At 44.8% G+C, this 72,089-nt stretch overlaps 1 protein-coding gene and 1 long non-coding RNA gene across 5 annotated transcripts; one reads left to right on the forward strand and one right to left on the reverse strand.

Moving 5' to 3' along the window:
• The first annotated feature begins 12,244 nt into the window (after nt 1-12,244).
• Nucleotides 12,245-16,550, forward strand: LOC309349329. Its single transcript, XR_014159851.1, has 2 exons — nt 12,245-12,315; nt 16,299-16,550. It is a non-coding gene; the product is annotated as an uncharacterized lncRNA (long non-coding RNA).
• A 3,016-nt stretch (nt 16,551-19,566) lies between these two features.
• On the reverse strand, nt 19,567-52,846 carry GATA6 (GATA binding protein 6). Of its 4 annotated transcripts, none has more exons than XM_081873318.1 (8): nt 52,651-52,814; nt 51,005-52,008; nt 38,145-38,311; nt 31,879-32,022; nt 31,572-31,697; nt 29,943-30,030; nt 29,747-29,856; nt 19,567-21,133 (listed from the first exon to the last, which is right to left on the reverse strand). In XM_081873318.1, the coding sequence occupies exons 2-8, from the start codon at nt 51,939-51,941 to the stop codon at nt 20,960-20,962; spliced, it is 1,746 nt and encodes a 581-aa protein (XP_081729444.1). In that variant the 5' UTR covers nt 51,942-52,008; nt 52,651-52,814; the 3' UTR covers nt 19,567-20,959. The 4 variants fall into 4 exon arrangements, with proteins under 4 accessions (XP_081729444.1, XP_081729445.1, XP_081729447.1 ...); XM_081873319.1 differs by lacking the exon at nt 52,651-52,814 and adding an exon at nt 52,464-52,589; XM_081873320.1 differs by lacking the exon at nt 19,567-21,133 and adding an exon at nt 26,334-26,396 and having other exon boundaries at nt 52,651-52,846.
• Nucleotides 52,847-72,089: the final 19,243 nt, after the last annotated feature.

Consider the following 72,089-nt stretch of genomic DNA (forward strand, 5'->3'; position numbering starts at 1 on the left):
ATTCATAAATCAAATGAAGTTCATGAGGGTTCAGAGTTTAAAAGTTTAAAAGTTTTGCTTAAGCTGCCAAAGTTTTTAAACAACAACAGAAAAAAACACACCCAACAAAACTTTTCCGTCCTGGAGTGCTACACTCAAATACATTCATTTTTATTTACTCAGAAGTTCCACGGACTTACTTACAGGTAAGTGTGGGGGGGGGACTAGGCTTCCAATACATGTGAAATACCTACCTCTATTTTTATCTTTTAAAAAAACCTTCCATGAATGTCCAGGTGACATGATTTCCTTCTGTAAATGGTACCTAAATAAGATCGCAGCTAGCATGAATGATACATCAGTTGCTGCTGGTATGGTTTTCCCTGCGATTACTGAAATTCTGTTTTTAATTGGTCTTAATATTACTGTTTTTATGTTGGTCTCTCCTATTTCTCCTATCCTACTTTATTGCTTTTATGTTAGATTTTCATATACCACTTAGAGATTTTAAACTATTAAGCCATTTAGAAATCTTTGTAAATAAATAATAAAGTCAATCAATTGTAATAATAATAATAATAATAATAATAATAATAATAATAATAATTTATTTATACGCCACCCATCTGGCTAGGTATGCAACACAGCCTCCAATTGCACATTGTTCATAGTTGCAAGGGGGAGAGGCTACCCCCTTAAATCAAATAAATAAATAAATAAATAAATAAATATAACTAACTGACTGACCAATTGCATCACAGATAGCTCAGTTCTCTCCCCCCTAACATTAAGCCAGTAAGCTACTGAAATCTCACAGGAGTATTGTGGAGGAGTGGCTGACATCCATTTCAAGCATGCATAAGTGATTCTGCGAAAAGGCCCTTATAAATCACTGTCATTTAAATTCAACACAGGAATGTGGAGAATTAGGATTATTTGGAACAAGTGGTTATGCAGGGGGGGGGGGGGACTTCTCCACAATTTGGACCTAGGTGCACAGTCATATTACTTGCCTTAACTTTCCGATTTGCTATGGCAAATGTTTTACAAGTGTTTCCATTGCTTTGCCACTCCAGAGCAAAAGGGAATGAAGTAGTAGTCCTGTTGGACAAAGGGAGTCCATTCCATTCCTATATACAGTAGATATCACTGGACACAGCCCCTTGTGTCTGTGAGTCAGATAATCTTCCCTGTTTTGCGGAATCCCACAAAAAAGATGGGTCACTCTGACTGTACTTTGAAGCTTGTGGGTGGGATTCGTGCTTCTTCTGACTACCCACAATCAAAATGTTGTCCTTGATTCTTCTTTTGCCTAAGTAATATTTATTGTAACTTCCTATGAAAAACTAGACTTGCACACAGCCATCCATGCATCAGTCTGTCTCCATCTCTCCCCCCCCCCCATTTGCAATAGCATGGTAAACATAAATCTATAAAACTGTTCTTTGATTTAAAAGGGTTTGGCCCTGCTCTCAGTCCATTAACTGTTGTTAAGCAGTAATTCTGGATAAATTCTATGTCATATCGGTGGGTTTAAGTGCATCTAATTGTACTGTATTGTATTGTTTCCGCTAGGTTTGTGGAATTCCAAATTTCAGCCAGCACAGCCAGCAAAGAGATTTCATAGGTCCATCTCTTGAATATATTCAAGATTAAACCACCAAAAAGCATGGGAAGCGAGAGCACTTGTTAAGGTTACTTTTTAAAATGGCCCTTCCAATAACTAAAGCAGCGTTATCAGCTCAGGTCAAACAATCCCCCCCTTACTTTGAACAAACAGATTTGGAACTTTGGCATGTATGTCTCATATATAGGTCCATTTAATGGATCATTTAATAATCAGCAAGAGTTTGGAATCAATGAGTTGGCAAAAAATCAAGGTGTTGCTCAATAATAATTACATGTGATCTAACATCCTGGAGGAGGGAAATTTCCCTAAATGGTGCTCAGTATCCCAGTACAAAGAACATTTTTGACTTTATACTTCCATAGGAAAGGCATGATCCAGCAATAATGCTAGGCTTCTGTTTCATATTTGGATATGTGCTAGAAATGTAAAAGGGCTAGGTTAGCAATTTTCATAGGTGGTGGACTTGCTCAATGGCAAATACATTTTGGGATAAGATTAAAGAGGCCATTGAGAGAATAAGCTGCAACAACTAATTACCATTCAGTTTAGAGTAACTTCTGAGCAAACATGCTTTAAGTTTGCAAGGTAATTTGTTAAAGCTTTGCTTGGCAGATCCACTGTTTTACCAGTTAATTGTACACATGATATTCTAACTTGTCATTGTGAACTAATCTCTTTCATGACATTAACTCCCAGGATAAGTATGCAAAACACTGTAGAGTCATGTCCATTCCACCAGCTGTAGAACAGGAACTGCTATAAACTATATTAAGGTGAAAGTAGTTAGAAACTCACACCTCCTATTTACTCCTGGCAAAATAAGACACATGTGTTGACAAGCCTGATTTAATTTACTGCAGTGCCGCTCATTTATATGCACACTATAAAGTATTCAAGATCTGTATGTTTTATATAAAAATAATAACAATAAAAGGAGAAATAACTTTAAATGAAAAATCATTCTGAATTTGGGTACTAGAACTAGTGCCTGAAATTATTTTCTCCTCCTCTCTCCCAAGCCCTTTTCTTTTGTGCCATGCCTTTTGGAGATTGTAAGGGCAGGTGTGAAGTGAAGTGAAAGCTGAACCATAAAGAAGGCTGATCGCTGAAGAATTGATGCTTTTGAATTATGGTGCTGGAGGAGACTCCTGAGAGTCCCATGGGCTGCAAGAAGATCAAACCTATCCATTCTTAAGGAAATCAGCCCTCAGTGCTCCCTGGAAGGACAGATTGTGAAGCTGAGGCTCCAATACTTTGGCCACCTCATGAGAAGAGAAGACTCCCTGGAAAAGACCCTGATGTTGGGAAAGATGGAGGGCACAAGAAGAGGATGACAGAGGACAAGATGGTTGGATAGTGTTTTCGAAGCTACCAGCATGTGTTTGACCAAACTGCGGGAGGCAGTGGAAGACAGAAGTGCCTGGCGTGCTCTGGTCCATGGGGTCACAAAGAGTCGGACACGACTAAACGACTAAACAACAACAACAACAAAGGGCAGGTGTGAGGAATGTTTGGCTCAAATGTTGCTGAACTACAACTCCCAACAGCTCCAGCAAGCATGTCCATTGCTAAAGACCCAAGTCTGATCTTATCACTGGCATTTCGAAGCCAAAGCATTTTTTTCAAAAAATATTTAATCATTTTTTCAATACAAACAACAACCACCAAAACACATACAACAAAAACCACAATAACACTAATAACACAATTTAACAAAACAGATTTGAGTACTGATATACCTATGACTACACCTTTTTAACAATATTTCCCCACCTCTCATCCCCCTACTTCCCACCACCTTCCCCCTTATTGCTTAAATATTCCCTCCAGATTTCTTCATATTTATCCATTCTTAAATTGAGTCAACATGGCAATTCGTTCGTATGTGGCTAGTCTGTCCATATTGTCAATCCATGCGCTCAATGGAATCTTTTTGCGGCTCTTCCAATTCATCAGAACAAGTTTTTTTGCTTCTAATATGGCACGCATGTTTACACTGGCGGAGGAAGGGGGTGCGGGGGTGTGGTCCACCCAGGGAGTCATCCCTGGGGTGTGTATGACATTGCTGCCCCGCCCCCGGGACATTTGCCGCAGGCACCGCCCCTGTGGGAAGCTCGCCGTGGCTGGTGCCGCCCCTGTGCTCACTGCGCTGCCCCCAAGGGACGATCGTCGCGCCCGCCCTGTGGGCAGCTCACCCCACCCCTGTGGGCAGCTTGCTCCGCCCTGGGATGCACAGCCTGTGTGCCGCTCTGGGTGCCGGAGCAGTTAGCTCCATCTCTGCGTGTTTACCCAGAAGTTACTATAAATTCAAGAAAAGACTAGTGACTCTATAAAGCAAAGGTTTGAACATTTTTTTTTGCTGAAGAGCAGGATAAAAGGTTAAATAAGTAAAAGACGAAGCAGCTAAAGTTCCATGGGGTCAAGAGCAGTAATCCATTTAATAAATGACAAAAAAAGGCCCTTGTGATGAATGGGGAGCTGAGATGGCAAGGAATATTGCTCAAGGAGTTTGAATAAATGTTCTTTTAGTTGTTGTACTAGTAGCATTTGGCCTAAATAATAATAATAATAATAATAATAATAATAATAATAATAATAACAATAATAACAATAATAACAATAATAATTTATACCCTGCCCATCTGGCTGGGTTTCCCCAGCCACTCTGGGCGGCTTCCAACAGAACACTAAAATACAATAACCTATTAAACATTAAAAGCTTCCCTAAACAGGGCTGTCTTCAGATGTCTTCTAAAAGTTTGGTAGTTATTTTTCTCTTTGACATCTGGTGGGAGGGCGTTCCGCAGGGCGGGTGCTGCTACCAAGAAGGCCCTCTGCCTGGTTCCCTGTAACTTGGCTTCTCGCAGCGAGGGAACCGCCAGAAGGCCCTCAGTGCTGGACCTCAGTGTCTGGGCAGAACGATGGAGGTGGAGACGCTCCTTCAGGTATACTGGACCGGGGCTGTTTAACTAGATCCTGGATCTAGTTCCTCTTGGCTGATTTGAAATGAGAGTTCTAGCAGCCTTGTGCCACATCTTATTTATTTCTATAGGGTTCATTCATCATCAATAGTTATAGAATTCCTTAGTGACAGCGTCCTTTTGCCTCTCAGCCTAATTTTCATCCTGAGCATCAGACACTAGTTGCTGAGCATTATTCCATCAAGCATTTCTGATGCGATTGTGAGCCTTCTGCACTGAAAAGTTGTTTGCGTTGTGGTGCATGCCCACAGCTTCACAAACCTTGAAGATGTGTGGCTGTAAAACTAGTGTCCAGCTGTGTTAGTGCCAAATCAGTAAGCATTTAGCCACCAGGTGGAGCTCTAGTTAGCTAATACAGTATGAGCACACTCCAGCTGAAGTTGGTCACAGCCCATTGATATTGATGGCAGATTTAAGCAATCACTTTACTTAGTCTTTTTCAAATCAACAAGGCCTAAAAGTGGTTAACTCAGCTGGGTCACACCCTGTATGTTTTACCACAGACTTGGCTGCTCTCAATTAATTGAAGTCATTCCTGATAGAGGCAATAACCAACTGTCGGTTTGGGAGGGATTTATTTGTGGGGGTTTTCTGCAGATCTCTGGAACTTAGGAAGTTGCTAAGTCAGACCATTGTTCCATCTATCTCAATAATGTCTACACTGAGTGGCAGCTGCTCTCCAGGATTTCACACAGGGGACATTTCCAGCTCTGCTTGGACATGCCAGGGACTGAATATGGGACCTTCTGCCTGCAAAACAGGTATGATGTCCCTTCATGATGTCCCTAGCTGCTTTCTGTGCAGGTCATTCTGTAGCTGCCACCAATCCCATTGGCTCTAGAAAGTCTCCTTCCAACCCATTTTAGCACCCATGGACATTCAATCAGCTGTGCCAAATATTCAACCCATCCCCCAGGTACTTAACTGTCAAGGAACTTTCAGTACTGAATTCAGCACAATTTTTCTTTTATTTCATTTTCAAATAAACAGAAACAACAAAGATTAAGTGAGATATTGTAACATGCAAAGGAATTAGGGGTGGCTGGCTGGGGAGAGAAGATATGAAGGGGGGAAGGGAGGGGTATAACAAGGCCCCAGTACAATATTCACTTGTTTTTCAACTTCAGCACAATTTTTGACCTGGTTGTGGAACCAGGTAGAACAAGAGTCATATGCCTGATCTATGTTGCTCTAGTTTATATCACTACACGGCATGCAAGAAAGTCTGAAATCAGGATCACAGTCATTTGTTACTAGAAATAAATGCCAGGCTTGTATTGAAAAAAACATGCCATGGACTATATTAGACAATGCTGTACTGCTTTTTCCCCCAGAGCACTATAGTAACCTAGCCGCCTGTAGCCACAAGTGCCTTTAAGATGAATCATGCATGAAAGCATCACATGGTTTGCTCTGAAACTGCCTGTAAAATGCTGTGAATCAGGGAAGGAATTGTCTCCTTTCATTCAAATCCAGTGCATTTCATTGCATCATAGAGTTGGAAAGGGCCCCCAGGTTCATCTAGTCCAACCCACTGCAAAGCAGGAATCTAAATTAAAGCATCCATAACAGATGGCCGTCCAACCTCTCCTTTAAAATATCCAAGGAAGGAGAGTCTGCAGCCTCCCAAGGAAGACTGCTCCACTGTCAAACAGCTCACCGTCAGATGTTTCGTCGGAATCTCCTTCCTTGTAACTTGAAGCCATTGGTATTAGTCCTACCCTCCAGAGCAGGAGAAAACAAGCTTGCTCCCTCTTTCATGTGACAGACCGCGTTTGAAGATGGCTATCATAGCTCAGTGTGTTGCCACTGTCACATGCTGACAACTTCTAGGAGCCACAGGTGAGAGCTGAGTGCACCAAAGGTGAAGAAGAGGAGTTTGGATTTGATATCCCGCTTTATCACTACCCGAAGGAGTCTCAAAGTGGCTAACATTCTCCTTTCCCTTCCCCTACAACAAACACTCTGTGAGGTGAGTGGGGCTGAGAGACTTCAAAGAAGAGTGACTAGCCCAAGGTCACCCAGCAGCTGCATGTGGAGGAGCGGAGACGCGAACCCGGTTCACCAGATTACGAGTCCACCGCTCTTAACCACTACACCACACTGGCTGGACAAACTACCCCCATAAGGAGTACAAGGTGTTCCCCACCAGAGCTACTACCCCTCCAGGGGACACAAATGGCGCTGTGGTCTAAACCACTGAGCCTGTTGGGCTTGCTGATTGTAAGGTCGGCAGTTCGAATCCGTGCAACAGAGTGAGCTCCCGTTGCTTTGTCCCAGCTCCTGCCAACCTAGCAGTTCAAAAGCATACCAATGGAAGTAAACAGGTAGCACTGTGGTGGGAAGGTAAATGGCATCTGTGTGTGCTCTGGCACTCATCACGGTGTTCCATGCACCAGAAGCAGTTTAGTCATGCTGGCCGCATGACCCGGAAAAGCTGTCTGTGGACAAATGTCGGCTCTCTCGACCTGAAAGCAGAGATTTGTGCCACACCCCATAGTCGAATTTGACTGGACTTAACTGTCCAGCGGTCCTTTACCGTCACCATATTTTTTTTAGCTTACTACCCCTCCCCTAACACCCCATGTTTTGCATGTATGCTGAATATATAAGGTAGCAATAGACAATGCAAGAGGATAGTGTTAGCATGTCACTTCAGTAATATTCCAAAGGCGTCATAAGAAGACACACTGACCCACATTGTGAACACACGGACATTGTGACTGAGTGCAAATATTGCGTCAGACATTGCATTTTCACAGTCTCCCCTTTGTTTGTTTGTTTGCTTGTTTCTGTTGTTGTTGTCACACTTAACAAGCAGACACAAGGAAGGAAATGTTTAGGATCAGGGTACCAGTCAAACTGAGGACCTTTGGAACTCATTTGGAAAGCTAATGGTAGACATTTAACTTTAAAATATGGCTTAAACAACACTTTCAATGTTGCAATAACATGATTAAAGGGATAAACGGGAGTGTTAAGCAGGAGGTGGAACGATGTGCACACCAGAAAATGAGAACACCGTAATAAATTAAGGGATTTTAATCTCCTAATAAATATTTTATCTCTGTTTCCTTTCACTATGACAGCTATATTAAAGAACCTCACCCTTTTAAAGGACTAACATAGTTTTTTAAAAGACGCAATTTAAAAGACGCTACCAAAATTCAATCATTTCTGGTTGCGGAGGGCAGGAGCTCAGCACAGCGCATTTATACTACTTAGTTGCTACACCAGTCTAGATAAGGCTGTATTCTTATTCTGAATTTCTCCCACATTACCACTGCAAGAAGTTTTAGCTAGGAAAACAAAATTTAACCTCTCATCCCTTTGCTGAGGCAAATGCTTTCGTCGTGATCCTTGTGGTTGCATGATTGTCACTAGCATTTATTGGACAGCACTGTAACATCACTAGGAACAAATGGCATAATTCCTTCCATTAGACGCCTCTGCTTTTCTGTACTTTGTTCATTATTGTTATATATTTACTTTTAATTAGAGACTGCCATGGTTGGCCTCCACCCTGACCATCATAAGTTGATTGTTCCTTTGTGTGCAGAGCCTACATGTAAACTAAGTTGTACATGCACAAACTTTATGCGCAAAGGAACCATCAGTGTGTGAAAGGCAGGGCCTACCCCAGCAACCCTGATCCTATCAGACTGAGGTGGTCAACCACAAGAACATTAGCACAGCCCTGTTGGATCAGGCCAAAGGTCCATCACTGTCCAGCATCAAGTTCTTATCATGATGTCGATGACAATCTGCAAGAAGGAACTAGGTGCAATAGCGGTCCCCCTCCAGTTGTGATCCCCAGCTACTGGAATTCAGAGGGATGCAGCCATTTTTGCATTAGACTGATGCAAGCGGGAAGTTGTAGAAAAAAGTTGTGCTTTATGCTCAGACATATGGTCTTGTATATGCTTCCAAATATTTTGCTAGAATGGGATCGTTTACTCATCACTGAGGAAACATGCTCCAACTAGTTCATAATATTGCCACTTGTCTCCTGATGGATATCAGGAGACAGGGAGACATTCAGTCAATTCTGCGATGGCTTTGTTGGCTGTCAGTCAGTTTCAAGGCCCAACCTGAGGTGCTGATGCTTACCTTTCAAGCTCTCCTGGGAACCACATGCCTCAGAACCTGCCTGTCCCTCTATCAACCCCACCTCTTTACATTCTCCAGGTTGGGTCCTATTCTGCGTACCTCCACAGCTGCGGGGCCTTTCATTTCCCCTGAGAGCCTATCCCTGAGGTGGAGGGATGGCCCCTCTGATGTGGCTTAGAGACACCCTTCCCATTTGACATCTCAAAATGATCTGAACCTCAAGTAGCAAAAGGGATCCAACAGTTATAAAAAACATAGCAAAAAATACAGTACATTCTGAGATAGATGTTAAGATTATCTTTAAATGCCCTACAGTGTTCAAGCATTCATCTTTCTCTGTTTGAATCAGTGACTAGTTCTGTTACTTGCTTGAGCAGCTGAACTGCTTCAATCTGGTAGGAATTTGAATATATATATATATGGGGTTTGCCGAAAATTGCTCACCCGCCTGACCTATGATGCCACTCACACGTGTCGCAACATCAACCTATCATCTGTCCCCTCACCCAAAACGCACGCCCAATTCCCCGCAGCAACAGCCAATCAACGACTGCCTTTGCCGCAGCCATCAATAACACATCCAATAGCCACTGACAATCTCTGGCTCGCAGCAGCAGCCAATCCCATGTCCCCCCTAATGCACTATCCGTGTATATGACGAGCCCACATTTTAAAATATAATTTTATAATAAAAAACCTTGTCTTATACACGGAAAAGTACGGTATATATCCAGAACATTTTTATCCTGCTCTTCAGCAGAAAAAGGCTCCCAGGGCATCTTGTACTAATCAGTGATAAACCCCTATCTTAAAATCGAAAAGTTATAGCACAAAAGGAAAACTGACTGGGTGGGAGGAAGGGAAGAAAAGCAAACTTGGGCACTAGTTCTTAGAGTTCTTATAATGACCAGTTTGAATGGAAAGATTTCTAGGAGAGGAGTGAATTTTTTTCTGGCAACGGAAAAGCTTTCCAGTCCCATCTCTCCTTCAGCAGCCTGATGGAATGGCTGCTGTTAGTTGAGTCGAATAAGGTTGAGGGAAGAGCCTGATGGAGCATGTCACCCTATCCTGCGGGCATATGGAATATCGGTAGATAGGACAGGTATAACAAGAATTGCAGTGGCAGATAATGTGACATGCATTACCACACCTATCATGGCAGGATGGTAAGACCAGGTTGGGGGGGGGGGAATAAAAAGTAAGATGATGGGAGAAGTAATTAATCATAAATAGATGTTTTTTTAAAGAATGCTTCTGACAAGTGATTTATATCTCGAGACAGAAAAGTGAAGGGGCATAATTGCAATTCCCTATCCCCATCATGAATAGCATTCAACTGTTTACCTGCACAGGGAATAATACAAGTGAAAGGAGATGCATGTTTTTTGCATTGAGTAAGGCTAAAGAAAGGTTTGGGGCCAAACTCTATATTAGTAACTTCCTTCCTCTTATGGATGGAACCCAGTACTGTATATGGAGGTTTGTTGAAAGAATCTACTGGTGATCTCACAGTGGTGAAGGACAAAGGAAGGAAAGGACAGAAAAGAGTTATTTTGTACACAAGGGGGGCGGGGAGAGAATGGCCCTGTATGCATGGGAACACTGAAGACTGAAAACTCCACTTCTGCATGAGTTCCTTGAGGCAAGGTTCTCACAGCTCAGTTAATTTGCATAACTGCAAAATTCTTTTGGAGCCTCTGTGGCCTACAGAACGCTCAGAGGGTTGCCAGATTGCAGCCAGGACATTGACTTGATACCTTGAAAGTTCCCAGTGACAAAGCAGGTGTGGTTTGTTCTGTCATTTCCCCATCCATTGTATAATCCACCTGAACCTGCCCTGCTGTTATTGCAATGAACAAGTCTCCAGGTGTGTTGCGCAGCAGGTGAGAGAAGATACAAAGGGTCTAGGGGACTGGCTTGGAGAAATTGTTTCTGTTGGAGCTCCTGCTGGATCAATAAACCTAAATGTAGATCTCTGGATGCCATGTGGCAACTCCAAGTTGCCTTCTTTGTAGAGATGCTTCCTGCTGGCTTCACTATGGCTCTGCCTCAGTTAAACCTGAGCTGCTCCCTATTTGCTGTTCTTAGGGAATTAGGGGAATGGCCGCAGGGAAGGGGATGTGGTGGCAGCTGCATGGCTGCTCAACTCTTGGAGAGGTTCAGGAAAGCTGAATGGTTTTGTAATTATAGCTACTTCCCTCACAGGGTTGTGAGGATAAAATGGGATGGGGAGAAGGGAATGCGTTGCCCTGAGCCCCTTGGAGGGAATAGTGGGATATAAATGTAACAACTGAAAAAACGAATCCCTGCCACACTCCACATCCTGTAACTCCCAAAGTCACCAGACTGCTGGGATCAGCATGGTTAGCTTGAAGCTGGATTCTGTTTGCACATGATCCTAGTAAAATATTCTGAGAACAACTGGGTTAAACTACAGGTCAGAAGATTTCATCACAGGTATTTAACGTTAATGTTATGTTGTCTGCAAAAAAGGGAAGAGAGCTATGACACACTGACCAATTCTCTTGTAACTCTTTTATGCTCATGGAACATAAAGGGTAAAGGGACCCCTGACCATTAGGTCCAGTCGTGGCCGACTCTGGGGTTGCGGCACTCATCTCGCTTTATTGGCCGAGGGAGCCGGCGTACAGCTTCCAGGTCATCTGGCCAGCATGACTAAGTCGCTTCTGGCGAACCAGAGCAGCGCACAGAAACGCTGGTTACCTTCCTATTTATCTACCTATTTATCTACTTGCATTTTGACATGCTTTCAAACTGCTAGGTTGGCAGGAGCAGGGACCGAGCAACAGGAGCTCACCCCGTCGCGGGGATTCGAACCGCCGACCTTCTGATCTGCAAGTCCCAGGCTCTGTGGTTTAACCCACAGTGCCACCCGCGTCCCTACATGGAACATAAATGTGGGGAAACCTGTGACCCTCCAGATGTTCTTAGTCCCCAGGTCGCCACAACTCACAAGCCAGCGTGTCAAATAGTCATGGGTTTAAGGAACCGTCATCCCTCAACTCTTTCTGGAGGGCCATAGGTTGCTCATCCCTGCTTTTGATCCATATGTTTATATTCCGTTCTGATATAACTGTTCTTATATGCATGTATCCCATGAGCAACTTTTAAAAGCCAGCCCATCACCACAAACAAATCAAAATGGATCCTGGACAGCTGGTGGTTTCAGAGTACTTCCATATGTTACTCCCAGCAGCAGAAGATATGCCAAACCAGACATGAGGTGGGGTTGGAAGAGGTGTGAGTAGCATCTTACAGTATCTCCACGGAAGACCTATTAACTAGGGTAGGAAAGAGGTGTTAACTACCATCCCTGTTTTGAAGCAGCTGTTGCTGTGCCATCCACACTGGTGTGCCAGTCGTAGGCACTGAGCATGGAGATTGGCACAGTCCCATGTGGAATGCAAATGTTCAACAAATCAGCATACTGATCTTTTGGGAAATAGCTTCAGGGCCTAAGCATACTTCACAGTGGATGGATGTTTCCATGGGTGAAGCTCCCTTACCTTTATCTTCTCATCCCCAGATTATCGAGATATGGATCTATGAGAAGAGACGTAACAGGAATACTGAAGACTGCAAGAGTCTGGCAATGTGAGACTTTATGTCTGGCACGGCTTGAGAAGAAGGAAGTCTGGCTTCCTTTCTTAATTACGAGAAAGCGTACATGTACAACCAAAGAAAGCATTTGTCAGTTACAAGCACCTACTGCCTTTCTTTTAAGCCTACAAGCAGTAAATAGTTTCAAAACATGAAAATAAAAATAAAAATAAAAGGAAGAGAAAACATTTTTTAAAAAATACCAGTTTTGTTAAATTTAACTCCAAAAACATATTTCAAACTCTTCTGAAAATACAGAATATGTCAAGACAACAGTTTTAATCCTAATTTGTGGGATAAACCAAGGGCATGTTCACATCATTCCACCACTCACTTCCTAGAATATATCCCAGAAACATCTGGCCCATTTGGTGCCACATCCGGAGCTGAAGTCACTGATTCAATCCCCCACTTCTAGACTAGGTTGTGGGAAAGTGTGCTTCTGGTTGGAAAGAAACTCATTTCCTTGCAGTGAATTCCTGAACAGGCATTATGCTAAGCATTGCTTGCTTCCTTAGTTGTAGACATAATTAAGAGCTGCTCTTGCTGTGTATTCCCTACTGGCATGGAAAGGCTCTAAGCAACAATTTAAGTGGCAGAGTCCAGCCTTCTGCTCCACCCACCCCACCCTCTCCAGCAGATCCATTCCAGGGACTGGGAGAACCTGCCATTTCCACTCCCATAATTAATCATGTTTCCAGATTAACGGATATTTCTTGCTGTGCAGCCTAGCAAGCTTGCCTGAACGTTGAACAATCACAAAAAGTAAATACAAAATGTAAACTGGGGCCCTAAAGGTTACCTTAAGCAATTGCAACTGGAAATTGGAAAAATCAAGACCAATATGGTTTACAGATTTAACTACAGTGAACTATAACAAGTTACCAAGTTATAAAATTATGTATGGCATGGAGAAAGGGGATAGAGAAAAGATTTTCTCCGTCTTTCATGACACTAGAATTTGCAGGCATCCAATGACGCTGAAGGTTGGAAGATTAAGGACAGACAAAAGACAGGACAGCACCTAGTTAAACTATGGAACTCGTTCCCCCAGGACACAGTTACGGCCACCAACTCTGATTGTTTTAAAATAGGATTAGACGAATTCATGGATGTGTGGGCCTATCAATGGCTACTAGGCATGATAGGTATGTTCTACCTCCACAGTTGGGGGCAGCAATGCTTCTGAATATCAGTTGCTGGAAACCACAGGAGGAAAGAGGGCTCTTGTCCTCATGTTGTGCTCCCTGGTTTCCCATGGTCATTTGGTTGGCCATTGTGAGAACACGATACTGGACTAGACAGGCCATTGGTTTGATCCAGTTTCTTTGTATGTTCTCATCAAAGGCACTATGAAACAAACTGAAAAATATGGTCAAAGGCTGCAAAAGTCACAACAGTATTTGACAATGGGAAGGATCTTACAGAGCAGTCTATACTGAGCTTAAAGTAGGTGGACACGATTCTTCCCCCCCCTCCTGATTTAAACCCCACGATAATTCTGTGAGGTAGATTAGGCTAAGAGGCAGTGACTAGCCAAATATCACCCAGTGAGGATTTGAACCCAAGTCCTAGTCCAGTACACCACACTGGCTCTAGAGACAGCTTTGCTTATAGAAGTACCATCTGCTTCAGAATTTTAACATGGTATATAAGTAAATCCATCTTTCATCTGATAATTTGGGTACAGCGGTGGGAGAATTGTTTCACTTTTATGAGAAACAAATTCTGCATGGTTTTAGCAGAGAACACAACATTCTTTAACTATAAAGCTCACCCTGTCATTCTGTAATTATAGTTTCATGCTCTCCCACCACTCCTTGCTAGCCCCCTTAGTTTCTGCGTTGTAGTACAGTGTCCCACCATAAAGCCCAAACTCCATACCAAATCAGGCCAATAAATCAGAAATCCTAATAAAAGGGAGGAGGACTTTAAATGTAGCGCGTGGGTCTGACTTGCGCTTTGGTCAATCCTGGGCAAAGTACACTTTTATTGGGCCAACATTGTGCAATAAACACGGCTCCAGAGACCTTTGCCCTGCTGCTTCCCAACAGAATTTATGTTTTGTTTGCATTTGGGGGTGGAGGGCAAGTGGAAAAGGTAAGGATTGTTGTTTTAAAGTCCTTATATCACACCACTTATGCTATCTCAGAGCAACGCTAAGAAAGACTGCTTTGCATTATTTTCAGAAGGACTGGTAAGAGAAAAATCAGCTGAAAATGTTGAGAATATTATTGACTTGACTTGTATCGTGTTGGCTGCAACCTAATGAGCGAGTGGAATTGCTGAGGGTTTTGTTGCTCTTTTAGGGTACGATTTTCCAGTTTCTGAGCCTACGGCTTTCTTCACACATTAGGTTACTTCAGATTTGAGTTTGCTTTCTTGAAACCTAGCAGTAAGCCCATGATAGGACTCATCAGCATATCTCATCCATATCTCATCCGTTTCACCATTTTCTAAAAAAACAACTTGATAAGAACTAGCCGCATCTCATCTCCCCCTAGCTAACTGTGATGAAAGAGATTCCTTTGACAAACTTTGTATGTTCACCAACCTAGAATTCCATAGGTCAGGCATGGCCAAACTTGGCCCTCCAGCTGTTTTGGGACTACAATTCCCATCATCCCTGACCACTGGTCCTGTTAACTAGGGATGACGGGAGTTGTAGTCCCAAAACAGCTGGAAGGCCAAGTTTGGCCACGCCTGCTCGGATAAAGGACAGCCTAGAAATGTCAATAGTAAAAACTGCATCCAGGTTTCTTCACAAATGTAGATAACTTTGCCCTTATTTCATTTCCACTTTCTGAGATAATTAATTCATTAGCTTGAATCCCAGCAATCATTGCATGGAAAAAATGACTTCTGTTCATGCAACAAAACCTCTCCTCCCCATCTGCCCCCCCCCACTCCAAATCTGCTCCCGAGGATTGGGGGAACCTGTAGAGCAAGTAGATGGAAGGAAGGTGTCCAGGGGGCAAGCAGGAGAAGACAGAGAGGAATCTCCTTTGCAAAGTCACTCCTGCAATGACATAACTTTTTTTTTATTATTCTTTACATTCCTGATACCTCTTCATTTGGTGACCATCTACAGTTTTGATAAACGCACTCCTAGTTGCCTTTCCCAACTCACTAAAAATAAATTTTACTTTTAGCAAACTTTTTTGACCCAATTTGTACATTCATCAACGGCACCACCAAATTCTTTCTCATTCTTACAGTTCAATGTTGTGACCCAACATGTTCATATCTGTTCAGGATTCCAATAATCCCTGTGAGATTCCCAGCAAGTTTCTTTTGAGCTATTGAGTTGGGGAGACATGCAAGTGGTTACTCTGAATTCAACTGGAAGCTGCTGCATGTCATCAATTAAAGAAAAGAAACTAGATCTGAAATAGTATTCCGCTTGACTCATTTGGAAGAAAATAAATTTGACCAAACTGTTAAAAATAAGCCTGCTTATTTCACTGATCTTCTGAATTTCACTGATCTTCTGCCACATATCTAATAGTTAAAGGTAAAGGACCTATGGATGGTTAAGTCCAGTCAAAGGTGACTGTGGGGTGCAGCACTCATCTTGCTTCAGGCCAAGGGAGCCGGCGTTTGTCCACAGATAACTTTCTGGGTCATGTGGCCAGCATGACTAAACCGCTTTTGGAATACAGTGACAGAAGCCAGAGCTCACAGAAACGCCATTTACCTTCCCGTTGCAGCGGTACCTATTTATCTACTTGCAGTAGTGTGCTTTCGAACTGCTAGGTTGGCATAAGCTGGGACAGAGAAATGGGAGTGGGAGTAGGCCCCACCACACCCCCTCTCATTGCTTCTTATTATCATGTCCCGTTCATTCTGTCTTGAATGGTACCATAGCCTAGAATCAAAGAGAGACTCCAATTTCCCTTGTACTGATACATTGACAGATTGAAGAAAGGTGGTATGTCAAGAAATTGCTTCTACTCATGTTCATGCTGTTTTGGTAGGGCTGTTAAGACAACACTGTCCAGAAGGAAAGTACCGCATGCGTGTGGATGAAAAATGTAAAATAAATAAATCAACCCAGCTTCTACAAGTTGAAAAAGAGGAAAGAGAATCATGACAGATGTCCACCCCCGACCCCCGTTTCAGCCAAAGCACTTTGAAGGCTTATCGCTTTTGCTTTTTGCCTCTGTAATACTTCTGAAATGTATAACAAAACAAGTTTTTGCAAAGACACCATCAATCTTCAAAAGAAACTGGTTTTGTAGAGCATGTTACTAGATCTGCTAGTGTGTCTGTACACACATGCATATGAACCCATATCTTACATGCACGTACACGGACAGTGCTCACACTACTACACCTGGGACCTTTACCATTATGTGCTGCAGATAGGATTGAATTGGCTGTGACAACCTTGCTCACTCTGGAAAATTAGGCAGTCATCAATAAGAACCAAATATGAGTGTGCTTCTTCCAAACAGCTGGCAGTAACTACACCAGAGTTGCAATTGCAGCATTTATGGAAGATTAAAATGGTTTAAGGGTAGAGTGGCTTTTGCAGCTTGAAATTCCATTACAGAAATATTAAGAGAGTGTTAATAATGATACATTACATGGACTACCCAACCCGTGTGGCCTGAGATACTATTGCAAAGCTAAGAGAGAAATGGCTCAAGGTGAACAGTTGTCTAATATGGAAGTGGATGGATGAACCCAGTTTTCCTAGGAAGCAGGAAAGATTCAGACAGGGGGAAGGCCACATATAACGGACTAGCTTTTTCCAGTCTCTTTCTGTCAAATGCAAATTCGCATTGTATTTTGCTAGTGCCACACAATCAGGAGCCACGCAAAAATTTTAAGATGCCTGACAGAAGGAAGGCATGTTTGGGTTTCCACCTGAACACACAACAGTTTAAAAGCAGGAAGAGAGGCACTAGTGTGTGCACACTCCCCACCTCAATGTTCCTGTGGTCACTCAGTCCCAGCCCTATGCCTAGTGTGAGAGATCTGCAGGGAGCTTTTGCATATAGAAACGTCGCCATCTGAACCTTGGTTACTTACTAGGCAAGTTGGACCAATGGCCTGACTCCATAGAAGGAATGTCCACATGTTAATACATTGTTGACAGGTCATCTGACAAATGGTAAATTGCCAAGAACAGACTAGGTGACTACAAGTCACTAACAATCTCAGATCAACAGGTCAATGGACTCCATCTCAAAAGCATTTCACAGATGTTAAGGACAATGCTATACATGTTTGAAATATTGTTTTCCACAGAGTCAGCAAAAGAGAGTGGCAAGGAGAAAATATTCCATAATTGCATCAGCCCCTTTTTTTATTACAGGTCATTTCATTACTCCCTGTTATTACACATATTTGCCCTTTGATACAGATCAAAAAGTGCATCTGTTAAGGAAATTAATGAGTCAATCAACTGCTTTACTGAGACTCCAGCCCCAGAATTCAGCTTCTACACATGGTGACACTGAAGAAATAGAAACACAAAGACCTATATTTTGTGTAGAAAGCATTGCTCCCCCCCTCAAAAGATTTCCCCCTTTCTTGACATATTCCAAAGGCTAACATAGATGATTAGTGGGGTTGAGTGCATTCTGACAATCCATGCAGACTTTCTCCCTGTTTAGATTGTGTAGGTAGTTCAACACATTGTCTACATAACCTTCCATCAAGCTGGGTGTTGATTTTTCTCATCATGGGCATTCAGGCAATTTTGTGCTCATGGCAACCCTATGCACATGGCAACCAGTTCACCATGCACACATTTTAGTTGTGGAAATCCCCTCCTCCCGCAACCATACATAGGCATTAAGGCTGAAAAGCAAGCAAGACATTTCAGATAGCCATATTTAGTCTCATGTCAAGAAGGGTCATTTATGTACAGCATCAGAATCCCTATTATTGCTCACCCTTTTGGCTAGGATCTATGCACCACAGATCACCACATCAGGTTGGCAACTTACCTCCTTGCATCCAGTATGTGGGGTTGTAGACATGGCACTTCTGTCTTAAGTACTGAATAGATGGCTGGTGTGCTATCTAACGTTTTGATTGATCCCTTGTGTGACCAGTGGGAGTACTAGAGGCCATGTCATTTTATTTGTGCTTGATTTTGAAATCCAAAATGGAAGTTTGAGTAGTCACCGCTTACTGGTTGAGTCTTTTAAAAAACCTGAGTACAGCTAATCCACAATTTCAAAATCATGAGCTTTAAGATCAGGTTAACTGTGAAGTTACTTCTATTACCACTTTGGCTTTTCAGTCTGCCTTCATGATCAAAAGTGCCATGTTGTACATTATGTGTAAAATTATGATAATTAGAAATGTGCTATAAAAAGTGATGGGGGGGGAGAGATAAAAATGTTGTGAATCTAAAGATTAGAACAAGCTTTTTAAAAGCCCCTGAAGACTTTTGTCCTGCCAACAGGCTGGATATTACATTCACTGAACATGTCAATGAGAAAAAAGGTGTGTGATCCTACCCAAGTTTCATTATTTTCAGCGGGGTTTTGTATTGCAGTCTAGAATAAGCAGGTTTCCTTGCATCCTTTCAGACAGCAATGAGGAACCATCAGCCACTGCAGATGCTGCTGGACTGCAATTCCCATTATCCCTGGCCATTGGTCACACTGGTTGCAGCTGATGGGAGATGGGAGTCCAAAACCATCAGCTCCAAAAACATCCATGCAAGGGAAGTTGACAAAACAGGTATACTGGGTCAAAAGGTGTAACCTGCCCTTCAAAACCAAAGTATGACCTGGGATATCTCAGCTGGTAGGTGTCATTGACTGGCTCCCTGAGTGTAGGGCATGAGACTCAATCTTAGGGTTGTGGGTTCGAGGCTCACATTGGGCAAAAGATTCCTGCAAAACAGAGGGTTGGACTAGATGACTAGTGGTCCTTTCCAGAATCAATTCTATGATTCTGTGAGAACCTGTGGCCCTCCAGATCTCTTTTTGGCCCTCCAATTTTCATCATTCCCAGCAAATGCATTGGTCACTGATGACTGGAGCAATGTGTGGAGTGCTGCAGGTTTGCAGTCTCTGGTATAGCTTATACTGGTTCAAAAACCATCCTAACATTGGCATTGCTGGCTAGGGATAAATGAGATGAGATGAGATAGGATTATTTGTATGCCTGAATGGTGGAAGTAAGAATACTCTTTTGATTCCTTTCTAAACTTGTATGTAGCTGCTCCTTGAGTATACTGTATGATACACTTAAGAGAAATCACATTGTACAAAGAGAGAAAAACACATAACCTTTTTATTATTAAACCTCTGGTGAAAACTTTTCACATGACATCCCTTTTAAAAAAAATGTAAACCAACCTAGCTATGGGTCAGGTACATTATACAGATTGCATCCAGTATTTTAAAGATGCCTAAATATCTTGTTGGAGTATTTACATACTTTATCCATTAGGTAGTAAAGTTTCACTGCAACTGATAATTCTTCTAGCACATAGTTTATTCCGTGGCAAGATAGTGGGGATGACTGTGTATATAAAAGCTCATGTCCAGATAGACAGGTAGGGTCAATTTCTTTTCCTGAGAAAACGTTTGTTCTTGAAACTTGTACTTTATAAATCAGAAACACAGAAGAATGTTTTCTGTTACAGTAAAAAAAAAAAAAAAAAAAAAAAAACTTGCAACAAAAGGATGCCTAGTTAACTTTTTTCTTTTAAATTATTTACGTACCATTAAGTTAAAATGTTTACATTCATTCCATTCATTCATATAAAAACTGTTGTTAAATCTTATGCTGATGATTTAACACTGATTGCTGCAAGACAAATTGCACTTTTTATATAAAAAACAAAATTATTGTATATATGGAGGGGGGAGAAAAAAATCTGAATGCTACCCTGTTTACAAAGTCTGACTGACTACATACAGTTCAGCCACAACATAGACGCTCTGTCCTCCTCCATCACAGTATATGTTAAAAACAACAATGCAAATGTTAGAAATGAAAGTTCTCAATAGCCAGTTCTAATGGGAGAAGGGGGGGTACCAAAATGCGTTTCTTTCCTTCATTAGGCTGTATTGGAAGTCTGCTTCGGAAAAGCTGCTCAGAAATGAGGGCATGTCGTGAGTGGAAGGCACTAGCTGAAACACTGACCTGCAAGAGGAGATTGCCTCAAACTATCAAGTTCAATATATGCTCACTTGTTGCTTAGCTCTTCTGTGTTGCTCTATAATGCAAGCTTTGCCTACTTTGTCTTACAATAATATCAACACCAATCAGATCTTGGATGTTGGTCGAGTGGGAATGGGGGGAAAAAATACACAGCCCACAAATACACAAGGCGGCACTGGTGGTTGTGGTGAAGATGTAGCAACAGTGCAGATGGGCACTCCTTGTTGAGCTAAGAGAAGTGGTTTGGACTCCTTTGGTTGTCTTGCATAGCTGAGGACCTGGGCAATCAAGCAGAGACCATGAGAAGGAAAAAAACACCCCCCCCCTTCTCACACACACACACGCTAGAATCAAGGCACAAAAATGACTGGCAAGGAATGTCCTTGTCATCATAGTCACCGCTTCTTGGGACAAAAAACAAACAAAAACAAAAAACACAAGTGTTGCTGGCTGGCTGATGCCCAGTGCATGGATCCAGCACCACTGACTCATCGCCACTTCATGCTAGAGCCAAGGCACACCAGGAGGAATCCTGTCTCACAGAGGCCGTGACTTCTGCAGTGGAGGTCAAGCTGACGCCTGGATACAGCCCTTCCTGGCCGGAATATTTGAGTGTGCTAGTCTCGGGACTGCTGGCATTCTCTCCCCGGCCGGACATCACTGAAGAAACTGCCTGCAGCAGAAGGAAAGCAAGCAAAAGCTGTAAAGCAGCACATATTTATCAAGGAAAAGCAAATCTGCCTGGCCAGGCTGGGGGACTGCTGACACAAACAGAGGAATTACTACCCATCCACCCATTCGGCTGAGAAGTGATGAGAACATCATTCAGTTTGAAGAAGTGGTGTGAAACATGCATGAAGTGAATCAGTTCAGTGTCTTTGGGTTAGATCTGGACACAGAAGGCCCCAAAGCCCCCCCCCCATAACACCAGTACAATAAAATAGCAGTAAGCCACACAAAACCAAACCATAGCTTAGCAGGACTGTATAAGTCTTCCTGGAGAGGAACTCACAACCGCTTTGCTCCCCCTGGTATTTTTCATTGACATGATGTGGTGAACTAAAGCAAAGTATTGTCTGAAATAGGGCTCATAGTTAAGCTCCCTCCTCACTAAAGGTGAGCTATAACCAAGGTTTCTTCATAGTTTAGCTTAGCATAATATGCGAACCAGGCAAAAAACATAACTCAAAATGGTCAGTAAAGCTGGCATGAAGGATATATGTATGAAGCTTTTCACCAACTAGTGAAGCAACAGCAGCATATGTGCCTGGAATATTTCTAAAGGAAGGTCATTTCACAGTTGTGGGGGGCTACCACAGAGAAAGCCCTTCTTCGAGCGGCCATTAGATGTATCTCCACTAGGAACAGTGTGACTAGATGGGGCCAATGAGGACAATCTCAGTTAATGGGATGTTCTATAAAGGAGGAGCTACTCTCTTAGATAGCCTGGTCCTAAGCCATATGGGGTCTTATCAGTAGACAACAAATCCTTAAACTTGGCTTGGTAGTGAATAGGCAGGAAGTGCAATTCCTTCAGCACTGGTGTACCTTATGTACACAGTCAAGCACAGTACTCTGCAGGAGAAGGTGTCCTATAGATACCATTTCATCAGGAAGTCTGTTCCCTATGATGTAGGAATCAGACTTCTAATGTGGTGGCACCTAATCTTCAGAATCCCCCTCCTTCTCTCATCCCAGTATAGATCAGACAGACAGAATCGTTCCTCTCTTTACGGCACCTATTGAATATGTTTACTCTCAAAAAGCCTGTTTAAGTGGTGAATTTTATACCAGTTGTTATTTGTAAGGGCCTTAAATTGTATTTATATCTGTTCTATTGTTAATGTGAACGTTGTTAATTAACTAAATAGACTAACAAACAAAATGTTCAGTCAGATGCTCCAATGAACATTCTAACAACAACAACAACAACAACAACAACAACAACAACAACAACAACAACTGGTACCCTGCCCATTTGACTGGGTTGCCCCAGCCACTCCAGGGGGCACTTTGCACTAGCTGCAGCTTCTGCACTGATCCCCAGGGGTAGTCGCTAAAAAAGAATCCCTAAAAAGCTGCAGTCATCCCAATCTTTTTGATCTTCTTTTCACAATAACGAATTATAGCAAGGTGTTCCAAATTGCTAAGATCTGTTTTATAACCATACTGCGTGAGCCTCGAACTTCCTCCCTCCCTCCCTCCCTCCCTCCCGCTTTTTTTAAAAGCACAATTCAACATCAAACCCTATTTTAGGCCCAAGAAAACATGTGAGTGGTTTTATCACTGGCGCAGTGCATAGCTCAGAGTGTGGTTGTGCGTGACAGAAAATGAGTCTGGGCTACATAACAACTGGCGGTGGGTATTCAAAACATAATATCAGTGTGAATTCCAGAAGCTGGCCTTGGGACAAGAGATAAGAAATGGGAGTAGGAAAGGAGAGGCAGGCTGCTGTAATGAATTATGCACCTAGTGTGGCCTTACCCAGCCTGGCGCTCTGTAGACTACATCTCCCATGGCTGCTGTGAGTTGTAGTTCAAAACACCTAGAGGGCACCAGGTTAGGGAGACGTGAGTGGCAATGATGGTGGTTCAGAACAAAGTTTAACTACAGCAAGAAGGGAGTTTGGAAAGGCTCTGTTGTGTTAATCTTTTGGTATTTGCTTCTGTGTTGTACCCATAGCTGCTATTTCTTCTCAAAGACACGTCATAGAAGCGTTTCAGTTAAACGTGTTGCAAACTTTGTATGAAAAATCGGGTAAGCAAAAACGGAACTCCACAGCACCATCTGGTGTCACAGTGTTAGAATGCATAAACAACGCATGTAACACATTTTTCTTTGCCAATGTAGCTGAGTCCCTTGTTAACACTGGTTTGTTTTTTTGAAAACAAGTGGGGAACAAGCAGAGGCACAGTCCCATATTATTCTATATACACAATAATACATGGATTTATTTGTATTCATATTTTAAATTCATTACTATGTTCAGATGTGTTCTAATTTTTGTGGTATAAATATAAATGGGAGAAGAGAGCTGGGGGCAGGTGAGATATGCTATCTAATATGGAAGTTATAGTGATTTTAATTTTTTAGATTCATTTCCCTTTTCCAATATGCACTTTTTTTACTCTTCTTTACACACCTTCTCTCTCTCTCTCCCTCCCACCTTTTTTTTGGGGGGGTGGTGGAATGACCTTTCAAGTTTTTACAGATGTGATGTGTCAGTTTACACAAATTATATGCTTAATATGTTTGCTTGGTATGGTTTTCTTTTATAGATATCTATATTATAAGGATATTGTGGTTCCTAGCATTGTACTTTCAATGCCTGGAATGTGCTCTAATAACATAGCCACCAATATATTGCCTTTTCATTTATGAGTAATATGGATTTTAGTAGTTGTATTATATCCCTGGGCATTAGGAGATTTTGAGATGGAGAATAGTAATGTGTCCTATCCTTATGGATGACATATATATTATGCTTACTTTAATAGATTTATTATGACTTTAAAATTTGTTGCATGGTGTGTTAAGAGCTTAGGTTCTTCTAGCAAAGGAAACGGGTACTCTATAAAATAAAATAAAAACTTAAAAGCTGATGTGGCATTATTACAAGAGACATATCTTTTGGTGGAAGATAAATATAGAATGCATAAGACGCCCCCTATTTTGGGAGACTCTGATTTAAGAAAATGGGGAAAGATCCATTTGTGTATAAGACGCTCCCAAATTTTGCACATTATTTTTTAGGAAAAAAGCCTAGTCTTATACACGGGAAAATACGGTACATGCTAGTAATCATTCTAAGCATTCTAAGGGTGTGGCTATATTGAACCTCATAGAAAATATCTGCTGGGGTTTGAGAAGGTGGTTGCAGCATGCAAACCCAAGAATATTACTGAACTGGAAGCAGTTGCTCATGAGAAATGGGCCAAGATTCCTCAGGAATGCTGCTGGAAGCTGCTGTCTGGTTATGCATCTCTTTTGCAGCAGGTCATAGCAGCAAAAGGTTGTTCTACTAAGTTCTAAATATGCTTGCCATGAAGGGGTTGAATAATAGTGAGACTGGAGAAGCCAGTATAAGTTGCAATTTCAGCTGAATTTGGGGAAACCACTTGTGTCGAGCTATTTTAATTGCTTTCGTTTGATTTGCTCATTGCAAACAGCTGAAAGCCTGTAAATTTTGATAATAAACCTGATTTGCAATGGGGGTTGAATTATTTCGATTGCAGCTGTATAATCATTTGGTAACAAGCATACGGAAGACAGATACACAAGAAATAGATATAGAACAGGCTTCCTCAACCTCAGACCTCCAGGTGTTTTTGGCCTACAACTCCCATCATCCCTAGCTAGCAGGACCAGTGGTCAGGGATGATGGGAATTGTAGTCTCAAAACATCTGGAGGGCCAGGGTTGAGGAAGCCTAGTACAGAATGTGTTTAAAATGTGGCTTTGGGGGACAGCGAAAGTGGCTTAGACAGCAGTGCTTATAGTCCAACATCCACATATGATCACATATGGAAATGAATGGAGCCCAGTGAACATGGGGCAAAACTACAAATGACAAAGAGTGTATTGTCAGGTGTTGTCAATGAGGAAGCAAAAGGCCAACTAACCTGCCTCTTGGATACATAGGGAAGGAAGTGGGTTGCAGCCTTGAAATTTCTACCTTCCAAGGGAATTAAAATGAATCCGGGCTAAAAACTATTGCTGACAACATGAATTATACCAAATCTCTACATTCCTTGGAATCATTTGGCACCGTTGTCTAGAAAAGACAAATGAATCATTTCTGCACAAGCAAAGGAATGTGTTTTCTCTAATTGATTAATTCCCTTTTTGTGAACTGAAAAGTCTTCTAAAAAGTCTTCATATTCTTTTGTGCCAATTTGGAATTTTCTATGCTGCCAGAGATAAGAAGTATGGAAAGTTGCAGAAATGAAATATTACTGCAATCACTTAACTAGCAAGTGTATTTGGAGAATCGTGAGTGAAGTACTAGTATTGTGGCTTTGTGGTGGGTTATCATCTGCAGCATTTTTAACGTGACACCCTTCTTATCTATCCCTACATCCATCCTGTGGAGGATATTGGGATGAGAGACAGGCACACTAGTTGAATGTCTCCCATCCCCACTGCCTCAATGTCCTTAGCTAAGGTGTGAGGAGTGAAGTGCAGCCTTGGTTCCTGCCAACATCAGTGCACCAAACCAGCTCTCACCTTCTGACCTCCATTCAGTAAAGATTTGAAGGGAGAGCCAGTGGTACTCACATAGACAATGAGCAGCCCTGATCGCCCAAGGCTCCTTCAGGAAGTCTCCCATTCAGAACTTATGGAACATATGGAACATATGGAAGTCAAGGCAACAGATCTGGCCAGGTGCACAGACATCAGAGGTGGAGTTAGGCAGGAGGACCGACATCAGGAGCAAGTCCAGGATGTGTAACTAACTCCATCTTCCATGTGTGGCCAACATCTACAATCACAAAACAGCCTTACCATGAGGCAATATGAACCAGTCACTATAGCAAGCCATTTACGGGTGTGAACTGTGAGCCCTGGGAAAGCAATAATTCAAGAACGTACACATTTCTATGAAACGGGTCCCTTCCGTTTCTACAGTCCAATCAGGGGCATGATAGGTAGGACTGCATCATCTCATTTTCACGTGGTTTGTATTAGCAAATACTGGGGGTTAGGTCAATAAGCTACGGGTTAATGATTGCTGTGGGAAATCCTAGTGCTACATACAGTAGGGTTTCTTGAAGCAGATGAGTAAAAGTGCAAAAGCAATAGTCATATGTACATGCGCCTTTAAACAATGTGTACATGTATCTGGGAAATCTAGACAAATCAGATTTTCCAACAGGAACATCTGGATGTTTAAAGTTGTGCCCACACATCTCTTACCATCCCACTTCTGTGTGTTTCCTGCAGAAATCAAAGCAGGTAGCAATGGCTTTAGTCCCAGAAACAAGCAAGCAAACAAACAAACAAACAACTTTACAGCTATGTTTCTTACTGCTCTGACAAACATTTCTCATGCTCTTCATCCTGGTCACTATTCTTATCTTCATCTACCACTACACACACACACACACACACACACACACACACACACACACCTATCTATCTATCTATCTATCTATCTATCATCTATCATCTATCATCATCTATCTATCTATCATCTATCTATCTATCTATCTATCTATCTATCTATCTATCTATCTATCTCTATCTATTATCATCTATCATCTGTTTATCATCTATCTATATCTATCTATCTATCTATCTATCTATCTATCTATCTATCTATCTATCTATCTATCTATCTCTATCTGCCATTGTAAAAGCCATTCACCAGCATTGACGATAATTCATTCTTTCCATTATTTTCCAGGACCTTGACAGCTCCTCCACCACCTCCAATCCTCAGCAAGTGTTTCACAACTCCACAAATGTGTTTCAGTGCAGCTGTGGTTTTTTTGTAATTTGGCAAAGTTAAGTCTTTCTAGGGGGCCTGAACTGCTGGTGGATGTATTTGTTATGTTGTTGGTGTATTGTAAACCACAAGCTCGCCCTAAATGTTCAAAAATAGCATGCTTTGCACTTTGACTGCATGCACAGCATACATTTAAAACACATTTAAAGCCCATGGCTTCCCCAAAAGAATTCCAGGAGCTGTAGTTTAAACTCCGCCCCCCAAAAGAACTGCAATTGCCAATAGCTAACAAACTACAGTTCTTAGGATTCCTTGGGGAAAGTCAATTGTATGGTGTGCATGCAGCCCTAGAATTAAACAGCTGGAAGGGACTTAAAAGGTCATCAAATCCAAACCCCTATTGATGCTGGGAATGCCCAAACAAGGCAATCTGCTTGATGCACAACTAAGGACATATCTATGTTTGGTTGGTATTTGGTGTGATAAATATGAAGGACATAATCTAGTCCTCAGGAACATGTGGTGACCACATACTTGAATGTTGTGAATATCCATGTCTCCCTAGTACATGTTTGGAGATATGCACCTCTCCTCTATACATCATGTGTTTTCTCCAGCAAATTCCAGTTGGACACTAGTATTCCTGTGCTGAATAAAGGACCAAAAGCCTCTAAGTAAGTCAGGGCTCACCTCCTAGTCAATGTGCTTAGGAGTAAACTCATTGGAACTCAGTGCAACATAATTCCAAGTTAGCACACATTGGCTTGTCCTGTTATGGATTTGTGGGGGGGGGGGGGGAACACCTCTTATGCTGCCCTGCTTTTTTAGAAGCGTAACTAGAAGGCCAACTAGTTCAAGGCCAAGCTAGCAGCAGTGTAGTAAATGTCCACCCATACATAATAACAGTTGCAGGAGGATATGTTTTCTCTTTCACAATGCAACTGCATATTTGAGCAGTGAAGCAAATAAAAGGAATTGGGTCAGAGAACAAGAGACACTGAAACCAAGGATCATAAGACAAATAGCTATGGAGCTTATTTAACTAAAAGGAAGCCATAATGAAGTGATTTCCAAGTAGAGGACATGGCTGGAAGACATAAACAGCTGAATGTGCAATGGATATACATCTAATGCACACTGCCCAACATCTCCTCTCAGAGTCGCGCTTCTGTTATGGGGATAGAGCCCAAATTCCAGCACACAAACAGCAATACTTCGTACTTAGGAAATGTGCCCTTTTCCCCCTAGATCAAGGGTGATGAACCCCTGAGCCGGATATGGCCCACAGCTGGATTTCATCTGGCTCCTTGGGTTCTCCTCCTGCCCATCAGCAGGAAAAAGCTGAGAGGGAAAGGAGTTCTGATGTTCTGCAGAATGGTCAACTGTGCTTTCTGAAGGAAAATCAAAGCCAATGGGGAAATGTCCCAACAGAGGTAGACTTGAGTTATTTGCAAATTTGCTCAAAATGTCCATGCATTCTGCAGTTGGATGTGTGTAGGTTTTTTTTGGGGGGGGGGGTGCAACTGCATTTTGAAGTTTGAGGCTCTGAATAGCTGTAAAGAAAGGCTTGCAGTTCAGCTGTGCATCCAACTGAGTCTTGACATTATTTGCATTCTTCTACTGGGATTACAGAGTTCTTTTTGCATTTTGCACAGCCAGTACAGATAAAGGAGGTTGGAGAGCTTTATAAACAAACTTTGTTGGGCTTTTTTTTCTTTTTTAAAAGTCTATGGAGAAAATGGAAGGGTAAAGCGAGTGGCACTGCTAAGAAAATATTTCTCATTTTCCATAGGAAACGGCTGCTTGTGCCTCAACCCCCTTTTGGGTCTGGCCCAGTGTAGGTGCTACACAGCTTCTGGCTGGAAATTGCTTAAATCATCAGCTAGCTAAACTGTTGCTCAGAGAGCCTATATTTTCCCCGTTCACTATGGCTTATTATGACATGCAATCTGGAGCAATGTTTCAAAAAGCCATACATATTGAGATGTCAGCGATATGCAACTGTATCAAAATGTAAAATCAAGTTGGTGCATGTCTACTTAGAAGTAAGCAGGACTTACTTCCAAGTAACATGCATAGAATAACAACCTAATTGGCTACTCAGTGGAAAAAGAAGATGTTCAACCAGTCACCCAATTCTAATTTAAATGCTTGACAGCCCTGATATAACACTTGTATAAAGTGAGTTGTGCATTAATGGCTCTCCATCATTATCTCACAAAGGTGGATTATATTCACTTAATTAACCTTATCAACAAGGTATTTACAGTACTCAATGCTGAAATAAAATATACATTGGAAGTAAAAGTACCTATCTTCCGCCCATTTACCTTCCTACCAAATACACCACCATCAGAAAAGGTAGCATTTCCTTAACTGGACCTGTTAGCGGGGAGATGGTCTACAAGTAGAGCTTCAGTACTGTGCTTTCTGCTAATATCTGTGTATCCGACCCAACTCCCTGCTATGACTGCTGATCATGAAGGATTTTAGAATATACAGCTTTTAAAAAGCGGAAACTTGTTTTAGCCCGTGGATCACCCCAGCCTGGATCAGGGCCAACGCCTATTGTACAACACGGTACAATAGAAGATAGGATACGACACAGTATAAATAAGAGATAAATCTTGTAACTTAATAAAGATGTTTGTGAAGTACTTTAGTTTTACATTGTGTTTGCGTTTATAGGTAATTTCCTCAGATATTCCCCGTCCAGTATCAGCTCCCTTACTGAAAAGTTTATTTAGATTACTGTTCTACTAGATAAGATAAAAATGGAGATAACATGCGCCACAGAAATCTACTCGCTTGCAAGCATGGATACTATTTTGTCACTTACCCCTGAGGCTGTGGTTTGTGTGCTAGGGGAAGCATTTTTTCGGCAGTCATCTGAGTTTGTAGAAGACGTGGAAGTTGGAGTCATAGGAACGGCATTATTGCTATTATTACCTGCAATGGGAGCACCCAAGTTAGAACTCTGCGTTCTCCAGATGGACAAATCTCTGCCCCTCCACAAACTCTTTCATTATATTTACCCGAGCATGACTTTGTCTTAGCCAAGTTCTTTGGTTTTCGTTTCCTGGTTTGAATTCCCTCTTTCTTCATAGCAAGGGGTCGGGGCACCTAAAATGCAATACCCCCAAAATTTTAAAAAAATCTGAAATTTGTTTTCTCTTTGGATACATTAGAGACATCCTACTATAAGCAAAATTACAGTGAAAATAATGGCATTAGGTCATGATGTTTGAGTCATTATGTAACCACTATTCATGTAAAATTTAACTATTTTTCTTTCTAGAGTTCTACACCCCATAGGTACACAGAGGAGCGGTCATAGGATATGGTTTTTGGGTTTTTTTATTTGGCTGGCAAACAGTGACACTCGATTCTGTAATGGACATTGTACACTGTGCAGATATAGCGCTGCATCGTGCATATATGTGTGGGATCTTTTAGGCCTATAAACCTTATCCATATTCAGCATCCTTAAGAAGATGGTAGAATGGGAACAGTACTAGACTCAGTCAAACCATTTCTCATCCATCTACTAAATAGGTGGGCCTTTCCCATCAAGCGTGCAGCCTCTCTTATCAAAAGCCTTTCCCTGCAAACTTGCATTCATTTCTCTCGATTGTCTGCACTATTGAAGAACTTCTATGTGGCTAGAACGTTTTACATGTGGAGTAAACTAGTGGTTCCCAATTGGCTACGTTCTGCAGAGCCCCTGTTTTTCAAAAGCCAAGCAATGGAACCCCTACTTTTGAAAACTTTGATATCTCTATCATAGTTTTTGTTATGTGAATGGTGCCACAGACACCCTGAGTGGGTTATGCGGACCCCCTAGGGCAGACGGACCACTCATTGGGAGCCACTGGAGCAAACTATTCCTTCAAAGTGAAGACTGTTCCCTTTCTCCGAAATAGAATTTGCACTTTTACAAGTGCCACATAATGTCTGTTCCACATTTGCAAAGAAGTTGATATTTTAATGCGGCAGAACCTGTGCTTTGGAATTCCTGACTCTTGACAATAGGCAGGAATCCTTGCTATCTTGTTTTAGATGCCTAATGAAAACTTTTTTTGTGTTTTGGCAAACCTATCCCAACACATAATTTCCTTGGCTATATTTGTTTTAAATGTGTAACTGATGTTAACTTTGTTTTAATTGTTTTATGTATATTTGTGTTTTCTAATTGTTCTGTGGATTTTTAGTTGTGCTTCATCTACAATTATATCTGTACACTACTGAAACCACTCTTCGATTAAGCGGTTCATAAATCTCCCAACTACTAAACCAATAAATAATACCCAAGACCTGTCAGAAGCAGCAATCAGTGACTTCTGTTTTCTGTTTAAATTACTATTTACTGGAACATTAAATGATGGACTGTGACATGACGTGGGGCCGTGGATTTCTCTATTGACATCCCCTATCATTTAGTAGCTAAGCACAATTGCATACATGCAAAATAAAAATAAAAATGGGAGGGATAAGAGATGCTCTCCCCACCCCAATCCCCTTTCACCCTCCTAGCAGAGTTGGACTTGGGTCTCCTGTGAAACTAAATGTGTGTTCCATCTCAGGAATGGTGTGCTTGGATGGCCATTAAGCATGCATCAAGCAAGGACTGAAATAGCTCATGATAATACGAAGTAGCTGCTCACCCCATGAAGTTTCATGTACAGGCCACAGGCATTGCATACGGGCTCTCCTTCTGCATTCCTGCGCCAGAGGGTGGTGGTCGTAGTGTGACAGTTGGCGCAAGACAAACCCATTCTTCTCGAAGAAGGCTAAGAGGCAAGCACAAGGAAATGCCAAATCAATACAAAGACATGTGGAGAGAGCTCTTCTGCACATAAGCAGTAGCAGGATTGTATATAGACCACAAAACTGGCTTCAAAATAAATAGAGAGAGAAACAGACAGACAGACAAACAAACCATTAAGCCGCATTAAGCAGTTGGTCCCTTACCTTTCCTGCCCCGATCTGGCCACACTGGTCCATACGCTGGTCACCTCCTGGCTTGACAATTGTATGTTCTTGAAACTGCCCCTGAAACTGGCCCGGACACTCCAGTGGGTGCAGAATGCTGCAGCGAGGCTCCTCACAGGGTCCCTGCCATGGGAGCATATTCAGCCAGTGCTTTAACAGTTGTACTGGCTCCCGGTGGAGTATCGGGTCAGGTTTAAGGTGCTGGTTTTGACCTTTAAAGCCCTTTGTGGCTTAGGGCCCTCGTATTTACGGGACCGCCTCTCCTGGTATGCCCCGCAGAGGACCTTAAGGTCCATGAATAATCATAGTTTAGAGGTCCCAGGCCCTAAGGAAGTCAGATTATCCTCCACCAAGGCCAGGGCCTTCTCAGTGATGGCTCCAACCTGGTGGAATGCTCTGTCCCATGAGACCAGGGCCCTGCAGGATTTAACTTCCTTCCACAGGGCCTGTAAGACAGAACTATTTTGCCTGGCTTTCAATTTGAACTTACCCTGATCTTTTATTCCCCTTCCTTCCCTGAGCTGCCCTCCCTGCCCCAAAGAGAGGTGCCTTCTCACTCTGCCCCACAGGGGCCTAGGAAGCACCCCCTGGCCAGCCCCAGAGGCACCATTCGCCTGGGGAGCTTGTAGCAAGCGCTATTGCAACAAACAGCTGTGCAAGCCTTGGGGAGGCAGAGACGCAAGAGGGCATCAGCGGAGGGAGGGAGGAAAGAGGGACAAAGACCAGTGTTGCCCACAGCACCACTGACCATCACTCAAGGCACCCCAAGGTGCTACAGCACCCTGGTTGGAAAGCACTGTTTTAGGCAATTTTCCAGTACGCTTTTCAAACTCCCATCTCTCCCCTCAGCTCTCCAGTAAATTGGCTAGCCACTTACTTTTATGTCTCTGTTCCCACCAAGGAACAAAACTAAAACGTCTTGCTCCCCCTCCTCCTGAACCATTATAGTTTCAGTTTCTGCCACTTCTTCCAGCTCCCCCTCCCCCCAGAAAAACAAGTGTTTGGGGAGCATCTGAATATATTAATCATCTTCCAGTAATTCATGCAAAGAGCTATGTGGAAGAATTAACATTCCAAAATACTTTGCAGAAGTGGGCTTTAATTGTTGTTTTTTTGGAAGGGGGTGTCAGTAAACTCAAGTATAGCAGAACAGCCTATATTATAAACAAGTCATTTATGGCACTGTTCAGTGGAGTTTGGAGCAAAGATGAAGCAACTCTACATCAGAAATAATCGCACAACAAAGAGCTTTACAACCACAGACCATAGATCATAAGTAAAGCTGCTCCCATAAACATGTGAAATGAAGGTGAAGGGGTTATAAAATTTCCTGTAACAAGTGATCTCTTTTCCATTAATCATGGGCAAGAATTTCAGCTACATCATAAATCTGCTGTTTTGCACAAGTACTCAAACATTACAAAAACACAGACTCACTGACTATAGATTTACAAACTAACACATTTGCAGGGGGTAGGGGAAGAATCCATTACAGAAATATGTATTTTTCTCATCCAAGATTGTAAATGATGACACTCTGGGAAAAATGAATTTGTTCAGGTTCCACCCTCCCTTCTTTCTGCAAAATTTGCCATAGTTTGCTAGGAATTTTTTTCACCATTGGCTCTACTGAGACAACTGACACATAAAAAAACAAATAACCATGGTCAAAATCTGTTTAGAATATTACTGTTTCTTTATCTTTTGTCACTTGTATATGAAAATGCATTCTTAAGCAACTTTTAACAGACAGAAGAAACAGTAGGGGGGGGCCACAGAATTTTATGATTATTACATAAAATGATTTTATTACTAATTGTGTTATTCTAATGATAATATTAGATTTTCAGCACTCATTCTGGAAAATGTATATTTCTAGTTTTTATGGTTCCAGGATTCTCAGGAGCAAATTGACCAATGTTTCTCAACAATGATCATCATTTAGAGGTGGCAGTTGTAGGGCACATCATTAAAGTTCATATAAATTAGATAATATTGGAAACTATTAAAAGAAATGTACAAATTATTTCCATGAAATGGGCTACAGTATAGTCATGTTTTCTTAAAATATGTATATATTTTAAGAATATATATATATATATATATATATATATATATATATATGTATGTATTTTTTATTCCTGTAATGTGGGCATTAGGGAGGCACAGGAAGACTTTCTTCCTCCTAATTAGATTATGCGCTACTTGATGAAATTAGGCAGATAACCAGTTACAAAACTCCTCCCGTTACTAACTTTGAAAATCCCTTTGTCCATGAGGGCACCATTGAATAGATGGTAATCAGGTGAGGAAAGTGTGACTTTTAAAAGCTCATTGTCTACCTTGGCAGGTTTTGTTTGTTTGCCTTTGAAAAGATTGTGTCATCTTAACGCAGCCTAAATAAGATTAGCATTGATTAAATTTATGGTAATCAGGATTACAACATAAACGAAATGCAGTTCAAAATCTGTAATGGTTGGCTGAGATGACATAGCCTAAGTAAGAAGAGTATTGATTAAGTAAAATGCAATAGTAAAAAAGCAAAAATCTCTAATAGCACGTTATTTCATATGGGAGGAGAATGAATATATTCTAGTTGCAAGGGAGGAAAATTTGAAAAGTCTTTCTGTTAGTTATTAGTTAGCTATAATTTTTTTTTATCTTGCCTTCCAAATGTATTTTTCTGGACTATTTACATAACATTCATGTAAAATAACATAAAAATACAAAAACTAGCTGGAAATAATAATAGGTAAAAGGTAAAGGTACCCCTGCCCGTACAGGCCAGTTGTGTCCGACTCTAGGGTTGTGCGCCCATCTCACTTAAGAGGCCGGGGGCCAGTGCTGTCCGGAGACACTTCCGGGTCACATGGCCAGCGTGACGAAGCTGCTCTGGCGAGCCAGCACCAGCGCAGCACACGGAAACGCCGTTTACCTTTCCACTAGAAAGCGGTACCTATTTATCTACTTGCATTTAGGGGTGCTTTCGAACTGCTAGGTGGGCAGGAGCTGGGACCGAACAATGGGAGTTCACCCCGCCGCGGGGATTTGAACCGCGGACCATACGATCAGCAAGCCCTAGGCGCTGAGGTTTTACCCACAGCGCCACCCGCGTAGTGGGTAACAGTCAGTTTTTTGTAGTGTAAAACAGTCATTGGCTAAATGAGGTTTCAAATTATGGGGATTTTTAAAAAATTGTTCTTTACCTGATTGTAGATGCCAGGTAAACTTCCATGGGGAAAGCATCTAACAGGTAAGAGAATACCAATACTGTACCCCAAAGATCTCTCTCTGGTTACCTAGTGGTAGTTGAGTGGAGTGGAGTGGAGTGGAGTGGAGTGGAGTGGAAGTTGGTGAAGCAATGGCACAGTCTACAATCCTGGGTAACTGAATAACCCTTAAAAGCCATCTGAGAAAGAGGGAAATCCTCAGTGCATTTTTATTTAAAAGTCAAAGGCTGCTTCTGTTGACGCTTACTGGGTTTTACTTCCAGGTCATTAGGCGTCAGACTAAAGGGTTTGTGTGAACCCAAATCACCTCACTCCCAGCCAAATGCCAACATCCTAACTGCTACAATACCCTCTTATGAGTTCACTGTTCTCAGATTCTAATTAACTGGTTATTGTGCTGTGCACTACTACTCTCTGGGAAGCATGAGTACATTTATATATTTTTAGTGTAACACTGAATTTTTGGACTACATCATTGCTAGTCCGTCCCCCCCATCTCATCTTACTCTGTTGGAGGCGTCTAGGGAAAATGTCTGACCGTGACATGGGATTTTTCACACCCTCTTTAAATATCAGCTTGGCTATAAGCAGAGCCAGGGCGTGCATTTTGCTGTTTGAGACAACAACATGGAGCTCCCTCAGCTCCATACACAAAGGCCAACGGGACTGACAGGAGAATCTTACTTCAACATGAAGCAAGGATAGTGTACATGAGGGCAGCTGCCTTGCTTGGGGAGGACAGGACAGGCTGTGCTGTGTACACACACTTCCCTCCCTCACGAAAGGCTGGCTCCAAATGAGCCATGTCTGGTCCTTAAACACTTTGGAACTCCCTTCCTACGGACCTCAGGCAGGGGCCCTCCTTAAACTCTTTACAGTGCCTGCTTAAAACATTTTTGTTTAGGCAAGTCTACCAGGAAATGTAGAAAATGAAATTAAAACATATGTCTTTGGGGCTTATTGTTGATTTTAACTATCTTTTGAATGTGTTTAAATATGTGCCGTGAACAGAATTTTACTGATCACAGCAACATTTTGTTTTGTAACCTACTCTAGCATTTTATTACAATCAAGCAGTATAAAACTTCTGCTAATTCAATCAATCAATCAATCAATCAATCAATCAATCAATCCCTTCAGTCATTTGATTCACTCAATTTATTGGCTTTTATTTACCAGGGAGAGAGATTGAGGGGTGGTAAGGGAGTGTGTGTATAAACAACAAAGGGAGTGTGTGTATAAATTAGACACTGAGAGCCCCAAAGAGGAAAGATGGCAGAGTCAGAACCTTCAGCCTTTCAAGAAAAATTCTGGCAGGGTTTGTGCTTGGAAATGACCCCCCCCCCAGCCTTCAGACTTGGCTCTGGCCATAACTGACACATGCGTACTTCCTTCTGACACCAAGAAACACTCCCCCCAAGCAGCAGAAACTAGCCCTGAACTAGGAAAGGTGAGGGGGAAAGGTGGAAAGTGGCCTCTTAGCCCAAAGCCTTCCCTAAAATGGTCACATCAAAGAGTGAGGCTTTAGTGTACTAGTCCCTCTGCCCAGAGGTCAATTCTGGGCCAAGTCTCACCCTCGTGGGTGAGAGAAATTTTGTGAGATGGAGTAGCAGGATGAACTCTCAGGTAGAAGGCAGTTAAAGGAGTTTTCCCATTAATTCACCCACACACACATACTTCCACGGAGGAAAGTGACAAATTGAATGATTGATTGATTTTGATTGATTGAAAGCAACAGAAAATTCTAGACTCCCTTACTTCCCAACACCTCAGCTCATTAACCTTACAGTGATTATTATTTACCAGCCATTCTCATGGAGTGAAAAATCACTCCTGCAGACTATCTTACTCCTGAATTGCTTTTATTTTGCTATAATATCTCTATGAAGAATGGCAGCATTTGGGATATATTTGTTTCCTGGGTCAAACTTAAATGATGACAGAGTAGAAACTTGTCAGGAATGTTTGGGGAACATATTTTATGAATTGCTTAATTCTGGAGAATTAGTGGTTTCTACTCCTAGTGCGCACTGACATACTTTGAATTCCTGAAAATCCAGTCCTAAAAATCTCAAGGCTTTTTAGACAGTGGTGAGGATCACAATTTTGTTTCTGAAACACAGGACCTGCTCATAGTCCTTATGATCTGGCAAAAAATGTTTAAGGTAGCCGGGGGGGGGGGTCCTTTTACCAGAACCAAACAGATAACAACTGTCTATATACCAAAACTACAATTAGACTATTTCCCATCCTCAGTTAGGATAATAATAAAATCCTGAGAAATGAAGATTGGATTCAAGCAGCTCCATTAATTTCCTAGCACTGGCAATATTTAATTGCATCCCAGTCTTAATCTCACTATATGGTTAGTGAGGATTCCTTCATTTTTTCGTTAAACAACTGGCCTCAGTTGCATGGTAATGTTGAGAAAAACATGTCTAAAGTCCACATAGGCTTTTGGAACTTGCCCCATGTGTTTAAGATTTGTAGTACATCTTACTGCATACATCTTCCCCAAAAATAAAACTCACTGAGTTAAAATTTAAAAGAATGTATGTGCTAAATCCAAGTTCAAGTTGGCTCAAGTTGGCTATTTCTATAAAACAGCCTAATTTAGGTCATGTTTCAATGAATGGCAGAACTGGACGAAAATCCAAAACCCAAGCCTTTGATTTTTGTAAGACGTTTGTTTGCAGTGCAAAAGTTTAAAGTATAACTTCTTTCAGAACCTTTTTAACTGTGTAACTGCTTTTAGATTTTTCAGATTTTAATTGCCATCTGTTTGTCAGTGCAAACCTTCCACATAGCAAGTAGCTCTTAAAATGAAGCAAGAAGTTGTGCTTCTGATACCGTGGGTCTGCACAGGGCTATTGATTTCAAGCAGCTTGTTTTGCGATAGAAAAATATTGAAACACAATGTTTAAGCAGGAGGGGGAGAGGGTAAATGAATTCATGGATCTGGGTGGAGACAGGAAAAAGACCCTTCAGTCTTTCACCCACCTCACTGATACTCACCACTCTCTTATGAGGCTTGATGAGAGGCCTGCTAAGTCCATTCATTTTGGTGTACAGCCCACAAGCATTGCAGAGATAGTTACCAGTTCCATCCCTTCTCCACAGGGGGGTCTGGTAGGAGCCACAGTTGACACATTCCCGGCTCTCAGAGAGATCCTCCAGAAGCTCTGTAGGGAGAGGGGCAAAGAGGATGGGTTAGCTGGGAAGTCATGCAGAGGCTCAGCTGACTGCTCTGGAGTTATCTTGCCCCTCTCCACCCTCAAAAAACAAAAAACAAAACAAAAATCAGCTGGATTGCTCTCCCTCTCCAAAGTCCCATCACATCCAGTGGCCAAGGAGTGCACCCCATGGATTAGCACCACAGTCAAAACAGCGAAGTGAAAAAAGCCACACTAAAATTTCCAAGTGGAGCCCTGCAGCCCCCCCAATCAATCCATATCTTCACAGAAGGATTCAAAGTGCACATTAGATATATTTAGAAGCTGCAGTGGTCCTATCCAAGTTTACCTGGGAGTTAGCACAAATAAACATAGCAGGACTTACTTAAAAGTAAACACACATATGCTATCTGGCTGCAAGCTCGCTGAGCTAAGAGAATAAAATCAACTTCTGAGTAAAGTGGTTAGGATCAGATTCTGCTCAGAGGCCTAAAACCAGTGGAACTCCCCCCCCCCCGAATGAAGTTCAGCAAATTAAATGTCTTTAATAATATTTATAACTGCTTTTCTCCAAGGTGCAACGTTTAGATAACTATTCTCCCTGCTCATTTTACAATCACAACAACCCTGTGAAGTAGGGTAAGAGGTAGTGAATGGTTCAAGATAAATCAAATAAAGCTTCATGGGAGGGCATTTGAAACCAGATCTCTCTCTCCCCCCCCCCCCATCTGACACTAAAACCCCAAGGCAGCACACTTTCCGAAGTAGTTCCCAGAGTTATCTGTGACAGCAAAAACAGAGACTTCCTGCGGCATCTTAAAAACTAGCAATTTTATAGTGGCATAAACTTAAATGGATGTGAATCTTTTTCATATCCATGTACAGTATTATAATTCTCAGTTGCAGGTATATTTATATATACACACAAACACAGGTTACACACACACACACACACACACACACACCATTCTTCTTCCATTATAGAACCCAAAGTGGTGTACATACAGTTCCCATGCAGCCACACAAACCCCTTAGCTGGGATGTATGCAGAATAAGCTCAGCAACCCTTTAAAAACTTAGCACCAAGCGTTGAAGAAACAATTGGGTTTTTCTGGTTTTAGCTGTTCTCATTTTTATATATAAGCCATCTTGAGACTCCTGTCAGGGAAAAGGGGGCGGGGGTAATAAATAAGAAGCAGAAATAATCAAATGCTGGTGATTTTAAAGGGAGGCTCCAGGTTGAAACTGAATTGCAAGTCCTCAAGGAGTCCAAATGTGATCATTTGGGACTTGATCAGACCCAAAGGAGCAGAGCTGAACGTAAGGTGTGAATCACGTGATCAGACCCAAAGGAGCAGAGCTGAACGTAAGGTGTGAATCACGTTTCCCTACGGGGCCTCCCTTTGACGTTCCTTTACAGCCACCTTAATATCAGTGGCAAGAGAGTCCCAGCAGACCAAAATGTTCTCTTCTTGGTTTACCATTGCTGGTGTCAAATTTGTATCTCCCTCTTCCTTCACACAGAGACTGGCCTGTTTGCCTTAGATGGAAGTGGGGGGGGGGGGAGAGAGAGATGGTGGTGTATATCACTATGCAAGATGAGCAGAGATCAATGAACCCCTGATGTTGTGTTGCCAGAGTAGGCACGGGGAGAGAGTGGCCCTCTGTCTGGCCTGGCCTTGTTGTTGGATCTGGTTCCTGCGCCTGGAACTACTGAGAGGCTGTTTTAGGTTGGGGACATAAGAGGCCTGTCTGCAAGAGAACAGTCCTGACAGCCTAGATGTAACCGGCTCCCATTTCTTCCCATTCCCATCAATCATCTACTTGGACACTAAATTTGCAGAGTATTCTCCCATCTTGATCTTGCCTGCCCTTGGTACTGTTCAATAATGAAAGTAATAAACGGATCCTACCGCCCTACTTCTCCGGCTTGCATTCAGAAACAATAAGCCTGCCTTTACTTCGCAGCAAATTGTAAAAACATGATCCTTTCAATTGAGGCTTAAAAAAAATAAATTCCAATTTAGAGAGGATTGCAGTCCTGAGTGTCACCACAGCAGCCGGAGGGAAGGTCAGGTATCTCTTTCGCAATGCTGCAACCCCCTTCCTCCTTCTCTCCCACCCAAGTCAGGCGCTCTGGTCAAGAAATAGGAAGCAAATTCAGCATTTGCTGAACCTGGGTGTTCCCTGGAAAACTCGAGCCAGCAGCCTTGGAGGCGAGGAGAACCGCAGGCAGGAAGGCGGTCGTGCCCTCTCCTCCCCCCAGTCCTTTGCGGTTCTTCCCCAGCTACTATCTCGTCTTCCGACGTGACTGCTTTGAATGGCTCGCGTGTCTCCCTTCCCCTTGCGGGGATCAGCTCGCGGCAGCGGGCTCTGGAAAGAGATCACCCGAAGCAAGCTTTTTAAAATCCAGCAAAATTAGTTTCTGCCTTTCGCTTTCTGGCTTCAGCAACTTTTTGCACTGTGCTCACAGCAAACGCTGCGCAAAATGCTAAGTAAGCCTTGGCGATTTCAGATAGGCTTCCTTCCGAGTAAGGATGGAGACCCAAATGGGAAGACAACAGGACTCGCCCAGGAAAACGGTGCATTTGCGGTGCAATGCTTACGAGTGGTGCCTTGACTCAGAAGTAAATCTGCACTTGCTCCATGGAGCTAAGTCTAGAATAAGTGCGTTTAGGATTGCCGCCTTAAGCACCTTTTATTTTAATTTGTCCCTGTCCCTTCTCCTCTCTGAAGAGATTTAAATCGGAGTCACTTCGCAATTCGCGCGCGCTCCTTGGTTTATACCTCTTATCTAGAGGGTCCCTTGCTGGGATCGCGACCTGGGACGTTAATAACTCAATTTCTGCGATCGCTCCGGATTTCCTTGAAATCCAAGCCAAAAAATGGCGGAGGACAACGTGTTACCGACCATAAGTCGAGGGCTGGGAATTCCCTGTCGCGATTTTAAAAGTCGCAATTTCCCCAGCGCATTTCTCTGTAGATCTATAGATACTTTTCATTTCCAAGGATCCGCACGCAGTCCGATCTTGTGCAAGCTTACTTGCACAAAGTCAGTCCCTCTGAGTTTAGTGGTTCTTAATGCCGCGTAAGTGAGCCTCAGAATACACGCACTTAATGGGGAGTTCGCCCCCTTGAAGGCGCTGGGATTTATTGTCAAAATTGGGTACGTATTTGGAGTAATTTGCACGCGAGTGCAGCTTCCCCCTCAAGGAGAGCGTGCCTTTATTGATGGATTAATAGAAACCTTTATAGACCGCCTCCTGAAATATCAAGGCGAAGTCCAACATAAATGTGCAAGTGCAATAAAACATAACATGCATTTTTAATATAAAAATGCGGATTATTGATTCTAATAAAATGATATTGAAATCGGTGATTTAATTATGTTTGGGATCAGGCTGCTCCAGGCTCCCTTGAAATCCCCACTATTTGCCTTTGGGGCCGAGTTGCAAGGGGCTTTAGCCCCCCCCCCCCCAGCAGTTTCTTTGGAAAGGGGGAGGAAACTCCATTTAAATCAATGGGCGGGGCGACGATTAAGTCGCTGCGAAAGCCTAATGCCCCCCTCCCCAAAAAATCCATGTACTTCGTTGGAGAACGGAACGTGCCTCGACTTCGAGAGGATCTTGAAGGTTTCTGGCAAATCCCAGGGGCTGTTCTCCCCCCCCCAAAAAAAAACCCTAAAACCTGCGGAACTGAAATAAAAGGGGGCTGTGGAAAAGCGCAGGCAGCCGGCATACTGAGAAAGCTTCTGCAAAAGATCGGAGGTTTTGCCTCTGTGCAAAGGTCGGCCCGCTTCCGACTATTTTTCTGACCAGAGGACAGAGCTAGGACAGAACTGGACTTAAGCTGCGAGTTGAGAGGTATTGATGGGATCGAAGTGGATGCGAATTGCGAGCGGGAGTTGGAACGATCAACTCCAGGGGGCCAGCCGCGTTCCTTTGTTACCAGAAAAATAAAATAAAATAAAAAATAAAATGCTAAAACCAATCTGCCAGCCGGAGGTCATAATCACAGAAGTCCATGCCATTAAAAAAACCAAAACACCTCTTAGGTTACAATCAAATATCCGTTTTCCTGGGAGTTAGCCCCATTGAATTAAATGGGACTCCCTTGTGAATAGATATGCATAGGAATACACTGTCCCTTTTAAAATGCCACCAGATTTTTTTTTGGGGGGGAGGGGTAATTTCAAGTAAATTGATGGCACCTTTGGGGGAAAGCAAGCAAGCCGTCCTCTGAGTGTCCCTAGGCACCCGCCAAGTATGTCTGCTGCTGATCACAGCCTGATTTTATCTCAAAAGTTCAGTCACCGCAAGATAAGTCCGTATCTAGAGAATATATGATCCCTCTCCCTCCCACCCCACAAGAAACAATATCCCAGTTTTTCAGTCTTTCTGGGAATCCATGGTTAATTCTCAAAAGGGTTTCCAGAAAGCAGAACCGGGCCTCCCACATATAAAATCTCCCTGCTCCCGAGAGGAACTAGAGAAATGCTGTTCCTGCTTTTTCCTACACTGAAATAATTGATTACTGTTGAAAGTCACCGGATCATTGCCTTAGGAGAAGCCGCTGGAAAATGGGCACGACCGCAAGCTTGGAAGTAACTTTCCCCCCATTGAGCTCCCTGCGCAAATAGCTTGAAACAGTTTCAACGGCCTCTCCTGTCCTTTACCTGCTTTGCAGCCCCAGGTTTCTGCTCTTGGGCACGCAAGAAAAGTGAAAGGGACCTCGTAAATGTCAAAGGAGTCTTTGCGATTCGTGTTTAACGACAGGAATGGGGGAGTCGAAATCCTGGCGGGGCGAGAGACACCAGCCCCCTCCCCCCCTTTCCCCAAAGATCTTGTCTTTTGGAAAGGAGCAGAAATGGAACAGGCAAAATCGCAGCAGGCCAGGACTCATTCCTGGTGCAACGTCAGCCTGTAGTTTTTGAATAGCTCCTGAAAAAAATCTATTCCTCTCTGCACTACAAGACTCACGTGCCACGGCTTCAAGGACGCTGGAGTCAAACAGTGAGATCACTCCCCATGCAAAAAACAACACACACACGCTGTGTCTTATCCTGAAGAAAACGAGTTTACACGAGACAATAAGACCCCTCTCCTCTTTTATAATAAAAAAGGTTTTATAAATAACAAATTATTTTTAAATTATTTTTAAAAATTATAAATGCTTCAGATCTTTATCTGGTTGTCCTCACAACTAATTTGTCAGGTAGACCACTCACTTTACACAGACATGGGAGATTTTAGGACATTTCAGTAGTCTGCTGCAGTTAAGTATGGTTCCAAGTTCCACCCATAATATTCAACACCCTAGGTTACGTTTATCCATTAAAATTGATGTTTTAAATAGTGAGAAACTGCTGTCAAAAATAAATGTATACTAAATAGTTCATTTGGAAACAAGCCTAATGGTTTTTAGTGAGGTCTGCTTCTGTGTATCTTGCTTAGCAGCACAAAAATAATTTAGCCATTTATAAAATTTAAATTAATGCACTCTTTACTTTATTCCCATTAAAAAACCAGATTAATTTTGTGCTCATTTGTTTTCTTAAAACGTACGTTAGAATTCTGGATTTCATAAACCAGCAATGATTTAGCATAATGATTAAAATCCAGATCAAAAATCTACTCTGTGGACAGATTTCGGGTAACAATTTATGCATCTCTCGTGGTTGCACTTAATTTAATATTAATTATTTGAGCTAATTAGTTGTGAGATCCTCATTCTTTCAACGCCCCCAAGCTGGAATCTATATTAATATGCATTATGTTTGTAGCTGTCATTGCAAGGTGAAGTACTGTTTCTTGTGTTCACTTGCTCGATAGATGGCTTAAAAATCAAGGCTGGTATGTCCCATCTAAGCAGGCTAACGTAGTGTTTAGCATGCAAGCAGGTATGCTTATGGACATAACCTAGATTCCAAAAAGAGCTGTGCTTATTTAGCACTAACAGTCAATAAACTATATTAAACTATTTCAATCTCTTTTTCAGAACAGTGTCTTTGTAGACATAGCTGACGTTTTAAAAATATTGATCTAAAATTAATTTTCTTGCAAGAACAATTTACAGAATGCAGACTTGCATGAGAAATGTGTGTATACACAAAAGTTTAACACAACAACACAATCCCCCAACACCCACCAAACAAAATTCTGGCCCTTGTCCTGCACAATTTAGTAACAGAAATCTGCCAGGCACTGAGTTGGCCCATTTAGTCTATCTTAGTCACTCATGTAGTGTTTGCTACATTGACTGGAAGCTGTTCTAAAACTGGGAGAGGAGGAGACAGGAGCCTTTCAGTTCACATAGAACTTTCTACCCTATTAAAGAACTTTCATCAGAAATTTAGGAAGTAAATATTTTTTTAAATGTTACAGGAAGTTTACTGTAAAACATATAGGAATTCTACATAAACATACTGATCCAGCAAGGTGAGTGGAAGCAAATTTCTTTGCACAGAGCTTATGCAGGTTGAAAGCACTGACATGTGCATTGCAATATAAATTTGGTCTGCATCAGCTGTACGCCTGGGCTGGATGGCAATACAGTCCCCCAACTCACTCTCCTTGAGAAGTGAGTGGACGAGGTTCAGACTTAGGTTCTGTTTTATTCAGTTTTACTTTACACAAAGAATTTCCCAGTGTACTTGTTTATTAGTGACAGTTACCAAAATAAACTGTGCGCAGGAAAAGCAAAGTACATCTTATTCCCAGACTCTGCAAGGATAGTGACAGTGGTAGAAATTGTTGTGATTTAGTGTCCCTCCAATGGAGCTCTGAGTACTCTATACAGAAGTATTTCAATGAATGAACGAACCTATACAGCAGTTCTCCTTGAAACCACTTGAAGGTAAGTGTGTGCAGGATTGCAGCCGTGCGCTGCAATCTTATGCATGTTTCTACGTAAGTGAGGTCGCAACCGTATACTCCAGGGGCACCAAATGTGTAGAAAGTAACAAAGGTCACAACTACAGCCATTGCTCTACCTGCATTTGCCTCTGGCCCCAACCACCAATGGCATCGGGGCCCCAGAAGCAAATCTGTCCCTTGCATCCCTCCACGTCCCCAATTACTTTATATTGTCCTGCTGAACTCTGTGGGGCTGAGCATACAAGTATAGGATTGCATTATAAGTACCATTTAGATTAATGGGCCTTAGCTTTAGTCAATGTACATAGGATGCATGTATTGGCTGTGATCCAAAGGCTCCCCTCCTACAGTGTTTTACACACAAACAATGAGGACTCCCTCAATCTGCATCAGAGGGTGGCTATCAAATCCCCCCCCCATAAGCATCAAAATGTAACTTGTCCAACAGAACTTGGGACAATCTTTATTTTTTACCATCAATACTGGCTAAGCAACATTTACACATTTCCCCAAGGATCTTCACTTAGACCTGAGTTAGGTAGGTTACGACTGTGTCAATATTACTGACCAAGGAGTAGAAGAGGTTAAGTGAGAGACATAATTAGTGCAAGACCACCCAGTGACTCCATGGCTCAGTTAAGATTAGATCCAGGGACGCTTACTGATAATATCTTGCCTACAACTATTGTTCTGCACCAGTTACAAAGGTAGCATATGGAGAGCCCAATACTTGGCCTTGGTATTGGAATCATTGTAGGAAGGATCAGAATGTAACTGCTTGCAGTGAGTTTTCTAAGGCAACAGCCTACCTACTTCCTCAAATGTTCTGAGAACAGTTACACAGTAACTCCGCAGTAAGGTCCCCCCCCCCCCGTTGAATTCATTTCTAAATACATTAAGTCTATTTAGAACTGGAACAAAGGCTTTTAGGGACTCTAAAGAGAACTCTGATTTTTTGAAAAAGCAACATCTTTCTAGATATCACATCATGGATACAGTAAAGTCCCACACAGTTAAGACTGAGTTGGGTATAGACAGGTGGGAAGCATTTTTACTGTGAGGCAATGGACTAGTTTTAATTTAGAGTAGTAAAAAGCTTTGTGTCACTAAAATAAACTATAAGTATGGTATACTTGGTTTTTAAAAAAATCAACTCCCTTTAAATATTTGTTTCATTCAAAAACAGGAGTGAAACAAATATTTAAAGTTTTTTTATATAAAAAATGAGTATACCCTGCTTTCAATTTAGTGACACAAATTTGGCATTAGTTGTGGGGGTTTCTTCTGAAATGATTCAGCACCAATGGTTAATATATTAATCTTTAAACACTTATTTTCAACACCAGAGCTTTCCATTCTGATTTTATCATAGTATTGAATTCAGCGAATTTAGACAAATTATTTTTCAAAAATGCAATATTTGATTCTTCTGCATTATTTAGCAAAAAAAAAAAAAAGATGCTTAATTTCATTCAGAGTTCTCCTAATTGATTTTGGAAAATCATCCTGGATGCCTTTTTTTTTTTTTTAACAACAATGCGGTATTGAGAAACTAATGTTTGTTTTAAAAGGTTACCCAATCAATCAATGGGCTAAAAAGCACTCACTGAACTTTAACCAGCTAGCAGCCTGAGTTTTTGTATTTTGCAGAGACACGTCCCCTAGATGCAGATGAACTAATTTAAGACACACAGTCCTCTCTTCTTCCCCTCCCACTCCCCCCCTTTTTTTGCCAAGTCAAATAAAACCGGTTCCTAGTCAAATCCAAGGGATAATAGAGCAACGGGCTTTGGGGCGCCCAACCTTGAAACTGATTCAATCATTCCCAGCCGTTTGAAGGCACAATCTTGCAGCCAAGCAGGCCCTTGATTAGGTTAACTTGGGCTTTGCAAAGAAATGCCCGGGGAGACGATCCCGGGTTTTTTGTCTGCAGGAGAAAAAAAATCAACGGCAGCAATTGCGCAGCCTATTGTGGTTTAATACAATGAGCACATTTTCTCTCCCTCAAGAGCAAGGGGAGGGTGGAGAAATTGGTGGCGGACAGATATCTCCGTCTCTCCCTTTAAGCTATTTTTTCACACCTCGCCAGGAGAACATCGATGCTAAGCGTTGAGAAAAACTATAATAAAGCCAGTTTTCAAAGGTTTCTATCTTATCAGGGCGCTTTGGGCTTGCACCATTGTTCTCAGCAGGGGACAGGGGCGGGGGCGGCGTTCTAGGATTGCATGTGAAAAGAACCCGAGCAATTCGGTTTTAGATTTAATTTTATTTTTTTAAAGGTGTCCCGCCCCTTTATTTAAATTCCGGCCGGGGTTATTACGAGATTTAAAAGAAAGCCATTACTTGGCAATCAAGGCAGTACGACTGTAGGTATATTATACCAGCTGTTGGGAATCGCAGCTGTTGCAAGCGAGCTCAGGTCCTTCTACTGGGCTTCCCAGAACCATTGGGTTGGCTTCCAACCCAATTCCAGGATTGCTGGACCGGATGGGTCTTCGGCCTGATCCAGCAGCCAGTACTTTGTAGAAGTTAAAATATTGGACCCTTTAAAGAAAAACCGGTCGCCCAGCCCTGCACATTTATCCTTGCCTTGCTTAATGCCTGGCGCTATGTGACAGCCATCTCTCTCCTCCACCCTCACCCAATAAAGGTCCATTTGACAAAATCCATTTCGAGGAGCCTGGTGTCAGATGGTGGCAGTTGCCAAGTGTTTGGCAGCTCTGCAAGGGTCCCAGCTGTTTGTGACTTGTCTTTTGGCACATATGTCAGCATGTATGTGGCATTTGAGATACAGGCAGCCATCTTTTCCCCCCTTTTCTTTTTACAGTAGGTCTTGCTAACTACAGTTTAAAGGTGGGGGAATAAATGCTATCTCTTAAAGAAAGTAAAATACATCACTATGAGAAGCAAAAAACGGGTCCAGTTCCTTAGAGATCTCAACTGGTCCAAAATATATTTGCCATTAAATGAAATTACGATTATAGAAATGGCCAGTTAAGGTCCAAAATATCTTCCAACACATTGCTTAATATTAGTTTAATTAAATTATCAATCATTTCCCACAACACAAGGTCCCCAAGCTATATTAAAATGAAACACCTAACTTCCAACTAAATGGATATATGGGATGGCTTTGCGGCTCCTAAATCTACTTTTTTTTAAAAAAAAGATGTTATCTGAAAAGGTATAATGAAGTGATACCTTCTTTTTCAACCATCCCATTAAAGTTCTGTTCAACCCAGGGACTTGCTATATTCTTATGCAGTGTCCTCTTTTTTTGTGGCTAAACCCAAAAGGAATTATATTATTAGCCAATATACTAGACACATTTTACCTTCTATTTACCCTGGGCTAACCAAGTCAGGGTGGGAGGCCTTGTGCTAATTCTCCCACTAGGAAACGCAAATGGTGAGGCTTTCACACAGGTGAAGCAGGTAGGTAGGTGATGGTAAATGTTGTGGACTAAATACCCATGTTTTGTATGAAATTGGAAGACCTTTTTTAAAAGTAGATTACTAGAACGAAATCCAAAATATCCTGTCCAAAAGCTTGGTTTAAAAATATATCTGACACCCAGACATTTCTCCCCAGGGTCCTTCCCCAACCATTTAATCAAAGGATTAAGACAAATCAATTTCAAAGGAACCTACGTGGAATGATATTACTGACTGCTTCCAAATGGGAATCTCTATTTGAAAGAGAGAATCTTAATTGCTAGAATTCTAATTGCTTTATTCTTTTTAAAGGAAATAAATATGACAACCAGATATTTATTTATGCCATTATTTTATTTAGGGAGATCAGTAGGAGAGGAGTTAAATTTTTTGAATAATAACCACCACAGAGTAAAACAGTGCTTTTTTCTTTTTACTCCTTAGGTGGGTCTGATTTTCACATATAGAAATGAAGCCAGGAAGAGGACTCCAGAAACCTCTTTGCAATGCTCACTAGCGAATTGTGGCCACTAGTAGCAGGATCTTAAAAAGCAGCTGAAATTCTACATTTGCCCCACCAATTTGGGATAAACAACATTTCACTTAAAAGTTATCCAATTGCTATTTATCCTGTATATTCACTGAATTAATGCTGAACATTCAACCCTGAACAGGCACGTTAGGACTAAGCAAACTTAAATGCCTGATTCTAATAAATAAGTTTTAGCGGGCAATTATTTTAACACCCACACATTCACACATTTTAATATGTTTTATGGCCTTTAAAGATCTTCGACGGAAAGCCAAAGGATTCTAAAGGCACGTTTAATGAGGCTGCCTGCTTCCCTCCCCGGAAAAGCCCTAGAGCATTTTAATGCCACCCCTTCTCAGGCCAACTCCCCGGGGCGCCTCTGTTCACAGGTATCTTTACAGCTGCGGGCGAGAAAAGGGAGGCCATCTTTCCCAGCGCCACCCTTAGATTTCAGCCCTGAGGAAGAAAATCTCTTTCCCTTTCCAAACTTCTCAACCCAGCACCCAGCACGACAAAACGGCGCTCACAAGGTGAGGTCACGCTGCTCAAAGCCTCAGTTTCCTACCATCTCCTTAGCCCCAAACTGCAGGTTAGGTCGGCGCTAGGGCGCGTGATGGTAGCCTGAAGGCTGCTTCGGGGAAGGGGGGGCCTTTAACCCTTTCCCTGCCTGCCATTGCAGCTCTCCAAATCTCCTCGCCCAAGACCTTCCCTCCACCGCAGTTTCGTAATGAGCGTTTCCCATCAGCTACACAAATAACAACCGTAATATTTAAATCCTGAATTTGTCTTGGACTGTCTGCTTTCAAAGAGATGTCATCCCTACAGTTTCGATGGCGAAGGGGAAGGTACACTCATTTATTCAGAGTTCCTGAATCTGGACACACGCGCGCGCACGTACAACCCCTTTTCCATCATCCATTTCCTACTCAATGGATAAACAGGGCCACGACCCAACCACGTTCATTGGGGCAATGGGGAAGGGGGGGTGGGGAACCAGGCATTTACACGGAAACCTCTACATCCATCAGCCTCTATCTGTGTATATCTATCTCTATGTCCAATACGAACTACAACTATGTCTAGCTTTAACTCATTTTGTCTTTCTGTATTGGGTCTCCTGTACATCGCTAAGAGGCAGACTATGATTAATATTTGAATGGGAATGGATGCGCCCTCTTTATTCCCGAGTAGGAACCGGTCTTTCCAAGCCTCCGGTCAGGAGCAGCTGAAAGCCTGACCGTTGCCCCCCAACAAATCCTTCCCGAGTCCTGGCCAAACCAGAATCCCAGCAACAGTGAAGGGGACACTTGGAGAGGGTTACGGGGAGAGAAGATAAAGCGCCCGTCTTTCTGCCTTGTGCTGGCCGCGCACAACTGCCACGGCCAACGGGTCCAGCTTTTGATCCCCGTTTCTCCTCTTTTGCACTTTCGGGGTCCTTTCCCGCATCATGCGCAAAGGAGCGCAGTGGACCCAAGACAGTGCAGAAGTGATTAGGAACTGGGTGCTTGTGGCGATTTCTGGGTAGAAAATGTGCCTCTCATTTGTCAAGCCAAGAACACTAGAAACCTCTGTTCATGTTCAAATAAAAAGCATAAATCATCAGCATCACATTTTAAAACACAGCAGCACCTTTTAGAGTTAAGAGTCTACCCACGCTCAGTTTGCTTAATTTTCCTAGGATTATTGCTGACCCAAAACACCTTTTCCATGCAAAACTTCTGCCGCTTGTTAATTCGGATTCCCACCCGATGGGACGCTTAGCCTTTCCCGTGTCCTGCCCTCCCCACGCGTCTGCGTTCCCTGTCCTGCCTCTCCCCCCCCCCCCAATTTTGGACTGCCACCCCCTGGTTCCCCGCCTTACCTGCGCTGGAAGGCCGCATGGCGAGGGGCCCGGCCCGGTTGGGCAGGCAGTGCAGCATGGAGTTGTCGAAGGGGCTTCCCCAGCCCGGGCTGGTGAACTGGGAGCCCACGTAGGGCGCGTAATAGGATCCGTTCAAGGACCGGAACTGCTCGCGGGGGCTGTAGGCGGCCGACTCCCGGGCGGCGCCGTTGCTCGCCGGCGAGCTGCTGGCCGGGTAGCTGAAGCGGCCCGACGCCGGGTGGGCGCACCCGCCCCCCGTGGCGCCGTAGGGCGCGGAGGGGCTTTCTGGGCCCGCTTGCGGGGGCCACGCCGCCGGCCCACCGGCCTGCCCGGGCCCCGGGGTGCTAGGCAGGTAAGGCAGCATGGAGCTCACGCGGGTGGTAGGCACGTAGACGGGCGATCCTGCCGAGGAAGGCACGAAGCCGCCGCCTGCGCCGCCTGTGCCCGGGGACGAGCCGTCGTAGGGGCCCGGCTGCAGGCCCTGGTGATGCGGATGGTGATGCGCGTGCGGGTGGTGGTACATATCCTCGACGGGCGGCGGCTGCTGCTGCGGTAGCGGCTGCGAGGGATCCGGGCTCAGCTTGGCCGACGTGCGGCTGGACCAGATGAGCTTGTTGGCCTGATCCAGGTCCGCGAAAAGCAGCACGTCCTCCCAGCTGGAGAGGCCGGACGGCGCCGCGGCCAAGGAGACGAAGGGGCCCAGAAAGGGCCGGCCGTCGGGGAGGCCCAGCGGCTGCGAGGTCTGCAGCGCTCCGCCCGGCTCCTGCTTGAAGGTCCGGCCGCCGCCGCTGCCGCTACCGCTGCCGCCAGGGGAGCAGCCCGAGGACGAGGAGGGCGACGGCGAAGGGCAGGGCAGCTCCCGCGGTGCCAACGAGTAGGGCAAGTCGTCGGGGCCGCAGCGCTTCAGCAGGCACCAGCCACTCTCAGCCAGGGCCATCCAACCCCGAGGCGCTCAACAATTCTCCCTCGGCCTCGCGGCGGCGGCGGCAGCTCCTGCTTCGAAGCTAGGGAGGAAGAGAAGAGGGGGAAAGCCCGTTAGCAAAAGCCAGAGGTAGACGGGGCTCTCCCCACCCGGCCACCCACCTACCCAACCACCCGAGTTCAGTCTTGCAACTTAAGAAGCACGTTGTTGGCGAAGAGTGCCTCTGGGTACGTGCAGAGTGCTAGCCACTCACTACTAAGGAACCGCGACCCTCACAACCGAAGCTACAGGAAAGGGTTTTTAAACCGCCCGTCGTAGCTAGCCACTGACCCCAAAGAAAACGAGGCCTGTCGAGAGTGCGCGGCTCTCCGCTCCCACACCGGCTGCCGCGCAGTCCTCCTGTCCGGATCTTTCGCGGACAAGAAGCACAAGAAGCGAGGCATTTCCTCCTCCTTGGGTTCCCCCAATCCCATCCCTGCCACGGACCCGCTGGACAATCCGGCCCTCTTTCCTCCTTCCCAGCCTCGGCTTTCCCACCTGCAAAACGGAGCCGAGCCAGAGGAGTCAGCCGCGCGGGCAGCGCAACGCAGCTCTTTGAGCTCCGCGGGGACGCAGCAGGAAAGCGCAGCGCCTGCGCCGCGTCAAAAGGAAAGCAAAGCAAGCAAGCAAGCGGGCCTGGGGTCGGTGGGAAGATCTCAGCAGGCTACTCCTCGCTTGGTCCCACCTCAGCGTCTTCCAGGATCGGTAGTCCCTCCGGCGTAGCGCCTGCCCCCAGAACAGCAACCGCAGCGCTTAGCCTGCCCGCCCGCGCGCCGGGTCCGCTCGCTCCGCCCGGGCTGCCTTTTGCTTACAGGCAGAGCGAGTGACAAAAGCCAGAGGGGGCGGGGGCTGCGGGCCGCCTCAGCAAGGACCAGCCACCCCCGCCCACCAACAGCCCGCTCGCCGGCCTGCCCCCCCCCCCTTGGTTTCAGCCAATGAGTCACTGGAGTGGCTCCAGAATGAAAACAATTCGCAATGCAAGCGAACGGGGGCGGCGGAGAAAAGGTGCCCAAGGGCGCAAGGGCAGGAAAGTCAGGGGGTGGTCAGTGACACCCTCCCTTCTTGGGGGTCCCAGGGCAGGCAGGGTCGGGGTTGGCTGTGTGGGTTGCCCCCCACCCTCGAGGATCAAAACTGCCAAGGGAGGAGGAGAAGGAGGAGGTTGGTGCCAGTCTAAGCCACGGTTCCTGCGCCGCCTCTCCGACTCGCCGCGGCCTGCCGAGGGGCACCCGCCGGCGCATCTTGGGAAGGGGGCCTCGTCCGCAGGCCAGCGGAAGCCCCGAGCCCTGCTTGCCGTCTCGGCCTTATTCCAGCCCTCCCCACGATCCAGGCTCCGGACCTTTGATCCGGCGAGCGTCCCAGTGCCGCCGCAGTCGCGCGCCCAGAGCATGCAAAGCCTCGCCCGCCCTCCGGCCCCAGAGGCAAAAGGTGCCCAAATTCTCCCAAGAAAGGCGCAAAAGGGGGGCGGTTCTCAGGGTAGGGGGAGCCGAGATGTCAGCGATCAGAGGCCGACGGGGCAGATTAAGGAGACCCCGAGAAGAGGATGCTGGCTGCCCGGGCTGGGGGCCTCGCCGGGCCCTGGAGAATTCCAGGGACCCCCCTCCCGCTCCAAGTTCCCCAGTCGCACCTTTGTGGCAGCGGCGGCGGCGGCGGCTCTGCGAGGGTCCTTGTCGGGTGTGTCTCTGCAGGCGGCAAAGCTGCCAAGGCGGAGAGGCGAGGCGAGCGGGGCTGCGCGGCGGCGGCGGGGGCTGCTGCTGCTGCTGCACGTATAAAGAGCCGAGCGAAAGGAGGCGCCTCTCTCCGCGCCGCTGGAAAAGTGCAGCCAGCAAGTCCTGATTGGAGTCAGGGAGCTCTGAGCAAACAGCGAGGAGAGAGAGTGGGGGCAGGGAAAGAGGGACGGTGGGAGTGGCTAGCTGATTGGGTGGGGTGGCTTGGCGGGGGTGCCCCCTCCCAGCGCCAGCCAGCCCCCCCCCCCGCGCGCCCAGGAACACAAGCCCGCGCAGGGGAGGAGAGGCCAAGCCAGCCCTCCCCTCCCTCCCCTTGTAAGCCAATGAGGTGCTAGGGAAGGAGGCGAGGGGAGGCTGGGACAGGATCGGGAAAAGCCGAGCGCAGGCAAAATCCCTCCGGCAAAACGCGCGGCTCCCAAAATTGCCCCGGGAATTCACGCGCAATGTCAAGCCTTCCATCTTTCCCCTTTATGTTTCCTCTTATTCTATGGCTTCAGGGTATCACATCCTTTTCCTAGTAAATGAATGAATGAATAAATAAATACACAAACCATTTTCCTCCTCTGATTTTAAATTGAGTCATGGGTAAGGTTTATATTTCTTCCTTTATTTTGTTTCTTCGTTTTTCTCCTCGCTCCTCTAGTTCTGCGAAGATTCCTGTGAAGGAATCAGTACAGAAAATGTGTTTTCTTTTATTTTGAAGTTAAAGCGGCCTCTCCCCCCCCCCCGCGCGCGCTTTCCCCCGCTTCTGATCCCTCCCAGGCAGCTAAACCCAGGTCTCTTTGCCAAGGACCAAATCTGCGGAGATCCGGGGTCTCCCGGCCGGGCCAGATCTCCCGTCTGCACCTCGGTTCTTTCCTTCGGCCTTCCCTGCCCGCCGCTCTCTGCCTTTCCTCTCCTCCACTCGCTCCCTCTCCTGGGCCTTTGGCTCTCTTATCTTAACTGCACACACCGATATGGTACTTAACAGGAAAGTGACTGGAAATTAAAATAACTTCTTCCCTCGGAGGTTATCAACTAGGTATCTGTCATCATCATCCGTCGGTCCAGAAACCGAGGCATCTGCGCCCAGGAGCGGGCTCGGCTCTCTCTCAGTGGATTTTTGAATTGTATCTGTCGGAAAACAATTTCGTGGCCTCGGCGAAGCGGGCTGCGTTTCCCGGCGCCCCTCCTGGGCTCAGATGCCTCAATTTCTCATCGGGCGACAGGTTTGTGTGTGCGTTGGTGTTGTTGTCTTTTCTAGACAAGGAAAGAGGGAGACCCCGCCACTACCTATTTAGATTGCTATGAATGTTTTTTTATTTAATAATCTTTGAGTGTGCTGGTCAGAATACACTGTGTACTGTATGGATCCATATATATACATTTATTTATTGTTTACGCGTGTGCTCATTACACACACACAGGTCATTTTATGTATGTGTCTCGGTGTTCGCGTCTGACTCCTGCAGTGCGTGTGAGAGAGCGAGAGAGCAAATGTGGCGCTTAACACGTTTTCTTGAAAACAGCCTTAGTTTATTTCGGTTAAACTTCTAATTGCAACGGAGTGAGTGGGTGAAGAAAAAAAAGAAAATATAGCCGTTTCCTGCAGGAGATGCCAGAAGAAAATGACACTTAATGACTTAGACGTAGAAACAGATAAAACAGGTGATTCGACTTCACAGCCTCCCTGGAAGGGAAGCGGGAGTTGAGATACCTGAAATGAAAAATGGATCGAATCTGTTTTTGTCATCTTCGTGCATACATGCATGAAGAAGGTTGTGTTTGTTGACAACCGAGTTTCAAGATGATCCAAAAGCACGCATTTCTGTGCACGGCTGTGCAGAGATCCACAGGCGCTGGGATCCGAAAAGCGTTGCTCAGGGAACGCTGGCTTTCGCCCTTCGTCTAGTTTTGCGCAAAGCAAGCCTCGGGGACAGGTTGGCTGCAAAACACGCTCACAGCCCCACAGCTCTGTGCTCTGCCAAAGCCCCCGTGATCCAACTTCCTAGGCGAAGCTACGCTTTATGGAAAGCGCACATGACGACCCCCTCCGCCCGCAAACCGCCTTCCCCGCAGGCTGTGTGAGTTCCTGGGACTGTTGCTTGCGAAAAACAAATGAAAACTCTATGACGATGAACCCGTTCTTCTTCACCATTCTCGGAAGCTAGGCAAGGAGCCTTTGCACCCAAAAGTGCGAGCTTCAGGGTTTTGTGTGTGTGATTGTGGAGACTTGAATGGAGGATCCACTCCAGGAGCTGGGAGCTATTCCAAAGAGCTCCTGGGCGATTTGGGGACACCCCCCTCCCCGCCGTGCCAGGGCTAGGAGCGCCGGCTCCGCAGAGCTCTGATTTCTCCAGTGGCTCAAAGGTGACCTGACTTGTGAGCCGCTAGTCTCCCAAACTTTTTCCCTCGCCGCTGAGCTGCGCCCCGCCCCCTCTTTCTCCAAAGGGCTCCGAGATAAGCAACTTTTGCCTGTGGAACAGGGGGCCTTATGCGGGGCTCCCCCCATCTCTGCCTCCCTCTGGACTGAGGCGGCTCCTCCTGCCTGCAGCCTCGCTCAGCTGAAAGACAATGGGAGAAACTGGCAGGGCCCGCCTTTGCCCTCGGTATATTCTCGGCTCCTGGGAGAAGTCAGGCAAGCCCGGAGGTGGAATCCAGAAGGCGGAATAGTATAAAGAAGGCAAGGGGGGAAAGAGAAAGAGAGAGATGACGGGGAGAGAGAAGTCTTTTGGTTCGGGGGCAGATCTGAGAGAGGCTGAAGGTGATGTTAAACACGATTTGTGTTCTTAGTTCCAGTGGGGGGGGGTTGTTAATTTTTTAATATACCTCTTAATGTCGGAATAGCCTTCTAAGCGATTTGCAAAGCGCAAAAACCAGCCAGGCAATGAAACATACTAGTTTCTTCTAAGGGGTGTCTACAGGATGGGACTGTGTACCGTTAAGGTTGCAAATTACAACGACCCTAAACACACACACGTGTACACCCTTGTGCACTTGTCTACCATAGAATCATAGAATTGTACCACGAGGGTCATCGAGTCGGACCCTGAAATGCAATGATCTTTTGCCCCACGTGGGGCTAGAACCCAGGAGTTATGATGCAGTTATGATGAATAGAGCAAAAAAAAAACCAACCCCCAAACAACTGGTTCTCCAGTCGACGCTCTTTAAAGGTGGTTTATCAATCTTGGCTGCGGTGCGGGCCAGCTTCCCGGTTTCACAGCACTCTTCGCCTACCTGATGAAGAGCCCTGAGAAATCAGACTCGCATACTTGTTGCACTATCCAACAGAGCCAAGCGGGGCGGTCCTGTCTCTCCTTCCAGACCCAAAGGGAAAGCCTCCGTAGGCTACAGTCACTGCCCCTAAACTCAACCTACCTCACAGGGTTGTTGTGGGGTGGGGGTTAAAGGAGGAAGGGGGGAAACCATTGGTACGCCCTGGAGGAAAGGGTGGGATTTGAATGCAATAAACAAATAAGTAAATGTGCAGAGGCTGGCATATAGCAGGAAAGAGAGAACGCCTGGCAGATGTCTCTGGACGGGAATAAGAAGCAAAGACCAAATCAAGTAAATAAATAAAAATGCTTAACTGACCAATTGCGTTGCGGATAACTCGGTTCTGCCCCCCCCCAACATAAAGCCTCCTCCCCTAAAACAAATCCTGGCTATGCCCATGCCTCTCTCCATAGGAACTAACTCTTAGGGGCCGTGGGGGCTTCGGGGGGCGCCCACAAAAAATATTTGAACCCCCCCCAAAGTTGATGGACATTCCTATTCAAATGGTGTGTGTGTGTGTGTGTGTGTGTGTGCACTGTGTCATGTGATCGATTACGCGGAGCGGGGCTTACCTTGGCCCCCACAATATTTTATTCAAGTTGGCACCCCTGCCTGCCTCCCTCCCTTTACCGAACTAGTTAGTTGGGGCTAGGACTCCAAAAGCCGCCCTCCCCACGTGCCTCATCTGCTAGCAGGGAATGGCCCCTGCACCACGGGCCAACTGACAGTCATGCTTGGGCCAGATGTAACTCGGGGGCTGCCAGTTGCCTATCAGGGCTCCAGCGGCGCTCCTCTTGCTTTACCAGGCGATGTCATGCCGTCGCCCCGTCGAGCAGGCAGGGAGGAGGGGAGTCTCTTCCTTCGGTTGCTCGTCAGTGGCGCTTTCTACGGGGGGTTTATTTTGGCTAAGGCGCGCAGGCTGGCAGGCAGGCAGCCCCCCCCCCCCCAAGTCTGCATTTGAAACCGTCATTCGCAGCAAAGACTTCGAGGGGGAGGACGGAGGAGTCGTCCTTGCACTGCAGCCTTGTTTGCTTTTCAGGTCTAGAAGTGGCGTCGCAAGTACGTGAAAAGCGGGACCAAGGGCAGAACGGAACAACCGCATGTTTTTCGGATGGGTAGACGCGTCACTTAGGACAAGCGCGCAGCTTATTCGAGGGAGCTCTAAAGACTGTCCGATTTATTCTGCCGCAAAGCTCCGTAGGCTAAAATTGACTTTCTCATTTGTCACAAGAAATCTGTGGAATCTTCAAAGGGCACGAGACTCGTAATATTTCATGACACCTTTAGCTCCCTTATCCTTGCCAACAACACCCCCCCTCTCTCCCTTTCTCGCTTAAAGAGACGAGCGAAGGTGCCAGGCATCAGATTGCTCACAGGGACAGGTTTTATTTTATTCATTTTATTTAAAATGGCTTAGCCCTACCGAAATGGAAGCGGGTTCAGTTTACACGTCGCATGCATAGTCTCAATGTGACAGGACGTTTAGGATTTTCAGAATAGTACTGATTTTGTACACGCACGCACGCACAAACAGATCTGGGAAACATTTAATCCACTTTCATCACAGTGACGTTTTTACTATTCGAAAAATCTACAATACCGCTGCTTTGTGCAAATAGTAATGAGAAGCTCAAATGAGCTTTTCAGTGGTTTGTGTGAAAACGTTTTTTTAATAACATTTCTGGAGGAATATGGTCGATCATACAGCCCTTGTTTGTCTATATAACTTAGTACGGTACGCTGGGATTCAGACTTAGATGTGCTTTTTTCCTGGAAAGCGAAGACTTGCAAATTGGACCCTGACAAAGGACACCCCACTCCCCCGTGTACGCGTGTTCTGGGGCTCGATATTATGGGTCAAAAAAGGGAGAGAGGATGCAAATGCGTTTAGGTACTTTGTACATGCCCAGAACTACTCATTTCAAGCCGGAAATCTCTGTCCATGGTACCTCCGCCCCGATAACGGGCGTTTGGGAATTGATTATCCACTGTTATCCACTGTTCAGTAAAAAGCACTTTTCTTATGTTCAGGGACACTCTCTTGCTTATGATTAGAATTGAGGACAGCGCCCTGGCACAAAGGAAACTCTGATGCTACCTGCATTGGTTGGGTTGGTCCAGTCTAAGGTCAAAACATACTTAATAGAACCTAAGTGCAGATAAGTAACTTAGATGTTTACTCTGTGAGTTATTGACACTTTCAGATCCCAGTGAATTGAACCTGATGTTAATCATGATGACTAACGTATTTTTTTTTTTTAACTTCAAAGTGGAACCAAATGCAAGTAATTTCTGTTGTACTCCTTTGCACGCTCACCTGGGAGTAAACAGCACACAGCTCAGTAGACATGCACAGGATTGTGGAGTTATTCTGGATCCAATGCATTCACACACCACCAATTGTTGACTGATGTTGGTTTTTTTTTTTCTGGGGAGGGGGACCGCGGAACAGAATAGCTGTAACCGGGATCCCTCATGTGACTTCAGAGAAACAAGAAGAGCTGGATTTTACCCATCACTGTCCTGAGCAAGTTGAGCCCGGAAGAGGAACATAAAGTTTCTCTGAAGATTACAATCAGGATTGTCTCGGTCACGAATTTAAAAGCCTCAGGCGAGGCCAGGCGTGAATTTATCACGGCTATGTATCGGCCTGCGGCGTTAAGTTCCATGGAGTTCAGAGGAGCTTACTCCCAAGTAAAGGAGCAAAGAATGGCAGCCTTTGGCTAGGCTAGAAGAGAGAAGAGAGTTAGCTGTGTTTTTCAGCAGAAACAAAAAGACGAGACGTCGTCTTTTTGCTTTTAGAATAAATAAATTTGTAGCTTTCATTTGCTGGATTCCAGTTGCACAACTCCACCAGATAAGGCTAACTACAGCATATTAAGCTGTTATTCGATCCAGTACTAAAAACACTGTTCTGTTCTTTTCTGTTTAAAATAAGCATTTCTCTTACGTTAGCTTGCCACACAACTTTACACACAGCTTGGGAGTAAGATCCGCTGAATGCTTTGTTCAGGGACCCAAATCTGCCTGGGATCCGACGGCACATAAATGGTAAAGTAGAGGTGGGGGATCCGCTGTCCTCACATATCCTTGCACATCTTATTCCTAAATCTCCTTTGATCGCTGGTACCGATTCATTCAGGAGAGTTTACGTGACCGTTTGTTCACACATTGGATTTCTCTCCTGGGCGGCAACCAGCTCCACACAACATTGTCCTTGGTCAAATGGGGACTCGCCCCAAGTTAAATCTGCACGCAGACTTCACAGCTCGAGGCTAAGCGTGTTTCCTGGGATTTAATGGCTCTCTCCCTCTCTCTCAAAATAAATAAATACAGGTTGCAGACTTATTTTAGCAGCATACGTATCAAGAATGTCTGGTAGTTCTGGCGAGAAGATAGTTTTAACGTTTGTTTTTTGGTGTAATCCGGTTTGGGGATCCGCTTGTACATTTACAATGCGAAAGCCCCATATTGTTTTATTCTACACTGGAGAGCTCCCATAGAGGTCCCATAGTTCGTCCTTCTGCCGAGTGTCAGGAGCCCCGGTGATCTGCATGGGTCCCAGTGCACCCCCGACCCACTGGGCAAATCCCATCTAATTCAACAGCGTTTACTTTCAAAGAGGTGTTCGTGGTTGGGATCCCGGTCAAGAAAAGGCGACTGACATTTCCGTAGGCTGCTAAATTCCTACGACTGAACTATGGGATAAATTCAGGGTGGGGGTGGGGCTTCTATAATGCATCTGAGATGTTGCCCCGTGTCAGCCTCCTATTGCTTTTATCAACACATTATTGCTGTTACTGTAATAACTAAACCATTATTATATTTATAAATTATCTATTTTCACAATAACCATCTTTATTTTTATGCATTTATATCCCGCCTTTCTCTCAAGTTGCGATTCTAGTCGGTTTACAACATTTAAAAATATCATTATATAATACAGAGTAATAAAAACTCGTTAAAACGATAATTGAGACACCTTAAAATTTATCATCCTCATCTTCACCTTACTTTTATTGCTGGGGTCCTGAATACAGAATTTATTTTAAAGAAAGAAACCGAAAAAACGAGCTAAAATTCTAACTCCCTGTAATTTTAGTAATGTTTAAATATGTGTAACCCTTTTGCGCTGGAGAGGAGTCGTGTGTGTGCCTCGGGTGATACCCGGCCTTGGATTGCTCTGCGCTGCGCATCTCTCTATCCTCGGAAGCCCGTGAGACTGAAATGCGCCCCAGGAACCTGGGACGTGGCGGCGGCGTTTAGGATCAGGGCGCGGTGCCAAGTCCCTGGGATCCGTGGGCAACGTGTCTCCAGGCTGGGCCTATGCATTAAGTAGAGAACGAAAGGTCACTTTGGTAGCTATCAAAGGGGAGACGCGCATTCTTTTCAAGCTGTGTTTATGTAACACGCTGTGCTTAATAAATTGCTGCTCAGCTCCGAGCAGGCTGATAAGAGCGGACCTGACGGAGAGAGCCAGGCTCTGGGCTGGGCTTCCCCTCCCCCTCCTCTTATCCGCACTCCTTGCCAAGGCAGGGTTATCAAGGCCACCCAATGGATCCGAGGAGTCCCACTCTCCCCCAGACAGCAAATCAAGAAATGCATTCAAAGGAAAAAGATACATTCGGAAAATAGGAAAATATTTTGTCTAGGCTACCTTCATTTTAAAAAACCTGTCCTTTAAACTCTGGGAAGTAAATCCACACACACACACACACACACACAGAGAGAGAGAGAGAGAGAGAGAGAGAGAGAGAGAGAACTGGAAAGTCTTCTCAAATTGTTGCTTTACTGCTGAGTGTATATTCCAAGACAAGAGCTTCAGCTTCTTCTTTTTGGTGATCACTCAAGTAAGAGAGTCTTCCATGAACACAGTTTTAACAATGAGTCCATAAGTGACTTTGGAGGCCAATTCTGGATCAGCACATCCTTCCACAGTGGAGACATAGGTTTATGGGTGGGAGTTGATCATGGTGAGGGTTTGTCAAATGTGCCTTCCTCTTAGCACATTTCTCCCTTTCGTCCTGAGTTTGAGTGTTTTCAAAGCCCATGACACCTTTGGTAAAGGCTGTTCTCCAATTGGAGCACTCGCAGGCCAGTGTTTCCCAGTTGTCAGTGTTTATTCTACATTGTTTCAGATTTGCTGTGAGAGAGTCTTTAAACTCTTTTGTTGACCACCAGCATTACGCTTTCCATTTTTAAGTATGGAATAGAGTAGTTGCTTTGGAAAATGACAATCAGGCATCCACACAACATGACCAGTCCAACCAAGTTGATGCTGTTGAAGAATCATTGCTTTGACACTGGTGATCTTTGCTTTTTTCAGTACACTGGCATTAGTTTGCCTGTCTTCCCAAAGTGATGTGTAAAATTTTTCAGAGACACCGTTGATGGAATCTTTCAAGGAGTTGGAGATGGCGTTTATAAGTGGTCCATGTTTCACAAGCATATAGTAAGGTTGGTAGTACGATGGCTTTGTAAACAAGCATTTTGGTTTCCCTGCAAAGGTAAAGGTAAAGGTAAAGGACCCCTGACTATTTGGTCCAGTCATAACCGACTCTGGGGTTGCAGCGCTCATCTCACTTTATTGGCTGAGGGAGCCGGCGTACAGCTTCTGGGTCATGTGGCCAGCATGACTAAGCCGCTTCTGGCGAACCAGAGCAGTGCACGGAAATGCCGTTTACCTTCCCGCCGGAGCGGTACCTATTTATTTACTTGCACTCTGCCGTGCTTTCGAACTGCTAGGTTGGCAGGAGCTGGGACTGAGCAACGGGAGCTCACCCTGTCGCAGGGATTCGAACCACCAACCTTCTGACCGGCAAGCCCTAGGCGCTGTGGTTTAACCCACAGCGCCACCCACATCCCACCCCTGCAAATGTACCGGTCCTCAAATACTCTGCACTTCAATTGGTAGAAAGCTGCAGTGCAAGAGCAGCAATGCATTGATCACACAGAAATAAAGATAGGTTCTTAGGTCTTCTGAATCCAAACCCTACATTAGAACTTAGCCCATCTAGTCCAGCACCCTGTTATCACAATGGCAGTTCATAAACTCAACAGTACTCTCCTCACCAGGAGTGCCAACTTGAATAAAATATTGGGGATGGGGCAGATAAGCCCTGGCCCGTATAATCAACCACATGATGTGGGGCACACACACCATTTGAATGGTGATGTCTATCAACTTTGGGGGGGGGGTCCTGACCCATTCAAATATTTATTGGGGAGAGGGTGAAGGGACCGCAGCCCCTAGGAGTTGGCTCCTGTGCTCTCCATTTGTGCTCCTGAACAACTAGTATTCAGAAACACACTGCCTCTGATACTACAGGCAATACACCTAATAAGTAGTCATCTTAATGATTGATCCTTTCTGGGTGTTTTATTAATATTATTGAATTTATATACCGCCCTATACCCGGAGGTCTCAGGGCAGTTCACAGAATAAAATCAAAACATAAAACCTTCAGACATGACATGGTTTCCTACACGCAGACTGTCATTCCCAACGACCTGACTTGCAGTTGAAAGCTCCCACTCCTGCTCCTCTTCATGTGTCTCCGCACTACAACATGTCTGTACAATATGTGACCCATCAAGCTAAATGCAACCTAGCAGCCACCCTGAAAGAAAGAAAAAGTGCCATAGCTGTATATGGCACAGTGTTTCGCTTGGTGGGCCACACACTGTGCTTTCTTGTATTATACTTGTCTCACTTCTGAAGTGACACAGAAGATGTGCGGCATGATGTATTCTGATTAGGGAGTCAGCTTGGAACTGGGGAGCTCTGCATTAAAAAATCCCTATTTGGCCACATAGTTGGGGACCTTGTCGTGCAACCTACCTCACAGGACTGTTGTGAAGATAAAATGAGTTGGGAAGCAAAGGACCATGGGTACCAACCCCAAGCTCTTTGGGTGGGGCATCTATGCAGGAAATAAATATAAAATGCATAGCTCTGGCCTCCTGCATCGGTGCACAGAGACTGGAGAGAGGGGAAGTGCCTGCCAGCTTGCCCTGTGGGCACTGCAGCAACTTTGATGTGGCTCTGGAATATGTACAACAACAGTAATGTGCCTATTCCTTGGGTGAGACATCTTTCCAGTTGACCGGAACCACAGATGGAGAAAGGAAAGCTTCTGAACACCAGTTGCCGGAAAACACAAGAGGAAAGCTGCTTGCGGGTTTGCCAAAGACATCTGGTTGGCCACTGTGAGAATATAGATGGGATATTGGCCTGATCCAGCACAATCGTCTTGTGCTCTTATGTCATTTCAGTGGCATGTCTTTCCAAGCAAGCCAGTCCAAGTTCCTGGTCAGGGCTGCGTGAGAGAGGAGCGCAGACTAGCCTGGACACTCCATCCCACAACGTGCCACAAGCTCAGAGCAGTTGGTGATTTTAATCATTGAACTTTATAGGTTTGAAATGGCTGTAATGTTAGCTTTTCTTATCTTATCCGCAGTGAGGGCATTATTCCAGCCTTGTTTTCATTTTTAGTTCAAATTTCAACCTGCGATTAGTAAACCTTTTCCCACACTCCTCAACACAACCTGAAAATGGATCTGGCTGCGTGATGGAGCAACCAGCTGACCGCTTAGAGCATAGCAGCAGTGCAGCCGAGCTTGATTTTCTGCACCACAGTATACAATTATTGAAGGGACCAAATTACCAATGAAGCCTAGCCTGTTGGACAGTGCAGTACCACCATCAAAACAGTACTATCTAGCCCAATGTCATGTCCACTATCCAGAGATGGTTTTTGTATACATTAAAATGCATGTATAACATGCCAATTGTGCTCAAAACCATGGTGTTATTTGTCTTGATAGCTTCAAAAAGTGACCTCTGTAAATGGTTAAAAACAGAGGTGTGTCAGTGAAAACAAATACAGCAGAATCCTAAGTACGGTAAGTTTATGCAGAGCTAAGTACCACCGTAGCCCTGTCCAGTCGATTAGCCGCCACAGAAATGAACTGCTCTGCTAAGCCTTGCCCTCTAGATGCCAGCAAATCTACTGGCCATGCCCCAGCTCATGTGCAGTTCAGCATCAGTCTGAAGGGGACCTATACACAGATGGCAATGCAAACCCTGATCTCCCAGGGTTTTCATTCCTGAAGAGGAAGCCCAGAATGCATGCAACTAATCCAGAATACGGCAGATAAGACTGGTGACTGGGAGTGGCTGCCAGGACGATATAACACCAGTCCTAAAGGATATACACTGGCTCCCAGTATGTTTCCAAGCACAATTCAAGGTGTTGGTGTTGACCCTGGCTCAATTGCTATTTCTTGGCCTAACCTATCTCACATGGTTGCTGCCAGGCTAAAAAAAAAAGGGGGGGAGCCGTTTACACCACCCACATCACTTTGGAGGAACTGTGACACCTCAAGTGACACACAGTGATGCCAGTGTGATTCCACACACTGTGACATATTACGGCCAGTGCAGTCTCTCCTCACTGCTGCAGTCTGGTGGCTCCAAGATCAGCACCCATGGCACTAAGCAACTTGGCTCCACACCTTTTGGTTTCTATTGTCCTTTTCCCACCCCCAAACGCAGCACGTGACAAAATGGAGACTGCATGTGATGCAGTCTGCATGTGACTGACTGGGGAAGTTTGGTTATCATCTCTAGCTGTGAATCAGCCCTTTTGAGGTCAATGGGCTACTGGTTTTGATAAACAGATGTAACATTATGAGTCTCATTTCCCACAGGTTAGCCTCCCTGGCTCCTGATGCAACTTGCTATTCTGGTTATTTACCCAGAGGGGACATCTTACTCCCAGCATGCTTTGAGTCCCCCCCCTCCCCTCAACGAGAGAAGCTGGTGTTGTTATTTGGAATCTGCGGTGAATCACATTTTAGGAACAATGCTGCTGATGTCATCTTTATCTTTATTGCTGAATTTGGCAATCTTGTGGGCATGACTGCCACCGTGATGTAATTGCCTGCCAATAAATAAATGGGGATTTGGCTCTTGACTTCCGTGAGATGCATTTCTTGTTTAGCTACTCCACGCTGGACCATATTTTGACAATATGGTCAAAATGGAATGTCATGAATGGAATGGCAAAATATTAGCATTCTCATCCAGAATGTCACTTACTGCAGCAGAGATAACTAATGGAAAGAGCTCCTGTAAAGTGTGGCATATCATTTTGACATGACGTTGTTATACGAAGAATCATAGAAGCATAGAATTGTAGAGTTGGAATGGACCTCATCTAGTCCAACCCCCTGCAATGCAGGAACGTCTCTCTTCCATGTGCCACCCAGGGGTACACATTTTGGTGACATGCCAAAGTGCTCCTTTTCACCTAGTTTTGTGGAATGTCTTAATGTGAGTTTTTCATTCTGTATCCAATGTTGTTTTACTTTGGATTGGTGTTCTATGCTCCCCCCTCCTTTTCATTTTAGATGTCGTATTTTTTTTTTATTCTTATTGTTCTTTTTGTGGGACTGTCTTGGAGGAAATTTCATCCAGTTTGCTTGATCCTCTCTCCTTGAGGATCCCAATAAACGTGTGAGGTTCCACAAGGTTCCATGGAACAATTAGAAAATCACTGCTCTGAAAGAGAATCACCAATGGTGGTGCTGGGTGGTTGTTGTTGTTGTTGTTTTGGTAGAATGTTAATGTACAATATTTCTCTCCAAAAAATAAATAAAGCCCAGGCTAAACAGGGAGCACTTCAGACAGAGGAGGCTAGAGAATATAATTTTCCTTTTCCCAATCTCAACATGGGCAACTTTATGCAACTTTAATGAATGAATGAATTGATCAAACTACTCATGCTCTACAATTAAACAAGGTTTCTTTAAGTGGGTGGTAACAACAAAAATTAGTAGATTGTGGTGGGTAAGCTATTTTGCTGGCTCTCTGGAAGCAGCTCAGGAGACGGGTGGTTGGAATATTGTTTTGTTCAATCATAGTATGGCTCAGTCTTGCAGCTTTATTTGATGAGTGGGTTAACCCCAGAAACCACATGACATCTCTCATCCTTGTAAAGGAAACGCCAACCCTCTGTGCTTTTGGGTGATTTCCACACATATTTGGAAGGTTGGAGGGAGTGCTCTATGAAAGATCAAATAATGTGTAATAGAAAACAAACATAACATTTTTTTATCTTATAGACATATGCTGCCTTAACGTAAATACACTTATTTCAAGGATTCCCCAGGGAGAGGGGGTGGAATTGAGAAGTCAGTTAGAGCTTTAGTTCTGTGTTAAAGATTAGCAAAGACATTTTGGAAGGTGATGGCTTGAAAGTACCTTACAGACCCACTCTCCATACAGTATGTAAGGAGCTCTGAGCTGGTTGCTCCAGCTGCATGGTTATAACCATGGCTTTAATCAGCTATTTTTGTTTCAGACCTGGATGGAGTCTGAAACCAACACTTTTCTCTACCAATAGTTTAGAAACTTTTATCTTTTGTTGCAAAGGAATGTTTTAACTGCCTGTGCATCTTTTCTGGCTGCTATATGGAAAAGTACATGAATCTTACCTTTGAAGAGTTTTTATGCTTTGTCAAAGAAGCCACAATACAAACTGAGATGTGGTGGCCATCCAGCCTCATCAAGACCAGTCCTTCCAGACCATCTATTTTGTAGAAGAGCATTCTAGATATGAAGTCTCAGCTCCAAAAATATGCTCTTGAGATCAATAAACCTTTTACTCTTCATTATAATCCCTTTACCTGCAATGTTGATGTGATGGGATAGTGAGCTGCTTGTGCGTAAAAGCTTGATCCCTCTGGGGTTTGGCTGGTCATCCAAACCGATGCACTAACGGAGCCCCCAAAGCATGACTCCGTCAGTCGCTGGTAGAATCTGACAGTGGGCGTCTACGGAATTTACGCCAACATAAAAGCTCTTTGACAGACATGCGCTTTCGAGACTCTCTGCGTGACAGTTTCCGGCGAAGGGTGGGCGTTCCCAACGGGGGTCCCGTTACCTCTCCACTACTCTCACTGGAAGCATCCCAGAGCCTCCCCTCCGCTGTGACTCCTGCACTCCCCCTGCTGGTTCCCTCTTCTACTGCAGATTCTCTCCTATTCTCCTGTAGCCTGTCCACCACCTGTCTCTCCGATGGCAGTTCCCTGACATCCACCTCCCCCCCAGGGCCCCCTTCACCCCCTCCCGCCTCCTCTCCCACTGGCGGTGAGGGCGGAAAGCCCCTGAAGGAACTCTCCTCGTCGTCCGAGGATTCTAACACTTCCAGCCACGGCGTACCGTCTCTCTCCCCGTCTTCCTCTTCTTCGTCGGAGTCGGCTTCTTCACCCACCCCTGACTCTGGGAACCCTTCAAACTCTCCTTCCTCATCGGTGGTCCCAAAGTGTTCCCTTCTAAATCGAGCCACGGGTTGCGGTTTTCTTGGGAAACGCTGATGAAATGTTTCTATTAAAACCTCGTCATTGACTACCTCTGCTGGTACCCAAGTGTTTTCCGACTCTGCTTCCCCCTCCCATTCTACCAGATATTCCACCTGATTCCCCTTCCACCTGGAATCAATGATTCCTGCCACGTTCATGTCGCGCTCTCTCTCTTCTATCACGGGCGTTTGGGTGGCCTCTCTCTCACGCTCCCCCCACTCGCGTCCCTCTCGGTACGGCGACAGTAATGACCTGTGAAATACTGGGTGTAATTTCATGTGACTGGGCAGCCTGAGTTTGAATGCCACTGGGTTGACCTGCTGTATGACCTCAAAGGGTCCCAATCTTTTGGGCCTCAATTTCTTACTCCCGCCCTTGAACGGTAGCCCTTGGGTGGACAACCACACCCGGTCCCCCACCCTTATAGTTTCACCTTCCCTCCTATTTCTGTCTGCTTGCTTCTTATATTCTTCCTTGGCTTTCTCTAAGTTAAGTTGAAGCTGACGGTGGATCGCCTCCATCTCTTCAAAAAAATATTCCGCCGCCGGCACGCTCCACCTCTCCCCTCCCTCTCCTGGGAATGCCCGGGGGTGACACCCATAATTTGCCAGGAAGGGACTCATCCCTGTGGACACGTTCTCCGCGTTGTTGTAGGCAAATTCTGCTAGAGGTAACTTATCCACCCAATCATTTTCTCTGTCTTTTACATAACACCTCAGGTATTGTTGTAAAACCCCATTTGCCCTTTCCGCTTGCCCATTGGTTTCTGGGTGCCGGGCAGTTGAGAAATTGAGTTCTACGTGCAGTAAGCTCATAAGTTTCCTCCAGAACCTGGAAGTAAATTGTTTCCCTCTGTCGCTGACCACCCTCAAGGGGGCGCCATGCAACTTGAAAATATGTTCTACAAACAACTTGGCGGTTTCCTCCGCTGTGACTGCATGTGAACAAGCTATAAAATGACACATCTTGGTTAATTGATCTACCACCACCATGACAGCTGTTTTGCCTTTGGATTTTGGCAGGTCCGTCATAAAATCTATGGATACTGCCTCCCATGGCCTTTCGGGCGTGGGTAAGGGTTGTAATAGCCCCGCTGGCGCCACCCTCTCTCCTTTCGCTCGCTGGCACCTGTCACAACCCCTGACATATTCCCGTACGTCCTCCCTCACCTTGGGCCACCAAAACTCCCTGGTAACCAACCACATGGTTTTGTGCTGTCCAAAATGTCCCGCTGTGGGGCTGTCATGCAACTGCTTGAGTACTCTGCCCCTCAGTTCCCCGTCGGGTATGTACAGTGCCCCTTTGTAATACAACGCCCCGTTCTTTTCTTCGAACCCCCCTGTGTTCTCCTCTGTCCTCCGGAGCTCTCTGAGTTTCTCTTGGGCGTATTCATCTTTCTCCGTACCCTCTATCAGTTCCCTCTGCCCCACCAATGCCGCCCCACACACCCAGCGGTCTTCAGAGATTACATGCCTTGCCTCAGGCGCTCCCTCCCCCTCTAAGTACTCAGGTTTCCTGGAAAGAGCGTCCGCCCTCACGTTCTCGGAGCCGGGCACGTAACGAATCTCAAAGTGGAATTTGGAGAACTCCTGGGCCCATCTCACTTGTCTCTGGTTCAGCACTCGGGCTGTTCTCCAGTATTCCAGATTTTTGTGGTCAGTTCGGACTTGAACCTTGTGCTGCGCCCCAATCAGCAAGTGCCGCCATTTCCGGAATGCTTCATGAATGGCGAGCAGTTCTCGGTCGTACACTGTGTAGTTCCTCTCTGATTTGTTCAACTTCCGCGAGAAGAATGCACACGGTCTCCATTCAGACGTATCTTTTCCCGGCTGGAGAAGAACGGCCCCCACCGCTCGGTCTGACGCGTCAGTCTCCACTCTCATTGGTTGTTGTAGATCCACGTGCAAGAGTTGCTCTTCCGACGCAAACGCCTGCTTTAAGCGTTCGAACGCTTGTTGCGCTTCTCCCGTCCAAACAAATTTCTTTTTGCTACTAAGACAATCCGTGATGGGCGCTGTTAAATGGGCAAAGTTTTTGATGAACTTCCTATAGAAGTTTCCGAAGCCCAGGAACCTTTGCACGTCCTTCTTGGTCTTTGGTGTTTTCCATTCCAGTACCGCTTGAACCTTGCTGGGATCCATGGCCAATCCCTTGTCAGACAACCGGTACCCCAGGAATTCCACCTCCTTGGTATGAAACTGACACTTCTCCAGTTTCACCCACAGCCGGTTTTCTCGCAGCTTGCTCAGTACCTCTCTTACATCTCGCACATGCTGCTCCTCATTGTCTGAGTACACCAGAACGTCATCTAAGAACGCTACGCAGTTCTTGTAGAGCAGTGGCCCCAGGACGTGATTCATGAATGATTGAAAACAGGCGGAGCCCCCTTGTAATCCGAAAGGCATAACGGTGTACTCAAAGGCCCCCAAGGGGGTGAACATAGTGGTCTTCCACTCATCCCCCTTTCTCACACGTATCAAGTTATATGCCCCCCTAAGGTCCAGCTTGGTAAAAATTTTCCCTTTTCTCACCCGTGTTAGAATGTCATCAATTCTGGGCATAGGGAAAGTCACTGGTTCTGACACTGCATTTAGGGCCCTGAAATCACATACAAGCCTGGGCTTGCCTGTGTTTTTTTTGTCCACAAAGAACACTGGGCTGCCCCCCACCGCTCGTGACTCTCTGATGAAACCTCGCTTGAGATTCTTGTCAATGAACTCCCTTAACTCCTGCATCTCACTGTCTGACATTGCATACAGCTTGCCCACTGGCAATTGTGCTCCTGGGAGTAAGGTAATTTGACAATCAAAGGGTCTGTGCGGGGGCAGTTTATCTGCTTCCTTTTCGCTGAATACGTCAAGCAAGTCAGCGTATTGTGGTGGCACCCTCCCTTTGTCCATCACTTCCATCACTGCTAGAGTGCCCCTGGCGCCTGCCTGAGCCTCTCCCTCCTTGCAGTGTTCTAGGCAATGTGCTGATCCAAAGGAAACCACTCTCTGATGCCAGCCTACTAGCGGATCGTGTAGCGCCAGCCAGCTCATACCCAAGATAATAGGAGCTCCTCCCAAGGTGGCTACGTTAAACGCTATCAGTTCGGTGTGTCGTGCCACCCTCATTATCATTGGTACAGTCTGTTGGCTCACTTCTCCTCCCAACAGCTCCCTCCCATCAATCGTGGTAACCTGCAAAGGCTTACTCAATGGGATAGTCTGTATTTGGTGTGCAGCTGCAAACTCTTTGCTCATGAAATTACATGAGCTACCTGAATCCAATAGCGCCTTTATCTTCAGTGGGTGTCCGTTTGCCAGTTCCAGCAACACCTCTATCACAAGCGCTGGTCTTGGAGGTTCCGGCGTGGGCACATTCATTACTCCCTGGCCTGGCTGCTGTGCCCTGATGTTGGCAACCAGGCGTTGGCTTTTACTGGCTCCGTGATTTCTTCTTCCTCCTTCCCCCCAACAGTTCCCGCCATCCCTTGCCATTCCTTCCTTTGCGGACAGACTCTGGCAAAGTGACCTGGCTGTTGGCAGAGATAGCATCTCTTGCCGCTCTTTCCCTCCTTCTTCCGCCCTTCACTGGTGTTTGAAACTGCGCGCGCGCGCGCTGTTCCAAGTTCCATCGGCTCTGCTGGCGGGAAAGGCTGCTCCGGAATCTCTGGAATGCGGAAGTCCTTCCAACGTTCCCCCTTTCCTTCCCGCTTTTCCATAGCTCTAGCTTCCTGGCGTGCCCCAATGGACAGCGCTGATTTAGTCAGCTGATCCATAGACTCCGCCCT

The sequence above is a fragment of the Podarcis erhardii genome (assembly GCF_964252035.2).
Source record: "Podarcis erhardii genome assembly, chromosome: 8".
Classification (NCBI taxonomy): Eukaryota; Metazoa; Chordata; class Lepidosauria; order Squamata; family Lacertidae; genus Podarcis; species Podarcis erhardii.

Bases quoted from the DNA above. Each gene is read 5' to 3' on its own strand.
- GATA6 (XM_081873318.1), bottom strand. From the start codon at position 51,941: ATGGCCCTGGCTGAGAGTGGCTGGTGCCTGCTGAAGCGCTGCGGCCCC. The intron at 31,698-31,878 runs GTAAGGGACCAA...CTTGCCTCTTAG, and splicing joins GCCAGATCGGGGCAGGAAAG to CCTTCTTCGAGAAGAATGGG. The intron at 29,857-29,942 runs GTAAATATAATG...CTCCCATTGCAG, and splicing joins TAAGACAAAGTCATGCTCGG to GTAATAATAGCAATAATGCC.